A 70,389-nucleotide genomic window follows, 5' to 3' on the forward strand; every position below is an offset into this window, starting at 1 on the left:
GCCATCCCCAGCCCAGGGCTGGCAGCTGAGAGGGAGGGCGAACCTGGCCTGACATTTCGGAGCTGGCCGTGCAAATAGCAGGCCCCGGGGGGGGAGGGGGCGTGTTTGAGGCATGCGTCCCAGGCTATCTTTACAGACAACAAAAGAGCAGCTGTTCTTTCTAAGTCTGGCCCTGGCCCTTTGGGAAGGTCAGCAGGGATGGGCGAAGGGCCCTTTGCTGGAGCCGGCCCCACATCTCAGGCCCCTCGGTCCACGTCAGGCCAGGACTAGCCGAGCCGCCGCAGGGGGAGTTGAATTTCACTGGGCATTTGGGGGCCTGAGTCTTGCAGGAGTCTCCGAAAGCTGCCGCCCCGGCGGTGATGCCTTTGGTGTCTGGTGCTTTGGTGGCCACGCCTGGCCCTGCAGCCCCAGCACACGCCAGGGCCTGGCTGGCCTCCCGAAGTGCTCGGGGGGAGCTGGGGCCCTGTTGCACCCGGGGCTGTTCCGAGCGGGGGCTGACCATGCCGGGGCCCATCTAGGCTAGCACGGCCATGGCTGGCAGCGTGGCGGGGCTCCAGGCAGGACTGGCGGAGCAACGAGCGGGGGTTTCAGCACAGCCTCCGAGCCGGGCAGGTGGCGGTAGCAGGAGAGAGGAGCTCGCCTCCTCTCCAGCGGCAACACCCGAAAAGGGCTGGATCACTCCCTGCTATTGCTCCCACAGTCTGGGCTATGGGAAGGTGGGTCTGTCACATCTGTCTCCCCAAGAGACAACGGGCTCTGCAATGAAAGGGCCCAGGCTGGAAACAGATCTCCCTGTTCAACCCACCTGGAGCAGGGCTGCTTGGGAGGGGGGTGAGGACAGCAATGGGGAGGTGCAGAGGGGAGATGGGGTGTTTCTGGCTGGGTGAGGGGACGGGGGCTCTGCCCTGATGGAGCCTAACGCCTGGTGTACGTGGGTCAGGATGAGCATCCTGGGTCGCGACAGGCGCCGAGGGCTGGGGCTGGCTTTTAGTGACCAATGCAGGGCTCAGATCACACTGTGATCAGAGACCCCGTACTGCACGGAGTAGGGGGAGTCTAGATTCCCTGTCAAGCATGCAAAGGTGGGAACTGATGTTCTGGACGGACACGGAGAAAGGGGAAGGGCAGTTGCAGACGTAGAGGTGAGGTCCCGCCTCCTAGCCTGGACACCTGGCTCAGAAAGGGACACGCATCCATGCTTTTACTCCAGCCCAGTTCCCTGGACGCTGGGCATTGCGTGGCCAGTCAGGAGATGAGGATGCCGCTCAGCTGATGAGCAGAACACCCTCAGGTTTTGGGTCTACTGGTGGTGCCCATCCACACATGCCTCAGTGCACATCCAATCATTCCGCACCTGGATGGAAAGGATCAGCAGGAATGTTACCTGCCACGAACTGCTCAGGGTCCACAGAATTCCATCAGCAACGCGCCTGGGTGCAACCGGGCAGAGCCCTTCCTGTGTCTCCGTGGGCCCGTGTGTAACATGGTCTACAACGGTGCTCCCGCACCTGTGTCACTGTAACTCTGTCTCTTTCCCTGCGCCCCTTCCCTCCCGGCCTGGATCCAGCAACAGAGGAAACCTGAGACTGGAACAAATGATGCCTCTAAGGAGAGCCGGTCCTTTTGTCCAGCTCCTGATTCGCCTGCTGCTGGCCATGGCACTCAACGCGGTGGGGGGGGGGGGGGGGGGGGGAATTGCAGCTCTCCTTTGTCACTGTTTAATTTTGGCTCTTTGTTGCTCTGAAAGCAATCGGGGTGGGAGTGAAGAGACCAACAGCTGGTGCCGGGACCTTTATAAAAGGAGGGCAAGGCCGTAGGGTCTCAGGAACATTTTTAAGGGGGGGGGGGCTGAAATCCAGCCCTCTTATCCCTGTCCACCTCCCCTCCCCCAAGCCAGGAACAAAGCCCTGGCACATAGGGCTGACAGCAGGGCTTGTGATACTCGAGTTCAGCCTGGACCATGGCGCATGGGGCCAACAGCAAAGCCCCCCCCCCCCGAGGGGTGCCTCCAGGAGCCTGGGGGTACCACAGCACCTCTGCACTCTGAGTTCCCGCGTCTGTGAAAGGCCAAAGTGGCAAAGAAATGAAAATACCCCCCCCCCCCGAGTACAACCGTACCCTACCTAACCAGAATACGCCAGGTAGCCACACTACACCGTCCGAGGACTCATTGCACGAACACAGGACAAAACAATCAGACAACTTTCGTTCTGAACATCAGGACGCATTTGATTTCTGCACTTCCCGTACAGTCCAGGGCTGGCACGTACGGTTTTACCGAGTGTGCTCCTCTCTTACTATGACCCTGCGACGTTCGGCCGGTAACTTGCCGTTCTGTGCCACCCCGGCCAAACTGTCCTCGTTTTGATCATCTGAAGAAATGGGCTGTGCCCACGAAAGCTCATGATCCCATCGACGTGTTTTGTTGGTCTATAAAGTGCGACCAGACCATTTGCTTGCTGGTTTTTTCTGGAACAGACGAACTCGGCTACCCCCTGAAGCGCTCGTTTTGATAGAAAGCTTATTTGAACCCTCCGTTGTAAATCCCCTTGGGAAAAGGCACTAGCAAAACAAACAGCAAGTTTGAAGGGAAGTAAACGGGTCCCATTGGAGAGCAGCCAAGACTATAATTAAGATTCAAAAAAGAGCTGGATAAATGCATGGAGGACGGGTCCATCTGTGGCTACTAGCCAGGCTGGGCAGGGAGGGGGTCCCCGGCCTCTGTTTGCCAGGGGCTGGGAATGGGGGACAGAGGAGCGATCACTTGATGATTCCCTGTTCGGTTCCCTCCTCTGGGGCACCTGGCAGTGGCCGCTGGGGGCAGCACAGACCTTCGGGCTGACCCCGTCTGGCCGTTCTTGTGTTCTTTTGTTGGACCAGTGACTGCTGGCGCAAGAGCCGGGTTTCCGGGCATCCCTGAGCTCGCCTTCAGGAGGGAGAACTCTGAAAACTCCAGGCTGGTCTCACTCACCCAGAGAAGCGGGTCCAGTACAAGCTACCACCTCCCCCACCTGGGCTCTCGCATGCCCTGGGGCCGACACTGCACACTGCAAGGCAGGATCCACACGACCAGCCCACACTGACCATCACACCCGGGCGCTATTTTCAGAGTTCACATTCCTCACATAACGTCACCCTGCCACCGGGAAACTCGCACATACCAGCACCATGAGATCACTATCCTGGGGGGGGAGGGACTGCTAGAAATTCCCAGCACATTAGGAGGGGTGTGGGAAGGTGGGTTCACACAGCGGGGGTGCACGCAGACCCCGAGTGTCAGGATGCTGCTAGCCACCAGGGCACCTGCAAACAGCTATACTAACAGCAGCAGCCACACTAGTGGTCCAGTGCGAGTCGCACGTCGGCAGGGCACTCATTCACAATCCCAGTGCAAAAGGGCCCAGGGATCAGGCCTTTAGTACCAGAATTTGTACTCCTGGAACAGTGGGAGAGAATTACAGAAGTCACAGTGGAAACGCCTCATCCAGATCCTGCCTCTACATTGATGGATGGAACCTCCATGAATTTATCTGGTGGGTTTTTTTTGGAACCCTGTTCAAGTCCTGGTCTTCACAACATCACTTGGACCAAGCCTGGTGCTGGCTCCTGTAAGGTCTGTGGTGGAAGTCTGATCACTGCCAGGCCTGCTGGGACGTGGGGGGCAAAAGGGAAAAATCCAAAGTGAAAACTTTGTCATAAAAATTCCCTTTTGTTAAAAAGCCAGGTTGTGGGGAAAATGTGTCAACGACAAAACGATCGACATCCCTACTGTCTATGCTCAGGACCAGGGCTGTGAAAGATTAATGGGGGAGGCTTACCAGTCCTGGTTAACCAGTGGGGGCTGCCTGCCTGCCGTGAATGGAGAAATTCACGAATACTTGGGACTGTGCAACCAGGCCCCCTCCTCTGCAAAAAGGGATTCCATGAACTATGAGGGGCTCTTGCATGCGTCACTGCCCCCTGCTGGGGATAATACATATCACAGCTGAGATCTCAGGGGAGACTTTATGGTGATCATTAGCCCTCAAGGTGGCGAGAAGCAGTCAGAACCAAGCAGCTTGGGAAGAGCCACTCGCCCGCTGCGATGGGGATGTTATGGGGTATCCCCTGCCCCCCAGGCCAAGCCCTGGGTAACGGCAGAGGGCCGGGGGGCCGCCTGCACTCTGGAGCAATGCCCACGCACATCCCAGCACCATCCCAGCTGGGGGCTGGCTCATGCCAGCTTGCCCCCACATCAGCTGCTGCCAGCGTTCAGCCTCGGCTTCTTCCTTCCCAAATCTAGCTGGTCCTGGGCCTCAAATTCCCCTCTTGGCTTGCAGCGCTCCCCCCCCCTCCCATTACCCAACAGAGCAGGGCCCGTCAGGCAGTGACTTTACGGTGCCACCCAGTGTCACAAACCTAGAACTGTCTCATTGTCACCTTCGCTTCTCCCCCCCCCCCCCCCGCTCCCTTCCCCAGCTCTGGAAGATTTCTGAGCCAGAAAATCCAGGCCACCGGCTCTGTGACCTGGGATTGGGGCGTGGCCGCCCTTGGCGGTTCCCAAGATGCAGCTGCCTGGCGCCCAGCATCCTGCCGGGAGTCCTGAGGAGACTGAGGCTGTGAGGTCACCACCTGGGAGCACCACGCTGGGATGGCCCAGCGCAGCGAGCGCCTCCCGACCCCAGCCCGGGGTGGTGCAGGCAGCCCCCCACGAGGCCCAGCCAGGATGAAATGCAGCAGGGAAGAGAGAGGAGAAGGAAAGGAGGGGAGCGTGCCGGGAGAGAAAGAGGCGGAGGGAGCTGGCTAAGGAAGCCACAGCAACCCGGGTATAGAGCCCTGGCCCTGGGATGTGAGCGCGAGCTTAGTCCACTGGCTAATTGGGACGCAGCTCTCTGGAAAGGTCAGAGCATCAGCACGGCCAGACGGGGTTGAGCAAAGCTCCAGCCAGCCCCGAGCCCTGTCTGCCGGCAGTGGCCAGCGCCAGGTGCCCCAGAGGGAGCGGGTACCACAGCACCTCATTCCGTGGCCCAGGCCCTGCTGTTCCATGCGAGCCCCTGGCAGTCACCCGGAGCCTGGGGCCCGACGGAGCTGGGGCCACGCCACAGGGGCACAAACAGCGCTGCCTCCTGCCGCTGCCTCGGGGTGGGGGTCCCCAGTCAGGTCAGCATGGATCTGCCAGCCAGGAAGCCACGCGCAGAGCCCCAAGTATAGTCTCTTGGGAGCATTGACCGAGTCCGTCACCGCTGGGCGGGGGGCAGCTCCCCACTGAGGCCCTTCCCCCCGCCGCAGAGTTTGGGGACTTCCCCACTTCGGGTGAGGTTACCCAACCAGGTCGCTCTGCTATAGCCACCCAGGCCGGACTCAGTGTCCGCGGGGGCGGGGGGAGGAATTTGGGCTCTAGGGCGAGATCCAACTCATGGCTCCCATGACCCGCCGGGTACAACCACCTTAGCACAGCATCCGGCCAGGGGCTGCCACAGGCTGCCCCAGTAAGAGTCTAATGCTGCTGCCAGGAGGAAAAAACATGCCATGAGCTGCCTGTCCCGGCTTGACATCCTGCGGCCGACCCAGCGGGGGTGATGCTTGAACTCTCAGCCAGGTCTCCAAAAGCAGGAGCCGGTCCCCTTCCTTCCAGAGCTTCCTACAGGTCAGTCCCGCAGTAGCCAAAGAAGCCGGTCCTCTCTGGTGCGACTCAGCCCGTCCCTTGCTGCGGGGAAAAAGGAGACCGAGCGGAGGCCTCGTTCTAAGAGCTTTATTGAATACACAGTGGCGCTTGGACGCAACCCTTGCACGCGGCACAGACAGTAGAAATATCGCAGCCTACTGGGTCTCCTGCAGCGCGGGAAAGACCTGTGGGACCCTGGACATCTCCGCTTCAGGACGCAGGAGAAATCCAAGCAGGGCTCTTTGGTCAGGTAAAACCCCGAAGGGAGGGAATGACTCCAAGGGAATTAGTGACGTGTTAGGCTCTGTGTGCCCCCACGGTCTGTTCCTGGGTCAGGTTTTGCATCTTTCTCCATTCTGCTCCAGGGATCGGGTGGCATCCAGGAAGGCACAGCCCCACCTAATGCCCCACAGCCCCTGAGACTGTTCGGGGGAAGGGGGGTTTGTTCACACTCTGCTGTCCCTGAGGGCAAAACTGGCCGTGGCTTGAAAACAAAAAAACCAACCAATCAAACTTACACACATTGCCCAGCAGACTTTGCAACCCAAACGCGGTGACATCAGCTGTGAAAGGAGCAGGAAACGGACCTCAGCGTTCCAGCTGACACCCACAAACCAACGGCATAAGCAGTGAAAAGCAGAAGGAGGTTGCTCCCGCGCTCTGGGGTAAAGCGGCTACAGTGCTGTTAGTAACGGAACGAGAAATCGGGGCCAAGTGTTTCCAAGTGGCCGGTGACGCAGGGCATCGGTTCTGAGGAACACCCTGCCGGGCAGCTTGGGCTGAATTCTCAGAGGTGCCAAGCGCCTGTCTGAAGTCGGTGGGAGCTGCAGTGGGTCTGAAAGATCAGGACCCCGCCGGCCCCCCAGAACCGAGGCAATCCGAGTCGGTGGCCACTTGTGGAAACACACCAGTTGACTAGCTGTAAAGCCAGGGTGTCAATTAACATGGCTGCATTGAAATCAATGGAGCGCCGCCAACGCACGCCGCTGGGGAGCTGGCCAGTGACTTACATCGGGCCTGTCCCTCCAATGAGTATTTAAATACACAAGTCTCTTTTCCCTCCTCTGTGGCTCTCACTCCCCCCTGCCGCCGGATCGCTGGCCCCCGGCCGCAGCAACCCGCCCACAAGCTCCAATCGTTTGCCAGCTTTGATCGTTTGCGACGGAGCGAGACTGGTTTCCCTTCTCGCACGTCCCGGCCGATGGCTGCGTTCAGCGCCTCCCAGGCTGCAGAGAAGCGCCCAGCTCTCCCGGGGGAGCCCGCGGCCTATGGAGGGACACTGCCCGCTGCGCGGAAAGTCTTCTGCGCGGGCGTGGAGGCCGTTTTGCCTGTGCTAGGGCCATTCTCTCCTGAGCCAAAGCCCACAGCTGTCGCCGCGGAGATTCCCGATCGGGCGGGTGAGCTTTGGGCCAGGAAGGCGGCAGCAGGCGGGCGGCGGGATAGCTAGAAGGAGCAGGAGTTTAGCAGGTAGTGACAAAGGCACTGGCAGCAGGACCGGGCTGTCTTGATCCACATGTGAAGGTCAGTGTGGCCCGGCCCAGCGTTGGCGAAGCGCTCGGCACCACAGGGGAGAGGCGGAGGCGCCCGTCCCGACGCCTCACTCGGAGTGGACGAGCGCGCCGGCTCCCTGCCCAAAGCCGAAGCCCTTGGGCCCGAAGTTCTTCGCGTAGCACCCTGCGGGAGGGGAGAAGCCAGGAGTAAGGACAATGCCGGGAAGGGAGGGGACACGGGTTTTCCAGTGTGGGATCCATGCTGAACTAGGCTCATTCCCACAGTTCAAATCAGGCAGGCAGACACAGGGTGAAGAGACAAGCACAAGGAGACTAGTTCACACAGGGGGAAACTGAGGCACAGGGCAGTAACCTGCCCAAGATCACACAGAGCTGGGACTAGACCCCAGGCGTCCTGGCTCCTCCCAGCCTGATTCCCTATCCACTGCAGCCCCGCCCCAGCCTGCTATTAGTTGCCGTTGGCAGCTGGGTGAGTGGGTTTAAAGTTCACCCCGGGTTAGAGTCTCACCTCTAGTGCTAGGGGCAGGCAAGAGTTCCCAACCGAACCCAAGAGAGGCTCCCAAAGAGCTCTCCCCTTTCTCCTCGGTCCCCCTCACAGGCTGGCCCTGCCCCAGGGACACCCCCGCAGGTTCCCTGCCCCTGAGCCGTGGGCAAGTTCCCGGGGCCATCGGCTGTCAGGACAGAGAGTTGGTGCAATGAACGGTGGACGGTCGCCCACCCTAGAGACCCAGCGGCGGGGACCCCAGGCCAGGCAGTGGCAGGGCGAGCTCCTCCGTACGGGGCTGGTGCCGCACATGAGCCAACTCTGTGGCCGGACACACGCGGGCAGTCTGGCTGCCGGTTCCTGCACTTTGGGAGCAGCTGCAAAGGACCACGTGCTCCCCGGCACAACCGTGTCTCTCTCTAGGGCCATTCCGACAGCAGCCCCCACCACCTGCATTTCAATGGCAGCTACCCAAAGATCTGAGTAGGACCTACAACTGTTCGCATTGCATGTGCTGGTTTGGGGCCGGTGAGTCATTCCACCTGAAGAGAACCGCTCTCAGAGAAACATTATTAACAGTTCACTATCCTGCTGGAAGGGCAGAACAAGTGGGGTTTTGCAGGGGTCTGTTTTGGGACTGGTTCTGTTCAATATCTTCATCAACCATTTAGATATTGGCACACAGAGGACACTTACTAAGTTTGCGGATGATAAGTTTGGGAGGGGTTGCAAGTGCTTTGGAGGATGGGTCATAATTCAAAATGATCTGGACAAATTGGAGAAATGGCCTGAGGTCAATAGGATGAAGTTGAATAAGGACAAATGCAAAGGGCTCCACTTAGGAAGGAACAATCAGTTTCACGCATACAGAATGGGAAGCGACTGACTAGGAAGGAGTACAGCAGAAAGTCAGAGTGGACCCCAAGCTAAATAGGAGTCAACAGTGTGACGCTGTTGCAAAAAAAGCCAACATGATTCTGGGATGTATTAACAGGTGTGTTGTGAGCAAGACACGAGGAGTCATTCTGCCGTTCTACTCTGCGCTGGTTAGGCCTCAGTTGGAGTGTCTGTATAATTTGTATAATTAATGAGGCTCCATTTTTGTGCAAAACCCCCTCTTGCGTAAGAGCCATTCTTCCACATTTTTTTCGGGAAGATCAGCTCTTGTGCAAGAGGGGAGTTTTGCAGAAAAACCTCTTGTGTAAAAATGGAGTTGCATTAATTAGGCAAATAAGGCATGGCAATATTCCATGCTTCGCCTCATTTGCATATTTTTGGCACAAGCCCGGCACAGCATAGACATAGCCTCAGGGTGGTGAAACACTGGAATAAGTTGCCTAGGGGGTAGTGGAATCTCCATCCCTGGGGATATGTAAGAGCAGGTTGGACAGACCCATCAGGGTTGGTCTAAAAAAAAACCCCAAAGGTCTGGTAGCACGTTATAAACTAACCAGACATGGAGATGGGATCACGAGCTTGAAAGCCTCTGATCTAATCTACATGTCTGGTTAGTTTGTGCTACTAACCTGGCTCCCCCCTGAGGGGATGGTCTAGATGGGTCCTGCCATGAGGGCAGGGGACTGGACTCGATGCCTCTCGAGGGCCCTTCCACATCTGTGATTCTCAGATTCCAAGATGCACACCTGCAGGAGCGTCTCCCCCGCCTTGCTCTGGACTCCCCCCCCCCCCGGTCCCTGGGGTGCAGGCACTCCTGGCAGGGGGGTGCTCACCTTTGCAGTAGATTTCCCCGTCTTTGTCAGCCAGCGTGGTGGATTCCAGGCCTTTGCCGCACTTGGCGCACCGGAAGCAGGACTTGTGCCAGGACTGAGGGGAGAGGAGCGGGGAGTGGTCAGAGGACCCGGGAGGCAGAGCAGGTGCCCAGCATCCACGGGAGCAGCCCCAGAGCCGAGGGAGACGTTGGACAGTGACGAGCCCCCAATCGGAGGCCCCGATCACGAGGCCCGAAGTGGATCAGCCCTGGCCAGACCAGCCAGGCCCATTAAAAGGAAGCTTGGAGGTAAGGCGAGCGGTGACTCTGTAATACCCTGGTCCTCCCAGTGTGGCTGTTTCTAGTGGCGCAGCACCAGGCCGGCATCCCCAGCAGCAACCTGGCCAGCCAACACCAGTTCCCAGCCCCTGCCGAAAGAGGCTTGGAAGACAGAGCCGGGCATGAGCAGCCGCCTCGTCCACCCGTGCAAATCGGAGCTAAGCGGCTCGTCAGAGCCAGGGCGAGGGAGACTCCAGAGGCTGTTCTAACCCAGCGCGTAGCCAGGTCTGCACCGAGCATAGAACATGCTGCTTTGGCCTGGGTTCCAAACCACCCGCCTGCCACAAGTTAGGGCTGGTCCCTGGAAGGAGCCACGGCAAATATTACCCAGCTGCTGTGCAAGCCTGAAGCCAGCCAAACCGTGGTGATTCGCGCCCCCTACGGCTCTGGCGGCCCCTGGAACGATTTGTCTAGCGGGGGGCTTGGCAGCTGTTGCTAAAGGCACCAGGCCGACTCCTAAAAGCAGGCCCCTCCCCGCCGCTGCAGCAATCCCTAGCAGATGAGTCCCTTAGGCTGCAACTAGCAAGTGCTGCTGACACGGGATTCGAAAGGCCCGCGTGGGACCTTTGCAGAGAAACAAGCACAGAGGTAGGAATGGCGGCGAAGGCCGATGCTGCCAGCAGAGCGAACGCTGCACACCGCAGGCTGGGGCGCCCGGGGCTTGCTTGGCTGTTCACAGAGCCACTAGCCACGCTGCTCAGATGCGTACTCTCAGGTCTGTTCACACAGCGGGTTCTTATGGGGGGGTTTCCCCAAACTCCCTCCTGTCCACACGCAAACAGTTCCGTGGGGCTTTCCGCCTGGGCTAGCTGGCCCAACCCACTGCAGTGAGCGCACAGGCAGACTGCCCTCCGCTGCCATCCCCCATTCCTCCTGGCCAGGACGGACAAGTTCTCATCACAGCTGAGCGCTGAGACGTTCAGAACACAGCCCCCGTGGCGCAGGGCAAGGGGGACCCCAGAGACGGCTTGGAGCCTTCCTCGCTCTGCCTCCCGCAGAGCCCAGGAGAGAGGTATCAGAGGGCACGGAGGTATCAGAGGGCTTAGGGGGGCAGCGCCTGGGTGAATCTGGCTGTGGAAGCCAGGTGCAGCCTTCCGGAGCCTAAGGGGAGAACGCCACCCATAGGGCCAGACTCCCAAGAGAGCTCCCTGCACACTGGGCGGTAGCTGAGCTCTGTAAATTCAGCCCCAGGCGTGCGTGCTGGACATCTGGCCCAAGGCAGCATCTGGGCTTGGCCCTGGACCCTGTCCCCTTGCAGAGTCAGGAACCCCCGGCCCCGCTCCCATTTCCCCCCCCACCGCCACGGCACCGCTGCCTTACCTTCCCGGCGCCGATCACCTTCTCGGCAGCATACACTGCCTGCCCGCAGCGGGGACAGCCGTCGGCTCCGCCCACCTTCTGGGCCAGCTTGGAGGCATTGGGGTTGTTGGTGGGCCGGTGGGTCTGGCTCCTGTGGGATTCCAGGTTGGGACAGAGTTAGTTTCCAGATCTGTGTTACCTGCATTCGTTACCAGCAGCGGCAGACAGAGACGGGGGATTTCACACGCAGACAAGAGAGGAGGTCTCTGCTGCAGCCATTCCAGTGCCGCCCAGCTGATTAGCAGAGCCCCCATAGCCAGCAGCATGTTTTCCCATGGGTGGTGCGCATCTGCACAGGACTCAGTGCACAGAACAAAATTTATTCTGCCCATGGATGGAAAAAATGAGAGGGAACGTTTGGTATGGGGACGCATGCAGGAGCCGGCTCCATGAGGGTGAAAGTTCAAGACTCCCCCGCAATATTTTGTCAACATCCTTGCTGCGGTTTCCCTGAAGTTCCCATTTCCCGACCCACTGTGCGAGGAGCACGAGGCGAGCGCTGCACGGTCCCCAACGCGTGCTCGCACGAGGAGGTGCTGGAGTTAGTCAGCCCTGCAGCCTCTCGCCATGGGCACGTCATCAGGGTGGGAGACCAAGGAAGTGCAAAGCGCCTTGCCCGAGGATGCTGCCGGGGAACCACCCGAGACTTCGGACCGGCGGAACGGCTGCCCTGTAACGCATGTGCATGAACGTGGCTGCAGCTCATGCACACGGAGCCGCACCAGCCGTATTTGAGGCTGAGCACAGTAGTGAGGACGGCGTGTGGCAGGCATCACCATGGGACACCCAAGTGAGTCGGGCCCAGGGGAGGGCGTCAGGCAGCTTTGCCCAGGCTGCACTGAAGCCAAGCCCACACGTCTTCATGGCTAGCGCACACATGTCGGCACACGCCGCGAGTCACGCCCAGGCCTACACCAGCAAACTGCCTGAACATCCAGCCACCCTCGGAAGGACCTAGCTAGGGGCCGAGCCAGGCGGCGCTGGCTCTTCAAGGAGGCTGCGTCCCTTTGGGGTGTTTCCTGACAAGGATGAGCTCTGCTGAGGCAATTCCAGCGCCTCTGGGATTTTACAGAGAGGCCCCCTCCCGACAGCAAGGCCACGGTGCACGTGCCCCTTTGCTCGGCATCGCTGGGGGACTTACTGCCCCAGACGGAGGACCAGGGTACAGGTCGGGGCTGGCAAGGCCGGGAAGAGCCCGCTCGCCAAACTGAGGGTGCCGAGAAGTCAGGAGAGTGGAATAGAAAGACGCAGCCGAGCAGTCCAGCGCCCCCTCCTCCCCTCCCCGGGTTGGCCTCTGCCTCTTTCCCATTTACAGCTTCACAATGAAAGCTCCAACTCACTCTTCAGGTTTGATTCCCAGCGACTCCCCCTTGTCGGTGCTCAGGGTCCCGGCTCCCTGCCCATAGCCGTAGCCTTTGGGGCCGTACTTCTTGCCGTAGCAGGACTTGCAGTAGATCTCCTCCCCGTGCACGGCCACAGTGGTGCTATCCAGGTTCTTCTTACAGACCACTGCGGAGAAGCAAGGGGAGCGTCACCCTGGCCCACGGGACAGCAGTTTGTCTCAGCTCTCGCTTCTGAGCGGCCGGAACAGACCAGCGAGCGCAGGAAAACCAGGCCTCCCAGGACATGGATGTCTCAGAAGTCAAAGAGTCAGGAAATCCCCAGACGCCCCCTCCGTGAGAGCGGAGAGTGCACAACCCCCATGCAATACCCATTCTTACAGGGACACTGGAATGAGTTCAAAAGAAGCCAGATAAAAGCCAGGAGGTTTGGAGTGAAATGTACATGAATTACCAGGAGGTAATTACCAGGTGATGCTTAACAGATAACAGGTCACTGGCCCCCGGGAGCAGCCCCACTGGTCCACCCTGCCCCAGGAGGGGCCAGTAAGGTGGCTGGCATTGAACAGGACAGTCCGGTATTTTTGCCTCCTGTCCGGTAAAAAAATTCAGAAAATACCAGATGCCTATAATGTCCAGTATCTTCTGATTTTTTCCCAGCCAGGAGGTGAAAATTCCAGGTGCTTACCAGGTTCCACAGGGGAGCTGTCCGGCCTGGCGCAGGGAGGCAAGATGGCAGGAGGCCGCCAGCAGCTGTTAGGGCCAAAAAGCCATTTCTTAAAGGGGCCACTTTTTTTTTTTTTTGCTCAACAACTTTGGTCTCCTCCCTTTTTTTTTTTTTTAAATCAACAGAATTTTTTCCCGGTGTGTGTGTGTGGGTTTTTTGGGGAGCGGGGGGGGGTGTTTGATATTTTTTCTTAAACCATCTGGCCAGCAGAGGGAGCCTTGTGGGTTGGAGGATGTTCCAGCTGGACCCGGAGTGCTCCCTGACTCAAGATCCTGCTGAATCAGTTAACCCCTTAAACCCAACGTTTAACGGGTTCACTGATTAAAAGGAGTTTTACATCCCTAATTGCCAGAGGAGAAAGGGCAAGTCGGCAGATTGCTTTGCAGACCTGATCTGCACAGGTCTACGGGTTACCCGGGGATGGGGCAGGCAAGGCAGGCTGCTTGGAGGGTCAGCTATCCCACCTGAACCTAGCCTTCAATTCTATGGGAGGGCTGCAGAGAGTGGGCCGGCCAGGAGAGAGTCCAGCCCCCAAGCCAACCCTGACTGGAGCGTGTTCCTGCCAATCAAGAGAGAGGCAACTTAGCGCTAGCCCAGAAGAGGCATCACATGCAGTACTCTGGGATGCTTAAACCAGGGGTGGGGAACCGCAGGCCTGGGGGCTGGATGAGGCCCCCAGCTTGCCTGGGTTGGGCCCCTGAGGCTCGGGGCTCCCCCTGCATTGGGGAGCCCATGCCGGCGTTCCAGCCCCCCTGCCATCATCCTGCCGGGCTGGAGCACACCAATCTACTAGCCTAGGCCCCCCAAGGCACCGGTGTGTGCGGGGAATGGGGGGCGCGCATCCTCCACCTTTTCACTCAGGGCCCACCTCAGTGAAAGGATTTTTTTCGTTTTTGCTTCTCACTTCTGTGTGGCCCCCGACTGATTTTTCTGGGGAGCTGCAGCCCCCTCCCCCACCCAAAAAGGTTCCCCGCCCCTGGCTCAGACAAACTCTTCTCCAGTGACCTGCCAGCCCTGGACCTGGGTCAGATAACCCAGACGGGGTGGGGAGGCTGGGGGGCGCGGGATCAGAGGTGGGGCAGCCTTTTGATGTGTCCCTACCTCTGGCGGGAAAGGAACAGAGAGGCCGACGGAGGGAGACAGCAGCGAGCCCAGCAAAAGCCAGACACAGGCATGTGACTGCCATAGACTCGATCCCCACCCCACCCATCTCCCTTAAATGTCATCAGGAAGCGGCGCCCGGCCGCCTGCTTGGCGCCTCGCCAGACGGAAAACGTCTTGCCCTTACACAAGGATTGGAGAATGCAAACAGCAAGCCGAGCGCTCCCCTCTGGACGCCGCAGCGGTGGCTCCGTGGGCCAGCGCTCTTCCCCTAAATATGGGCTCCTAACTCAGCCCTTCCCGGCCCCATGGCTAAATATGGTGCGTTTCCTCCTGGGCAGCTGCTCTCTGTGCTTGGAGAGCAGGAGAGGGAAAGGACAATTTTTGCCTTGTAGGGAGGGTTATGTCAGGAATTTTTGCTTCTGGTTAATAGCAGCCCCATCTCTCTGCGGCAGAACGGGGCTGGCGTGCAGAGCTGGTCTCCCACAGTTCAGCCAATCCCCACCAGCTGAGCAGTTTAATAAGAGATTGGGGTGTTCATCTACACTAAAATCTTGCACATCGTCATCTGCCAGGTCATGGGGGGAAAAGCATGCACCCAGCTAGCAATCCCCTGCTGGCAGCAGCCCCAGCGTAGACGCAGCTGGGAGACAGAAAAGTGCTTCTTGGCCACAGGCAACGTCCTTCGGAAAGTGGTGTGCAGAAAACACTCGCACGCTGGGCTCTGTAGTTCAGCTGTAGCCTGGCACTTGGGGGCGGCACAGACCAGGCTCACAGGCGTGCCCCAGTTCCTGTTTGGGGAGGCAGACACTGGAGCAAACCTGGGGGGGGGGCGGGGAATCTCGTGCTGTTGTATAATCGCCGGATCTTATAGCAACTCCTCCCATCCCCCACCAGCTAGGATTTCTGGGGAACTACTGTTTCCTGGGACAGGACGTGGCAGCAGCAAAAAGCAGCTGCCTGGCCCCGCCCTGCGTTTCTCTGGGCACAGGTGATGCCTGCTCAGGTGGGAGCCAGCACAGCAGCTGCTCCCTGCCCAGCGCAGGGCAGTAGGTGGAGGCAGCTGTATGGATAGTTCCACACAAACCCTTCCCTCTTCCTCCTTAGGCAGCCCCCAGATGTGCACTCAGCACTGGCACTGGCATTGCAATGGTGCACTGAGGCATCTGCATGATTTGGGGGGTGGGGTAGGGTCTCATTGAGAAGCACAGGGGGCAGGAGCTGGGTGGATGTTTTCCCAAAACACCCTGACTCTCAAACGACAGGGAGCTGCAGTCGGCTCCCATCCTGTCCGTCTGCTCCTGGGCTTGGGGTCGGGGTCGGGGGACTAGAACCCGCCATCCTATGCTCCGCAGGCGAACACCCTATATGCTAAGCCATGCCAGGACAGCCCCCCTATCTTCGGGGTCCTGTTATCTTGCCTTTCCACTGCCGGAGCTGGCTCCAGTTCTGTCCGTCCGCTCCCGGGCTTGGGGGTCGGGGTCAGGCTCCCTGCCTGTCCTGGCACCGTAGACTGTGCTGCGCCCCAGAAGCAGATGGCAACAGGCCTGGCTCTAAGTGGCGGTGGGGAACGCACAGGGCTCTGTGCCCTGCCCCTAGCATTAGCTCCGCACTCCCATTGGCCGGGAAACTGCTGCCGGCTGCTTCTGGGGTACAGCATGGTCTACGGGGCCCCCCTTTGCACCTCTGACCAAGAGCCACTTGAGGTAAGCCAGCCCTGACCCCCCCCAAAGCCAGAGCCCCCTCCTACGCCCCAAAGCTCCTCTCCTCAGCCCCACCCCATCCTCAGCCCCCCACGCTAACCAAATTACATTGGGTCGTGGCATCAACAACTTTCTTCAACTAGGTCACAAGAAAACCAGTTTGACAGCCGCTGCTCAGACAGCCCCTAGCTCGGCCAGGATGCTGCGCACGGCTCCTCCCCCAGCCCGGAGGAGAGAGGGAGCATTCCTCCCCGCCCGCTGCAATTAGCCAAATGCCAGGCTGTGTGTGTAGGGGGGGGGAAGGAATCCGGGGGCCTGTTTCCATCGCGGGCAGGCGCACGCAGGCCCGGGCGTTGTCATGGAAGCGGGAGGGCCAGGCCCCCGCGCGGTACTCACGGCACAGGAAGCAGGACTTGTGGAAGCTGTTGCCTTCGCACTGCACCTCCTCAGCGAAGTACACGGCTTTCTGGCACACGCCGCATCTCTTCCCGCCGCCCCAGTTCGGCATCCTGTGGGGGAAAGCGAGGGGAGACAGCTGCACTCCCTGAGGACTGAGCAGGCGGCTGCTGCACGGCGCTACCGGACCCGTCCCAGGGCCATCTCAACAGGAGCGTGGGGGCCCAAGCAAGAGCACATGAGCGGCACCACCTCATGCAACGCAGACGGGAGCCGCCCGGGGGGCGTGTACCCCGACGTTGCTCTCCCTGACCCGCGAGGTTCCCACTTGCATCCCTGAGCTGTCTGGCCTGGGGCCCTGCGAACCCAGGGCACAGCCGCAAGCCCCACAATAAGGCAGCGGGGGGGATGCAGTTGGCACATGGGTCACGTGCTGGCTGCCCCAGTGGTGTTCCCAGCCGTTCCCCATCTGGGCCTAGAGCCAGCTCCCCCAGTCCCAGAAGGGGCCGGGGAAAGAGCAGGCCAGACTCCGGTGCCTGCCCTCCCTCCTAGCACTTCCACGGGGCGCACGAAGGGTTTTCACCTCGCCCACTTGGCGAAATGAGACACCTCCTCGCTGCTTGCCCAGAGGTGCAGGGATTTTCTCGGAGCCCTGGGCCCAGAAGGATTTTAGGGGAGAAAGAGAGTCTATGCGGGGTGATAAGTGGCAGGGATGCAGTTCATCAGTGTAGTTAGCCCCTGGCAGGCCGCCACTGCTTTGTGTCCCTGTCCACGCCACTTCCCACGGCTCCCATTGGCTGGGAACAGCGATCCGCAGCCAAAGGGAGCTTCAAGCCGCCATGCCAGCAGAGGCGCCGGTACATAAAGCTCACGCTGGCGAACCCCATCCAGTCCATGGGCCATTTAGTACCCACCCCGATGCAGACTCCTGGGCCCCAGGTCTGTGTAAGGTGCCCATCACCATGGCATCACCTCTGGACAGGACTGACCCTTCTCTGAACCAGGCCCCGGGACAGGCAGGAATGACGGGAATCAGCAGAGCAAAGAGACCAGTAACAACCCCTACCAAAGGGTAAAGGAACAACCGTGGGAGGGAAGTCTGCACAGGGTAGCTCTGAGTAGACTGCCAAAGCAACAGGCCTGGGGCAACAATCCTTGGAGTCCGGCTATCTGGGGTGTGGGGACTGTACAACCAACCTGAAAAATGTCACTAGATTCCCTTCCCCTCGGAACAGCCGTCCTACATCTCATAGACTCATAGACTTTAAGGTCAGAAGGGACCATTATGATCATCTAGTCTGACCCCCTGCACAATGCAGGCCACAGAATCTCACCCACCCACTACTCACCTATATCTCAGATTTTGGGGTCCTCAAACGATGGTTTAAAGACCCCAAGATGCAGAGAATCCTCCTGCTAGTGACCCGTGCCCCATGCTACAGAGGAAGGCGAAAAACCTCCAGGGTCTCTGCCAATCTACCCTGGAGGAAAATTCCTTCCCGACCCCAAATATGGCGATCAGCTAAACCCTGAGCATGTGGGACCCCAAATAAAGGCAAGAGACAACCTCGGCGACTGGGCCAGATATATCCCGACTCTGCAGTTCTCCCCACGCCCCAACTGCACCCCCATTCGAGTACGCCACCCCCTCGGATTATCTGCCCACATGGCCCCCCTGGTCCTGGCACATTAAGAGTTCTAGCCTAGATCCAACCCCAGAGAGACTCAAGGAAGCCCAAGACACCTGGAGACACGCCTACCCAGCTGACAAATGTCACAAATGATTTAATTGCCCTGCCTAGGCCAGCTCTGAAATCCTCAGTTGGCTGTAGAGGGTGGCAAGTGGGACTTCCTATGGGATCTCCAATCTCCTCTACCCTGGAAACTCAGTGCCAAGAAGCTGTCGGAATGGGACCAGGGATTTGTGGTCCTTCACTTGCAATCCCAAATTGTAAGAGGTGCTGAGTCATCAGTCAGAACCAGGCCCAAGGACAGTATGAGACTTAATCCATCATCGACACTGGTGCTTCCGTGCATTGCAGGCACCAACAGCCCTCGCTAAGCCCATCTCATCCTCCGTCCCGCCAGCCCTGTGGCATGGGGCGGCAGAGCGCCGGGGGGCAGCGTGTGCTTGGTGCCGTACAGTCAGGGAGAGAGAGTACTCCAATGACCACGCACCCCTGCGGGAACACAGCCGCGTGCTCTTTGGCTCAACCTCCGTGAACGCAGCAGGGCAAGTTCCCGAGGGACCCAAGCGTTTGCCCAGACTGACGCCACCCAGCAGCTCAGAGGGGCTAACCACCCCGGCCAGTTTTCATACGAGAGCTATGACGGCGAGGAAGCTTGGTCCGGGGGTTTGCGGGAAGTTAGAGGAGGGGGATGGGGATTATTCCTCACACTCTCTGCCTTTCTTCCACTATTTGATCTGAGGAAGTGGGTCTGGCCCACGAAAGCTCATCATCTAATAAACCATCTTGTTAGTCTTTAAAGTGCTACATTGTCCTGCATTTTGCTTCAACTAACTTCCTATGTAATCTAAGGCAAGCTGTAGTCTCCCTATGCCTCAGTTTACTCGTCTGTACAACGGGATAATAGCTCTGCCCCTCCCCACAGGTGGCTGTAGTGTCGCCGTAGCCTGTGGGACAGAGTGGAGCCCAGCGCTGCGGGAGCAGGGACCGGCATAGGGCAAGGTTCACGCCCCGGTAGCGCAGTGAAGAGAGTTGGGCACAGAATCAGCCTGCAGCTAGGCCATGCCCCCGCGAGCAGTTCCTCAGCCTCGCTGTTGAACACTCCAAACGCAAAATGGCCTGGAGAGGCCTGCCTGGATTGCAGGGGGAAATCCCCAGGCTGGGGGCCTGCCCCATGGCTCTAAGGGCCTCCAGGCACTTAGAAGATTAACTCCAGTAGCCTGCGGCTCACGGCTCCACCCCAGGGCCCCGCAGGCTGGGTTTTGTGCATTTTCCTTTCGGCTGCCGCCAGCCGCTGCCAAATCCCTCCCTTTCAGCCTGGTCAAGGGCCCTGGATTGCCTTAAAAGGCCTGTTTGTCAGAATCTAATTTCACTGGGCTGCGGGGGAGTGGAGCGACTCCCTGGAGGACAAAGCCAATAGCAGCCTGCCAGCCAGCCCCAGACGCAGCCCCAGGGTGACTCTGAGAACACTGCTTCTGTAGTTAGAACAGAGCTTCGCCAACCCTTGCAGCATGATCCTAAGCATTTGCCCATCCCCCGTTTTCCGATACCAGCCTCCCCGGTTTCAGAGGAAACAGAGCGACTCGTCATCCCCCTACCCCACTGTCCATCCCCTACTACTACTAGGCAAATTCCATCTCTAGTAACCAGCCAGCTGCAGGCCACCCACAGATACACACAGCTGTTGTGCAGTGCTCTGGTGTATGCTGTGTTCAACCCCAGAGGCAGCTGCAACCAAAGCCACTGTCAGGCTGTCTGGCAGGGTTTGCTACAGCAGGCGCGGGACGCAGCGGAACGTTTTTCAGCAGCCTTTGTGAGAGAGGGGCTGGGACGAGCCTTGTTTGACACCAGTTGTCTGACACATTGACCGCGGCCGAAGAGCGGTCGCACGGCTTCTCCCAGCAAGACCACCCCCGAGATTTTCGCAGCGAAGACGGTATGAACCGATTCCCCAGTAAGCAGAGCAGCCTGTTCCCCTCCCAGAAACACACAGTTGTGGGGCCACTCACATAGGCGCAGGAACTAGGGGAGCGGGCGGGGCTGCAGCACCCTTGGGCTCTTGGCCGACTGCCCACGCTCCAGATGCCCCCTATGCACCAGGGGCTCTGCTCCCGCCCTCAGCTGGGTCAGAAAGCAGCAAGAGGGATCAGGGCTGGTAGGAGGAAAGGAGCGTGAATGGGTGTAGTCACTGGACACGGGAACGACCACATCCGATCGGGGGGCTGGCCAGCCCGGCTCAGTGTCCCATGTGACGGGGCCCCGTGCCAGCTGCTCCCGAGGAACATGCAGCCCCCTCGCATGCAGCTGACAGATGAGCGATCATCTATTGCTCTAAGGCATACCCTAACTTCTACCCACCCGCCACTGAATTAAGAGCAGGACGGGTTTGTAGCTCTTCCAAGCGTGTTCTCAAAGTTCGGAGAGGGAAGGGAGAGTCACGGGATTATCGGGTGCCCGTCGCAGGAACCCGCAGAGCAAAGGCTCCTCCGGCCATGCTGCGTGGGGGAGGGGTGGGACCGCCCCACGCTCAAAGAGGCGCGACGTGGCAGGGGGAGCAAAGCGAGTTGGGGCCTTTGTGCTGCCTGGGAATGTGCTGCAAGAGCAGCTCCCTGCCCAGCCCCGCCAGTCTCCCAGGCCACATTGCATGGAAGGGGGGAGGAGAAGAGGGGAGCGGGTGGAGAAGGATGGGGAGGGGCGGAGCAAAGGCAAAGGGGGCGGAGCTCGAGCAGGTAGGTCATGTGGCCAATGCCCCTTTCCCCAGTCACATGTAGCCACATCTTAAATCTGTCTGGAGGAGTGGAGCCCTCCTGTTCGCTCTCCCGTGGCTTTGTGCAAATAGGCCTGGTGAGGTAGCATTTCAGCCTGGTGCTCTCACCTGCTACTGGAATACGCAAGGAGATGCCCAGGGCCAGCCTTTCAGCAGGGACAAAGGAGCACCCAGCAGTGGCCAGCCAGGCATGAATGGCCCATCAAGACCTGCCCTGCTATCCCAGAGAAACAAGCCTCTTTCTAGCCACTGGGAGCAGGTACAAGAAGAGACCATGACTGTCCTACATTGGCCTCGCTCCTCCCCCAACTCAGTACCTGGGAGAACAGCTGGACCCCAAAGACTTTGAACTGGAGGAGTTTGGTCTCAGCTGGAAGGGGCCCAGTCCCTGCACATGCACAGAGGCACTGTAAGCCGTGTGTATCAGCTGTTAGGGTGCGAGATTATTTGATTCAAATTTGGCTGACTGGGAGTTAGATTTTAGACTGCAAATAGAGTCGTGTTTCCCAGGTAACCAGCGTGGCTCTCTATGCCTGCTACCTGCAAGTCACCTAGAATGGCTCTTCGAGGAGTTAATAAATCGGTTTGACACTTTGCCTATGTAACAGCCACCAGGTGGATTTGAACCTGTGACCTCTGAAGTGACCTCTACCCTCTGAGCTAAAGGCCAGCTGGCTCCCAGCCTGTGCTGTGGAGGTCTCTTGATCTTAACTGTTGCTGTGGTCTAGGTGCCACTGCATGGTAATCACACGAGGGGTACATCTAGACTACATGCCTCTGCTGACAGAGGCATGTAAACTAGGCTACCCGACATAGTCAATGAAGTGGGGATTTAAATATCCCTGGCTTCATTAAAATAAAAATGACCGCCGCGCAGTGCTGGCTCAGCTGTTCATCGGCACAGCACGGCCGTCAAGATGCAGATCGGTCGACAGGAGAAGCCTTTGTCCATCGCTCCCTTATGCCCCGTGGAATGAGGTTTACAGGAGCGGTCGACAAAGACTTCCCTTCTCAACCGATCTGCGTCTTGATCAGCTGAGCCGGCACAGCGCGACGTCCATTTTTATTTTAATGCACAAGGCACCGAGGTCTGCTCAAAGCACTGTGGGAATTTTACACCAGGGACTCTCCAGAGAGGCACTAACCTCACAAACCCACCATCAGAGGTTTTAGCTTTGAGGAATTGGCAGATTTCAGGCCTATGACACGGTCATAGGTTCGTGGACAAAGTCTGGCTTCCAAGGAACAAACGGCTGTAACCACACCAGGCCAACACGGACAAACAAGACAAAGAAGAGATGGAAACTTTCCAGGATTTAGCTCGAGGCAAAGGTCTTGTTTTCCTGGGCAGAGCACGAAGCAGGACCCCACATGCACGTTAGCCTAACGAATGTGTTCGCACTTTGGGCTAGAGTCTGGAACTGAGGGAGAGGGCTCTAGAGAGGGACCACAGGGGTACGATTTAAAGTCTGCCTAATTATTGGAAGAGGAAGTAGAACAGCACACGAATGAATTTTGCAGGGGATAAGTAATTGGCAGGAGCTGCAAGAACTAACGGGCTGGAGAGGTTAGACAGCTGGGCAGGAAAGGCAAGGGGAATCACTTTGCAAAGAGGCATCCAATCCCTGGAGGAAAGCCACAGGGACAGATTTTGGAGGGCTCACCGATGGCACTAGATTTTCAGGGGTGCTTTGCGCCTAGAGTTCTGCTGGCATTTAGCCGGGCGGGCCAAAGTCTCCGTACTTCCAGATTGCCTGTGAAGTGGTGATGGGAGAGGGGTCACACTGTCACTCTGAGTTGACAGCACTTCATGCCAGCTGTGCCCAGGTGTCAGTGCCTGCATGAGGACCGGTCCGGGGGGAACTTGCCAATGGAAGGAAGACCTTTGCGAAAGCAGAGGGTCCAAAGGAGACCGCGGGGCCAGGCCTCACGTGTACGCGTGCAAATCAGCGGGACTCGGTTGAGTCTGTGAAGATACAGGCGTGTCAGGCTGGGGTGGGAGAAACGAGAATCAGGCCTCCAGGCAGGCAGCACAACGGATGCAATCTGAGGCCAAAGTGGCATAGCTGCAGAGAGCAGCGCACGCGAGAGGCCTGGCAGTGAGCGTGGGAGTCAGAGCGGGCAGGATGAGCAGGGTCCATAGAGACCAGCAGCAGCCCCCGGCTAGTGCAGGATCCACGCATGGAGCTTGCCAGAGCACTTCGAGGCACTTGGCCTTCCAAGCAGAGCATCCCAAACCCACAGCGTCGAGCCGTATTCACCACCGGCTTTGTGACAGGCAGAGATTCACACCAGAGACCGGCCCAAGTCTGCTGCTTCCAGAGGGGGATGAGCCCACGTCTCTGAGCCAAGCACAAACACCAGCCCACAGTGCAGTAGCCCGGTTACCATACATGGCCATTCCTTAGAGCTAAAGGGCAGTGAAATTCCTGAGGAATGAGCTATTACAGCCGGGAGACAGCACCAACCCCCAGGCACTCCACAACGGGGCTGGCTTCAGGGGCTCCACCCAGACCCGGTTTGGATGGAAACATTGGACTTTTCCACTAAGTGAACAGTTGGTAGGAAATGTACGACCCCCAGGGAACGTCCAGGCGCTGGAGAGGCGGGAAGCAGCAAGAAAAGAGAAGCTATTCGGTTTGTCAGCAAAAAGTCAGGCAGGGAATTTCCCCCCATCCTTCCTTTTCTGACCCGCCCTATGTACGCAGGCCATTCGAGCACATCCCAGGCACCTTTTCCCAACAGAGCCAGCTCCAAGGCGCCGCTGTGCCCCCCCAAGAGAGGGAATCATGAAGCAGACCTGCCACTTCTGAGACTGTATTTGGTCCAGATGCTAGGACACCCTGGGGAGCTGGCAAGGAGAGGTACAAGCCTCCAGAGAACAGCTCCCCTTTGCAAGTAGGGAGACAAGCCACTCACCCAGCCCGTACCACATCTCTGTAACAGCATGCCCAGAGGGCAGAGGGAGGAGTATTTTGGCACCTTTTCAGGACTACCCTCCCAAGCTCAGAGCAGCTGCAGGCGCCAGGCTGTTCCTGGGAAGATGGAGCCCACAAACCGAGACACCCTCTCCCCAAACTCTGCCTGGGGAAAAAGACGTTGAAATGCCAGCCATCTAGTAACCAAAGATAGATGGGGCCTGGGACCGTATCTACAATCACCTTTGCCCTCCTGCATATCCCAGGGCTGGGTTTCTCATCAAGGAGTTGGCTCACTGGCCCTTGACCCTCAAGTTTTGAGCTGACTTCCAGCAAATACGTTTACACCTACTAGTCACTGTCCGTTGTGCCTTGCCCAGCTCTGGCGAATGCCCCGCCCGCAAGCTCTACTCTTAATCTGTGCAGCCATCTCTCTGGATTTCTTGCTTTAACAGAAAGTTGAAGCTCATTGCTTTGGGCCAAAACCTGAGCGGGTGCAACTGTAGTTATTCCCAGGACACAACCGAGTGCTGCTTGACACCGACGGACGATGTAACCCTCCAAGTCTATAGGGGCGTAACCTTTACCCAGACCAAAGAGACAAGTCATCTCTGCTCAGGGCTTCCCTTCCCCACAACCTTCTGCCAAATGGAAAGAGACGTTCTTACCTCCCTCCCGGGGGTTGTAACTCCTGATCGGGAAAGGCTCCGAGCGCCCCACACTAGGGAAGTTCTGCTGCAGTTTTCTCCTTCCTGCAAACTCACAATGTTGAACTCCACAGGCAATAGGTTGGGTTTCCCCATTAGGTATAAACACCCTGCCCCCCCTTCCGGGGTTCAGAGCGCAGGCGCATTTCTACTTCCCTCCTGGCAGGAAATTCGCTTAGGAGGAGGAGGAGGTCGGCCTGCTTTTCCTGTTTAAATGGCCGTGGATTCTTAGTCCTAGGCAAGAAGGGACAACTGGGACCATCTCATCTGACCTCCCTTACCACACGAGCCACAGAACGACCCCACCATAGCGGATCTCTTCGCAAATCATGCAGCCTTCATTAAAAAACAGCCAGTGACCGAGAGCCCACCCTGACCCTTACTAACACCTTCCAACAGGTAATGGCTCTCACCATTCAAAACTCACCCCTTGTATCCAGGCCTATTTCACCCAGGCCTCACACATCTCCCCCCAAAATATTTCGGAAAACAAGATTGTAGGATGCCTCAGTCACAGAGACCAGAGCTCGGGCCTGGGCCTTTATCCCAGAGGGTGCAGTGCACACTGGCAGAAGCAAAGCGTCTAAGAGCATTGGCAAGAAGTGTGACAATCCAGCACATTTCCAGATTTTGGCCACAGGTGAAACGAGCGTGGGAGATCTCAGTAAACGTGCACTGGGAGCTGTGCAGCAAAACCCCCTCCTAGGAGCTAGGCCAGGTCTGAGAAGGAAAGGTGATCTGGGGATGGGAGTGGGGATCAGCACTGCGAGGCATGGACAGGACTGTGGGAAGGGATGGTCCTGCCAGGTCAGGCTTGAGGGGCACTGGCAGAGCTAGGGTGCAGGAGGTGCGTTCACAGAGCTACGTGCGTACATAGGAAACTTGCACCAGACCAGACCGCACCATGCGCAGCTCCAGCCAGCAGCGTCGACCCTTCATTTCCGGGGGTGCTACGTTCACCATCAATACAGCAGTGCGCGTCTGTCATCCTGCCTACTTGGGGGCTAAGGCTTGAGCTCAGGGTTCGGGGCTGCGGTGGCTACACTGGCAGCCTGGCCCTTGGGTGGCAGACGGACCAGCTAGATAGACGTGTGAGGGGTCGAGCAGCCCAGTGCATGGCACGGCTCAGCCCCTGGCATTATGGAAATCCACGCACAGGACTTACATGTTGCCCCAGCACACGTGTGTGTGTGTGGCGGGGTCTTTGTACCTGCCAGCCAGTGAGGCTAATGGATTCTATTGAGGCCCACAGCTGTATCCTACCTTCCATGGCTGAACCACTCAAGAACCTGCCAGCACCAGAGCTTGGGGATTGGACAAGCGACTAGCAGGCTCCCCAGGCTGCTGTCTGCAGCCAGGGCAGGGCTGTTTAGATGGCACAGGCTATCCTCAAAAACCTGGGCTGGAAACAAAGTCCTGGACCAGCCTGAGGCCAGAGGAGACGCTCAGTTCTGAACCACTCCAGCTTTGGGGGTGGGGTAGGTCTGGCATCCCAGCCTACCCTGCTCCTAGACGTGTCCCGTCCCCCCGTCTTTGGGACATGGAGGGCAGAAGGCCACCAGCCTGAAAGTCAGCTCTGAAGTCAGCACCTGCAAGCCCCCATGACGTGCAGTGGCTCCAAATTCAGGGCACATGGGAGGGAGCAGGGATGCAGCTGGCTCTGGAGCAGCTCAAAGTTGCCCCGCCCTGGAGAACAGCCTCATTTGAGGACTTGGGACCAAATGGTCTCAGTAACTCCCTTGCTCAGCCAGACCCGTGCCCCTTGGTGCCAGCCTCCCCGTGCAGCGCAGCCCCACGTAGCAACACAGCCAGCCCCCCATGTCCCCAATCTGCACCCCCGCAGTAACACAGCCGGCCCCCCACCTCCCCAATCTGCACCCCCGCAGTAACACAGCCGGCCCCCCACCCCCCCAATCTGCACCCCCGCAGTAACACAGCCAGCCCCCCACCTCCCCAATCTGCACCCCCGCAGTAACACAGCCAGCTCCCCACCCCCACAATCTGCACCCCCGCAGTAACACAGCCAGCTCCCCATGTCCCCAATCTGCACCCCCGCAGTAACACAGCCGGCCCCCCACCTCCCCAATCTGCACCCCCGCAGTAACACAGCCGGCCCCCCACCCCCCCAATCTGCACCCCCGCAGTAACACAGCCGGCCCCCCACCTCCCCAATCTGCACCCCCGCAGTAACACAGCCAGCCCCCCACCTCCCCAATCTGCACCCCCGCAGTAACACAGCCAGCTCCCCACCCCCACAATCTGCACCCCCGCAGTAACACAGCCGGCCCCCCACCTCCCCAATCTGCACCCCCGCAGTAACACAGCCGGCCCCCCACCTCCCCAATCTGCATCCCCGCAGTAACACAGCCGGCCCCCCACCTCCCCAATCTGCACCCCCGCAGTAACACAGCCAGCTCCCCATGTCCCCAATCTGCACCCCCGCAGTAACACAGCCGGCCCCCCACCTCCCCAATCTGCATCCCCGCAGTAACACAGCCGGCCCCCCACCTCCCCAATCTGCACCCCCGCAGTAACACAGCCGGCCCCCCACCTCCCCAATCTGCATCCCCGCAGTAACACAGCCGGCCCCCCACCTCCCCAATCTGCATCCCCGCAGTAACACAGCCAGCTCCCCACCCCCACAATCTGCACCCCCGCAGTAACACAGCCGGCCCCCCACCTCCCCAATCTGCATCCCCGCAGTAACACAGCCGGCCCCCCACCTCCCCAATCTGCATCCCCGCAGTAACACAGCCAGCTCCCCACCCCCACAATCTGCACCCCCGCAGTAACACAGCCGGCCCCCCACCTCCCCAATCTGCACCCCCGCAGTAACACAGCCGGCCCCCCACCTCCCCAATCTGCATCCCCGCAGTAACACAGCCAGCTCCCCACCCCCACAATCTGCACCCCCGCAGTAACACAGCCGGCCCCCCACCTCCCCAATCTGCACCCCCGCAGTAACACAGCCGGCCCCCCACCTCCCCAATCTGCATCCCCGCAGTAACACAGCCGGCCCCCCACCTCCCCAATCTGCACCCCCGCAGTAACACAGCCGGCCCCCCACCTCCCCAATCTGCATCCCCGCAGTAACACAGCCAGCTCCCCACCCCCACAATCTGCACCCCCGCAGTAACACAGCCAGCCCCCCATGTCCCCAATCTGCACCCCCGCAGTAACACAGCCAGCTCCCCATGTCCCCAATCTGCACCCCCGCAGTAACACAGCCAGCTCCCCATGTCCCCAATCTGCACCCCCGCAGTAACACAGCCGGCCCCCCACCTCCCCAATCTGCACCCCCGCAGTAACACAGCCAGCTCCCCACCCCCACAATCTGCACCCCCGCAGTAACACAGCCAGCTCCCCACCCCCACAATCTGCACCCCCGCAGTAACACAGCCAGCCCCCCATGTCCCCAATCTGCACCCCTGCAGTAACACAGCCAGCTCCCCATGTCCCCAATCTGCACCCCCGCAGTAACACAGCCGGCCCCCCACCTCCCCAATCTGCACCCCCGCAGTAACACAGCCAGCTCCCCACCCCCACAATCTGCACCCCCGCAGTAACACAGCCAGCCCCCCATGTCCCCAATCTGCACCCCCGCAGTAACACAGCCAGCCCCCTACGTCCCCAATCTGCACCCCCGCAGTAACACAGCCGGCCCCCGGCACCCCACGTCCCCAATCTGCCCCCCTAGCAACACAGCCAGCCCCCCACCCCACAAGCTGCCCCCCAGTAACACAGCCGGCCCTCCACGTCCCCAATCTGCCCCCCAGTAACACAGCCGGCCCCCCACCCATAATCTGCCCCCCAGTAACACAGCCAGCCCCCCACCCCACAATCTGCCCCCCAGTAACACAGCCAGCCCCGCACCCCACAATCTGCCCCCCAGTAACACAGCCAGCCCCCCACCCCACAATCTGCCCCCCAGTAACACAGCCGGCCCCCCACCCCACAATCTGCCCCCCAGTAACACAGCCAGCCCCCCATGTCCCCAATCTGCCCCCCAGTAACACAGCCAGCCCCCCACCCCACAATCTGCCCCCCAGTAACACAGCCAGCCCCCCACCCCACAATCTGCCCCCCAGTAACACAGCCAGCCCCCCACGTCCCCAATCTGCCCCCCAGTAACACAGCCGGCCCCCCACGTCCCCAATCTGCCCCCCAGTAACACAGCCGGCCCCCCCGGCCAGAGCACGAGGAAACCGGCCAGCTCCTCTCCGACTCAGCATTGACTAAGATGGTCTCGAGTCCGGAGCCGGCCGGGGTCTGCCCGCGCAGGGGCGGGGGGGCCCACGCGTGACCCGGGGCAGAGACCCGCGCGGGGCACGTACCTGATGCTGGGCCGGGCTCCGGGCGCTGCGTGGCCGCTCCGCTGGGGCCGCTTTTGTCTCGCGCCGCGCACCCCGCCCCGAGGGGCTGATGTCACGCCGGGGAGGGAGGCAGCGCTGCCCGGCCCAGCCCAGCCCAGCCCCGGAGCCGCAGGGCAGCACCCGGCCAGGGCACGCTGCTCCCAGTGCCCCCCGAGCGCCCGGCCTCCCAGTCCTGCCCCAGCCCCTCGCTATCCCACGTGGGGCTCCCCTGGGACCCCCCAGTCCTGCACCAGCCCCCCCATCCCACGTGGGGCTCCCGAGATCCCCCAATCCTGCCCCAGCCCACGTGGGGATCCCCTGGAACTCCTCAATCCTGCTACAGTCCACCCCCCCATCCCACGTGGGGCTCCCCTGAGACCCCCCAGTCCCCCATCCCACGTGGGGCTCCCCTGAGACCCCCCAGTCCTGCCCCAGTCCCCCCATCCCACGTGGGGCTCCCCTGAGACGCCCCAGTCCTGCCCCAGTTCCCCCATCCCACGTGGGGCTCCCCTGACACCCCCCAGTCCTGCCCCAGTCCCCCCATCCCACGTGGGGCTCCCCTGAGACGCCCCAGTCCTGCCCCAGTTCCCCCATCCCACGTGGGGCTCCCCTGACACCCCCCAGTCCTGCCCCAGTCCCCCCATCCCACCTGGGGCTCCCCTGAGACGCCCCAGTCCTGCCCCAGTTCCCCCATCCCACGTGGGGCTCCCCTGAGACCCCCCAGTCCTGCCCCAGTCCCCCCATCCCACGTGGGGCTCCCCTGAGACGCCCCAGTCCTGCCCCAGTTCCTCCATCCCACGTGGGGCTCCCCTGACACCCCCCAGTCCTGCCCCAGTCCCCCCATCCCACGTGGGGCTCCCCTGAGACCCCCCACTCCTGCCCCAGTCCCCCCCATCCCACGTGGGGCTCCCCTGAGACGCCCCAGTCCTGCCCCAGTTCCTCCATCCCACGTGGGGCTCCCCTGACACCCCCCAGTCCTGCCCCAGTCCCCCCATCCCACGTGGGGCTCCCCTGAGACCCCCCACTCCTGCCCCAGTCCCCCCCATCCCACGTGGGGCTCCCGACACCCATCAATTTCAACCTGCAGCCCCCCTTGCTATTCCAGCTGTGCAAATGTGCCTCCTCTTCGACCCACAGCGCCCCCTGCTGTTAATCGGGGGCCTCTGCTGAACGAAGGCGGCACATCCCTGCATTCACAAGCTCCAGGGGGTAGCCCCGTTAAGTCTGTTACAGAGGAAAACAACAAATGGTAAAGTGCTACCAGACCATTTGTTTTCCCTGCCTTCACAGGCAATCACAGGAGCTAACCAGCACCTCCTTTAGTCCTGGCTGACAACGCATTGGGGTTTACCATGTCGGTACGCACAGCAAGGGTGGGGAAGCTAGTCCGGCTAAGTGATGAACCCCGCTAGTTATCCATCTCAGAGTGAACCATAGTATAGGCTGATAAATAACATGTTCCCTTAACAGCCTTTTCAAATTAGCCCAGGCCCCCAGCAGCCCCCGTGCCTTACCTGCAGCGACAAGTTGCATGACAGGCCACTAGCTTATCAGCCATCAGGAAATATTGAACAGCTACATCCAGGGCTACACTGGATGGGGGGAAAGGCAGGAATATTCAGAGCCACCAGACCAGGCTGCTCTTTAGTCTCATTGAGTAGAGAGGAAGCAAAAGTAGAGGAATGGGGGGATTTGTTCAAAGTCACACAGCAAATCAGGGACCGAGCCAAGATTAGGACGTAAGCACGGCCAGGCTGGGTCAGACCAAAGGTCCATCCAGCCCACTGTCCTGTCTGCCCACTGTGGGCAGTGCCAGGTGTCCCAGAGGGAGTGACCAGAAGAGGGAATCATCACGTGACCCCTCCCTTGTCCCCCATTCCCAGCCTCTGACCCACAGAGGCTAGGGACCCCATCTCTGTCCATCCTGGCTAATAGCCATTGATGGACGGAACCTCCATGAATTTATCTAGTGGGTTTTTTGGAACCCTGTTCAAGTCCTGATCTTCATAATGTCACTTGGACCAAGCCTGGTGCGGGCTCCTGTAAGGTCTGTGGTGGAAGTTTGATCACTGCCAGGCCTGCTGGGAAGTGGGGGACAAAAGGGAAAAATCCAAAGTGAAAACTTTGTCATAAAAATTCCCTTTTGTTAAAAAGCCACGTTGTGGGGAAAATGTGTCAACGACAAAATGTTCAACATCCCAACTGTCTATGCTCAGGACCAGGGCTGTGAAAGATTAATGGGGGAGGCTTACCAGTTCTGGTTAACCAGTAGGGGCTGGAGCAACTCCCTGCCTGCCATGGGCAGGGGGCCGTTCCTGCCCCACAGATGCGGCCTGTTGGAGCAGCCCCTGTCCATGGGGGCTATCTGTCTCTCTCCCTCCTACCCTGCAGCAGGTTACACAGGCTGGCAGCCCCCCTCCTGAGGCTTCATTGCAGGTGCTGTCATATAAAGCTTATTTAAGCTTTATACTGCAGAGTCCACAGCCATGTAACCACTAGGATTCTCAGCACTTACAGAGTTACCTTTTTAAATGCATTTCTACCTCCCTGCTCAGGACACGATGGGACACAGCTGGGATCAGGTGAGCACAGAAAGGGTGGCTTGGATCGCAGGAAGGATGTGTACAGGTAAGTGCAAAATTAAACATTCCCACTGTTGTTCTTTATATCACCTGCTCTTTGCTTTGGAGTTTAACAGTAGCTGTCAGTTTCGGGGTGCAATCCATTTTAGGATTAAATACATGTCTAGTCTAGTCCAATTTGCTGTATGCTCTTAGACTACATTAGACCCTATGGGTGTAATTAATACTATGGTGATCAACGTGTTCTGTGTTTTCTGTAGCCCTATTTATTTTATTTAAAGTGAATGTTGCAATGAGGGATTAGCCCGCATAGGTTTCAAGCTCAACATGGTGAAAGTCACCTCTATTACCTGGTTCATATTTAGTCTAGAGCAGTGGCCTCCAACCTTTTTAACCACAGATCACTTTTTCTATTTAAGTGCAATGTAAGATCTACCTCAAACCCAACTACCCTTGCCCCACTTCCTTCCCGCCCCTTCTCTGAGGCCCTGCCCCTGCTCCATCCCCCTCTGAGGCCTCACCCTGCTCATTCCGTCCCCCTTCCTTCCCCATCCTCGCTCACTTTCACCAGGCTGGGTTACGGGGGGTGGGGTGCAGGCTCTGATCTTGGGCTAAGAGGTTTGGCGTGTGGGGGGTTCCAGGCTTAGCCCAGGGTGGGGATTGGGGAGTAGGAGGGGTTTCAGGGTGCAAGCTCTGGGAAGGAGTTTGGGTGCAGGGGGACTCGCGTCTGGGGCAGGAGGCTGGATGCAGGAGGAGGTTCAGGGCTGGGATGGGTTCAGGAAGTGGGCTCTGGCTGGGCACCGTTTAACTGAGATGGCTTCTAGGTGATGGAGCAGTGGAGTTAAGGCAGCTTACCCCTGCCCTGGCCCTGCACTACTCCTGAAAGCAACTGGCATGTACAACAGTGGCTCCATGGGCTGCCCCTCATCTACGGCCACTGAGCCCACAGCTTCTACTGGCCATGCTTCCCCCTGCTCTGCCTTTCTCCAGGGCTGCAGGGATATGCCAGCCACTTCCAGGAGCAGCAATTACTACAGGAGGAGAGACTCCAGCCGTGCCAGGTCAAGCATTTTAGAACTCACAACTCAACGAATTAAATTTAAGCGTAAGAGAGAAATTAAAATGATGAAATGCACAGACCAGTCAAAAACCACAAATGCCACACTTTGCAAGCAGTAAAAGACATAACAACGGCCCCGCCCCCTCCACGTATGTGTTGGGCTGGGAGATGAGAGTGAAGGACAGTATGTGTGTGAGAGAATGACAGGCACACAGTGTGAGTGTGAGACAGAGATTTGTGTTGCCAAGCTCCCTCCATCCCCAGGAGAGACACCCTGACTAAGCACCACTCAGACATTTACAAGTACAAGGTCTGGTTTGTTTTACAAGTTTTATTGAAGTTAGGATTACCCAAGTATGTAGAAATTCTTTACAGACCTATGCACAAGTTACACACATAGTCATACATCCATAACGCTATTCTTAAGGCCTGATAGCTGCATTGCCAACTGATCATCAGTAGAAAGATGGCTCCTGTAGGAACTTCTCACAGGGAGCTGTTCTTCTAATCTGGGCCGTCTCTTTGCAAAGTGTGATTTTGATTATAGGCCATTTATGCATATAGTGCGCCCTAGGCTAAGGCATATGTTCAAAAACCATGACAACCAGGTACTTTGTAAGCAAAACACTACTCTTACTGTTTCACAGTATCACCCATTGGTACATCTTTTCCTGAAATCCCGTGGCACCGTGTCATTCTTTGGTCACTTACTTATATCAAGTATTTCTGAAGCCTATGGCCTAGTATGGCTAAGCTAAAATTTTACAGGCCTTAGCCTGTAGGCTTTGCATTTCAGCCCTACTTAGCTAACACATAATTATCCCTTCTAATTAATGGTCAATCTTATACTTCTACGATCCTACAACTTAACTCTATTTAACATACAATGATTATATAGGACATCAGTTAATCATAACATCATATAATAAATGAACCATCAAGTAAAATTACTGGCTACAAGACTTAGCTGGCTGGTAGGCTGTGACAAGTGATATTAACATGCAAGTATTAGGGATGTAAAATCCCTTTTAAATAGTTGATCAGTTAAACGTGAAATTTAACTGGTTAACCAATTAAGGGGGTTGGAGGATGCCTCCCCCCTACAGCCAGGCCAGACCAGTTCTTCAGGCAGGAGCTGCTCCAAACACTTGAAACATCCCGTGTCCATGGAAAGCCCTGTAGGACTGGAGCAGTCCTCTGCCCATAGCAGGTGGGGAGCTGCTCCAGCCCCCATCAGTTAACCAGAACTGGTTAGCTTCACCTTGTTAAAGGTTAGACTTACTGGTTAACCTTTCTATCCTTAATAAATATCACTTTTCGCGGCAGCAGACTTATTAGCTAGCACAGTAACATGTAGCCCATGGGGATTCTAAGTGTGATCCATGAGACACTTTGTTTCCCCTTGCCCATGTGCAGGGTTGCCAGATTCTTATGGTTTTAGTCTGCATAGTTTTTCCCCTACTACTATTACTAAAGTGACACACACTTAAAGAAAGGGCATGTGAAGTGAGGTGCATGCTCACAACGACTGTGAGAGCCACACACACTCTGAACTTTAGTAGTGCTTTGTTTCAATGCAATTGATACACCCCACAAATTCTAGGTATGCAAGTGCAGTTAGCAAAACTAACTTGTCCTGGGAGTCCATCTTGCAATGAAGGAGGCCACTCATGCGGCCTGCTCACTAGCCTAGGTTGCCCCTCACTGAGCTAGCAAGTCTTAAAAAGCAACAATGAAAGCAAATGTGCAAAGCATCTTATTTGTGTTTCTCTTCTGTTTAGGTCCAGTAAAGAACAGAGACTTACTAGCCACTGTTTTTTTTTTACTGAGTCTGCAAAAAATCCTCTATACAAAGAAATTACAATGATTTGGATTTGTATATGTGCATATTTATTTGTTTTTCCTAAAGCTAGTTAAGTATTTTAGGAAAAAGGGTCAGAGCAGCCACCAGCAAGCGATGGTGACTGCACTCTGAGGCCACCAAAAAAATCTGTTGTGAGAACCTCTCACTAGATGACCACAAAGACCCGTTTTTGGGACTGAAATCTAGGACTTTCTGGGCTGGGCTGCTAGACTGTGAATTCCCAAGCAAAATCAAACCACCAACGCAGGTCCGCTTTATTCTTTTGCTCAGAGCACAGCATCAAAGTGGGTCCAGAGATGAGACAATGCATTCACCTCTTCCCAAATATTTCCTAGGAATGCCATTTACATTTATTTGGCTAGCACCTTGCCTCAAAGACTCTTTTCAAGCTCATACCACTTCCGAGGGTAACCTTTTGGCCATATTTCCTCCCTGGAGACATTCTCTACAATCTCACAATTATACATACACATTTGCATTTTTAATGCAATGAACTCCTAAGATACTGTATGTTAATTCAATAAGGTTTAAATTGATTCAATAAGGTTGACCCAAGGCATTTAAGAAAATTGCTGTTTCTATCACACTGACACCCAAGGTCTTTTTTGACAAGGCAATTAATACAGAATTAGAGATTTTTCCAAACAGATATTAGACATTAAACTAAGGTGCTGACAGATGTGGGAACCACTGACAATAAGAGATACAATTTTAATAAAACATGATTTACAACCACAGTCTCCTCCATCAAAGTTAGCCTGCTTAAGGCCTACATCCACAAACACTTAACACCAAGCCTAATGTTTACTACCATGAATAGTTACCCTCATCATTCAGCAAGAGTTCAGTTCTGCAAAACAGACGGTAATAGGTCTATCCCTAAAGATGTATTTAAGTGTTTTGCTGGATCAGGCCAGAATGCTAACCACAGGCTCTGCAAAGTGACTGTTGGTCAAATAAACATGGAACAGGGAAGTTAAGTGCCAATTCTGGCCACCAGAGGAAGCTCATAATGTAAATACAGTACAAACAACAAGTATTAAAAATAAATACGTAACAGGGAAATTAAGTGCCAATTTTGGCCACCAGAGGGAGCTCATAATGTAAATATAAACAACAAGTATTAAACTTATGCTACAGTAAAATTGTTAGTTTTTAAGATGCGACCGGACTCCTGTTGTTTTTGCTCAGACAGACTAACACAGTTACCTTTGAAACAATGTACAATACAGCAGAGACTAGGACCACCTTGGGGAAGTTTTTCCTAACTCTGAAATGTTTGTAACTCTGAACAAAACGTTATGGTTCTTTCAAAAGTTTACAACTGAACACTGACTTCATGCAGCTTCAAAACTTTACTTTGCAGAAGAAAAATGCTTTTAACCATTTACATGAAACAAACGCAGAAACCGTTTCCTTACCTTGTCAATTTGTTTAAACTTTCACTTTTTTAGTAGTTTACATTTAAGACAGTACTATAGTTCCATTTTAAGTAATTTATCTTGCTTCTTTTTTAGTGTTAGGTATCCACACACAAAAAAGCCAACATAAAAGCCCACCAATTTAAAAGTCTGTACCAACACTAGTCTTTATAATGACAATTAAAAAAATAGTATCCAAACTTAACTTTCCTGCTTAAGTACTACAGGATAAACTATGTACACTTGAAAAAATCTTTAACGGTATTCTGCTTGAGGTTGCTAATAAGCTTTTTTGCTGCCAAGGTGCGTAGCTTGTGAAGCATCATTAGGTTCATTGGTGTGGCTTCAGGCTGTTGTTCCAGCCATTGAAGACAGGCAGTGAAACACTCTTCTGCTTGCATGTGTGGGACTCTCTTGGCGGTCTCTCCCTCCTTGTCACTGTCACTGTCTGGTTGTGCTGTTTCTCTTACCAATTCAATTATCTCATGGTCGCTAAGAATAGGGTGTCCGTTCTCATATTTATCTGCATTTAGCCAGTCCTCCAGTTCCTCCATGGTGATATCCAAAAGTTGTCGCTCTTCAGAAAAATCCAGTTGATTTATTTCCTTCTGGTCATTGTTTTCCAATTTATCTGGTTCAGTGTTATCAATACATTGCCAAAGTGTATTCCACGAGGATCTCAAAGACTGAGAGCCAATCTCACTCCAGGCCTCAGCACACATGTAGACAGCATCTTTGATTGTCAGCTGTTTACAAAAATCTGTGTAAGATTCAAATTGCATCGATCCCAGTAATACTCGCCGTAAGAGGTTTCGCTTGTATCGATGTTTCATGTTTTCCAGAATGCTTCCATCCATTGGCTGAGTGAGGCTGGTGACATTCCGTGGCAAAAACAAACACCGAATACTTCCATCTTCCGTCAATAGATTTTCAATGGCAGGGTGAGATGGAGCATTATCCATCAATAGCACAGCTCGGATAGGTAACGATTTTGACGTAAGGTAGTTTTTCACAAGCGGAACAAAGTTTTTAAAAAACCAGTCGGAGAAAATGCCTTTATCCATCCAAGCATTGCGCTGGCTGTAGTAATGGACAGGTAGAGCTGACATAATGACATTTGCAAAGCAGCGAGGTTTTGCACTTTTGTGAATGAACACCAATGGGAGACGGAAATCCCCACTTGCATTAGCAGTAACCATCAGGGTGACCCGATCTTTATAAGATTTGAAATTCTTCGCGTGTTCTTCTGAACTGTCTGCCAGAGTTTTGTTTGGAAGCTGGCGCCAGTACAGGCCTGTCTCGTTGCAGTTAAAAACTTGGTCCCGGGTAAGCTCATGTTGTTCAATAAACGATTTGAAAATGTTTTTAAATACACCAGCAGCATTCCAGTCAGTTGTCAAAAACTCTTCTTGCATCCTTAACTGCCGTATCCCATGACGATTTTTGAACCGACAGAGCCACCCTGTACTTGCTTTAAAATGGTTCTCGTCTTTGTCTGGGTACATTTCTCGGTAGAGTAACTTTGCCTTTTCTGTAACCATCACACCACTTATAGGAGTGCCTTTTGATCTCTCTTGTGCGAACCACAGATGCATGGCTTTGTCAAAAGCATCATCGGCAGCTTTGCGTACAATACACCTGCTTTTTACTGTTCCATTGTCTTTGGCTTCTTTTGCAAATTGCTTTATTTTTTCCTGGCTTTTCCGAATATCGGTGATGGTTGATTTCCCAATACCATATTCTACTGCAATGTTGCTAAGACTAATACCACTGTCGAGTTTTTTTAATATTTCTAGTTTTGTGTCAATTGAAAGTGTGACACGTTTGCGCTTCTTACCGCTTGCCATTTTGCGTAGTCATACAGTATTTGCTTTTTCTTTTCTTCCTGTTTTGCTGCCTGATTGTGTACTTCTGGGTCCAAATGAGGTGTGCAGGCCAATAACCAGTCTGTTTGCCACTCTGGTGTTAGTACGCCTGAAGTTCTATTGTACTGCAAGAGAAACATACCGAAACTATCAAATAAAATGTAGTTACTGTCTCATAATAGAACACTGAAAAATAATCTGAAACAATTCATCTCTGGGTTAATACATTTGGGGATCATTTTTCCCTCTCTACTTGTTATTGTTCATGAAAATAGTAGCTATTTTACTTAAAAATTAATCTGCTGCTTTTTCTTGCTCAAGTTGTAACCTTAAAAGCATTTCCATACGCATGAGGAGGCAGGGTAAAGTTTGTATGTGTAGATCTCTCCAAATTTGCAGATATCCGCTTTACATTTGCAGGTATCTACAGATATAGATGTGGGTATCTACAGATGTGGATGCGGGTATCTGTGGCTACAGATGCGGACACAAATTTTTCTATCTAGAACCTTGAAAATCTGTGGCTATCTGCGGGTTATGGATGTGGCTACTTGTGGCTCATTTCTGCAGATGCGGAGGGCAATTCTTTATCTGTGCAGGCAGGTGAGCCGACCAATTCGCGCAGGCACTGGATGAGATATGTGTGTGTGTGTGTGTGTGTGTGTGGAGGGGGGTGGGAGTAGCCCTGGGTAAGATGTGTGTGTGGGGGGAGTGGCACTGGGGGAGAAGGGTGTGTGTGGGGGGAGTGGCACTGGGGGAGAAGGGTGTGTGTGGGGGGGTGGGGTGGCACTGGGGAGGTGTGGGGGGGGACGGGGATGGGGGTGGCACTGGGGAGGTGTGGGGGGGACGGGGATGGGGGTGGCACTGGGGAGGTGTGGGGGGGGACGGGGATGGGGGTGGCACTGGGGAGGTGTGGGGGGGACGGGGATGGGGGTGGCACTGGGGAGGTGTGGGGGGGGGGGACGGGGATGGGGGTGGCACAGGGGAGGTGGGGGGGGGACGGGGATGGGGGTGGCACTGGGGAGGTGTGGGGGGGGACGGGGATGGGGGTGGCACTGGGGAGGTGTGGGGGGGGACGGGGATGGGGGTGGCACTGGGGAGGTGTGGGGGGGGACGGGGATGGGGGTGGCACAGGGGAGGTGTGGGGGGGGACGGGGATGGGGGTGGCACTGGGGAGGTGTGGGGGGGGGCCGCACGCCCGAGAGGGGCGTGGCCTTGGGCAGAAAGGGCGGGGCCGCGTAGCCCGCCCCCACTCGGCCCGGGGCTCCAGGGGCGCTGTCCCGGGCCGGGGCCGCCACCAGGCCCGGGCCCCCCCGAGCGGCCGGCCGGGGCAGGGGCCCCGCTGCTGGGCCGGGCCGGAACCCGGCGCCCCGCCCCGCCCCCACTCACCTGCGGGGCCGGGGGCGACTTCGGACGCGCGCGAGCCCCGTGCGCCGGCTCAGCCCCTCCAGCCTCGCAGGCTGCCCCAGCGGCTCCCGGGCCGCCGCTTGGAATGCTGGGAGCGGTAGTCCGAAGGGGCGGGGCGCCCGGCGCGGAGGATGCCGGGAGTGGTAGTCCGCCGCGCAGGGGGCGCCCCGGGGAACTACGTGCCCCATGGTGCCGGAGGGCGGGCGGCGCCTGCGCGCCGCGGCCTCGGGGCGGTAAAGATGGCGGCGGGGGCGCTGCGCCGCGCTCCGGGGTGACGCTGGCGGCGGCGCCTGCTCCTCAGTGCGGCGGCGGCGATGTCGGAGCCGGGGCACCTGGGCGTGAAGCGGGCCGAGTCGGCGCGGCTGCGGCGGGCCGAGCAGCTGCGGCGCTGGAAGGGCTCCCTGACCGAGCTGGAGCCGGTGGTGCCGGTGGGCGCGCGGAGCCGGCACCGCGGCGGGGGAGGGGCCCGCGTCCGCTTCGAGGAGGGCGCCGTGTTCCTGGCCGCCTGCTCCAGCGGCGACGCCGACGAGGTGAAGCGCCTGCTGGCCCGCGGCGCCCGCGTCAACACGGCCAACGTGGACGGGCTGACAGCGCTGCACCAGGTACCGGCCCGTTCCCCCTTCCCCCCCCCCCGCATTCCGGCCCCCCCCTGCGGCCCGGCCCGGCCCCTTCCCCCCTGCGGCCCGGCCCCCCCTGCGGCCCGGCCCGGCCCCCTTCCCCCCCCTGCGGCCCGGCCCCCCTGCGGCCTGGCCCGGCCCCGTTCCCCCTTCCCCCCCCCCCGCATTCCGGCCCCCCCCTGCGGCCCGGCCCGGCCCCCTTCCCCCCTGCGGCCCGGCCCCCCCTGCGGCCCGGCCCGGCCCGTTCCCCCTTCCCCCCCCGCATTCCGGCCCCCCCCTGCGGCCCGGCCCGGCCCCCTTCCCCCCCCCCGCATTCCGGCCCCCCCCTGCGGCCCGGCCCCCCCTGCGGCCTGGCCCGGCCCGTCCCCCCTTCCCCCCCTCTGCGGCCCGGCCCCCCTGCTCCCCGGCCCGGCCCCGCCCCCCTCCCCCCCCGCGACCCGGCCCGGCTCCCCTTCCCCGCCCTGCCCCCCCCGCATTCCCGCCCCCCTCCCTCCTGCGGCCCGGCCCGGCCCCCCCCCCGCATTCCCGCCCCTCCCTCCTGCGGCCCGGCCTCCCTTCCCCCCCTCTGCGGCCCGGCCCGGCCACCCGCCCAGCCCGGCCCCCCCCGCGGCCCAGCTCTGCCTGGGGCCAGACCCCCGTTTTCCTGGGTGACTTTCCCTTTATGGCGCTGACCCCAGTTAACCCTTTTTTCCCACCCGTCTGGGTCTGCTCCTCGGGGGGCTGGGTCCCCCTCCTATCCCTGCCTGGGCTGGCACACGCCTCCAGTCTTTCCCTGGGACCTTCTTTCCCAGACTGTGCTGGGCTTACCCGACCCGGCCACCCTCCCCCCTGCTGACTTCTCCAGGGCTGTCACCAACTACTGGGAAAGGAAGTCTGTCCCCTTCCCTTCCCCAGGGGCCAGGACCTCTCGGGCTTGGTGCCTACTTTCATGTGGTAGACCTGTGGGGGACGTGCTTCACCCGTTGCTGCTGGTTTTTCCCTGGGCATTGCCAGGTGAGGGTGTCTGAGAGGTTTTCTCCCACAAGGGTAGGAGTAGCTGCCCCATGGCAGTGTCAGCTGTTAGTACCTTCCCCTTCTCCCTTTTTGAGAGTAATTACTATCTCCCATCCCGAGGGAGAGAGACTTGTCTCTTGACAGCCCTGTGTCCAGTAGTAGCCGTGGAGGTGGGAGCTAGCAAGAGTTAAGGCGCGCTGTTCCGACCTCTTTCTGCCTGGGGTCGGGGACACCTGCCCCAGATAATAGACCTGGTAGCTCTTCTTCAGATAATTGTATTGCACAATCCCTATCCCCTGAAACAAAATATGTCCCATCAACTTCTTGTGTCAAGTAATCTTTCACAGCCATGCACAGTGTGATAACTTTTCTTCAGGCTATTGACCAGGTCAAGGTGGTAATCTCCCTCTTCCCTGTCCCTTACAGCCCCACGCTGGAATAACTACTGCTCACTGCCCAGCACTATGTAAAAATAATCCTCCTCACTCATCAAATTTCATTCTTCCCCAATTTCATGTTAGTTTTGCAGTTGGCTACACCCCTGCCATGCTAATATTCATTCTCCATGCCTTACATCACATGGCTTTTTCTTTTATCAGTAAAAAATTATGCTTTCCTCTGTGCTAAGGATCTAGTAAGAGAAGAAAAAGTCTCTAAATACTTGGCTTAGTCCACTATCTTTGCATTTTTGAGCACGTAGGGGGAATAACTGAGGAAAAAGAAAATAAAGCTTTCAAATATTTTGTCCGATTCTTGCAGGGTAGGGCCATTATTACCTGCAGCACCTATATCCAGGTGTTAAGATGGCTACGAAGTGAAATAAACAAGGCTATGGTTTGAGGGGTGCATTTCTTTTTCTGTCACTACCTACAGAAGGGACCTATTTGGATAGCATCTACTGCAATGACACACTATCTGCTCTGTCTCTTTTAAAAGTCAGGCACTTGGATTATTTGAAACTATCACAAGGAAACAGAGCAGCTGAATGAGCAAAATAGAGTGCTGGACTGTTGAATCTTGCAGCAGAGAAACTGACAACTCTGTTTTCTTGGAACTTTATATGTAGAAAGCTGCTTTAGCGCTAAGACTATTTGTGTTTTTCTTGTCTAGAACTAACTGCTGTACTGGAAAAACGTGGATTGCCATTTTTGCAAGGTCAAAATGGGCTCTTGTCTGCCTCCTCGTATCTACCATGTGGGAGTTGCCCTGATGCATTGGACTTCCAAACATTTTTTTTCTTGGCAACCTTTGCAGAGACCACAAGGTGCCAGAGTCTAAGATAAGCAATAGGGATTCTATTAATATAATTCCAAATCTACTGCAAACTCACAAAAGTAACCTTAGAGACTAGCCTCTAAAATATCAAAATATTGCAAATTCAGAATCTGGTCCATCGTTCAGCCCTTTAGAACAGCATGAACTATGTGTTACGTGGTAGAGTGTATGTCTGTCAGATCTGTGGTACCCCGGCACAAGAGTGAGGCAGCTATATGTTTAAAATGACTAGCAAGGAGCTTAGTAGAGCTTCTGAAATTACAGATGGTTGCTCTTGTCAGTGAGTCAAGTTTATTTTAAATAGTATTGAAAAGTTCTTGTTTTTGACACTGGTTGAGACCTTGTAGACTAAATATTACTGCATTAGATTGCTGTGATCAAATGAGAATACCCTGAAATTACAGTTTTATAAAGAACAGGCTGACTTGGATATAAAAAAGCTATGGTATTTGAATCCTGTAGTAGCCGCTGTATAGGTTTGATTAGTATTGTGAACTGAAGTACATGACACACCTAGCAACGTGTTCAAGGAATGTGACCTTTTCTGAGATGGGTGTAGGCTGTGGTCTGCATAGGGATGTTAAATATAGGTTAATTAACTAATCAACTAGTCGATGGATTTTCCATCAATTACTCGATAAGTGGGAGAGCTGCAACAGGGTTAGCTCCCAGGGCTGGGAGCTAACCCTGCTGTGGCTCTGCCTTTTAAAGGTATTAAGAGCCTGTCAGCTCTTAATATGTTTAAGTCTGGTGTGCGGTGGAGGGGACCCGGCCAGGTTACCTGATTTCTGGCTCGCACCTGTGTCCCCTGCTGTGCTTTTGCCTTTTAAATGTATTAAGAGCCCCTGATAGCAGCAGCAAGGTGGGGAAGTGACTAGTTGAGGGACTAGTTGGCTATCTGATAAGCTTTTCCTTATCGGATAGTTGACTAGTCACATACCTAGGTCCGTGTTCGTATTTCGTCACAGCCATAGGTGGCGAATGTGCTTTGGCATATCCTTGTTCTCTCATCTGGTCTGGATTGATTGCTTGAGCATACAGGTATTAAAGGAGTTTGTCAGTTGGTGTTTTCCACTTTATGATAGCCACCAATGTACTGAAAATTCATAACTTACATTTTTATGATGGTGGTAAATACATGGTTTATGAAATACAACCTAACATTGGTACTCCTACTTCAATAAGCAGGGTAATAATCATGGATAATCCCATGGACACTAGCAACAACCAGAATATAAGTAGTTATTGAAGAGTTTAGGGTGTAAAAAGTGTTTGATAGTGGAAAATGGAATGACTGGTGGATGTAGTATAGTAGAGTTGGAAGGAGAAGTTCTCTTGGAATTCAAGATGGAGTTGTTGCTATAATTAGAGGAAATTACTAGATTACCTTACTGATGGTTGTAATACAGACCTTCAAAACCAGCTTGTAATTAAGCATATTTTTTCTTGTTAGGCATTTCAGATATTGATAAATTCTTTGTACCATGAAATCAAGATTTTTTGAATCAGAGACTGGCGATCAGCAGACAGCACTCAAACTTAGAACTGTATATGGAAAGGCTTCTACCATAGTGACTAACAAAGTGTCGGGTAACATAGTGAGAAATAACATGTAGAGCTTGATATTGTAAACTGTTAACTCATCATAAGAGTAGTTCTTAGATGTGTGAGTAGTCAAACTGGAGCAAATGAGGCTATACAAGTGTGAGGCTTAATTGTATAAGTAGAGATTTACAGGAAGGGAGGTGAAGTTAGCCCTTATTTTGGAGGCACTAGTTTTCTTCCTTCCCATTAGAGTGTTGCTATTTTTCACAGTGCTGCCAGACTAGATGATATTAAATGTTTATCATACATAAACAGTGTTCTGTACAAAGTTGATGCTAACAACTGAAGTATATCATGTTGCATCTGACAAATATTTATATAAAATGATAATACATGTAACCTTAAATATATCTGAAAATCTAGGGAGTGATGTTTCGGTATTGAGCTTACTGTTTGAAGGATGTTTGCTTTTCTGTTTGGAAGATGACACTTTGATGGTGTAAAGCCATCCTCAAAGTCAAAGTAAGTTGAAAGTCCTGGCGAACAGCTTGTGTGTTGAGAAGCTGCAACAAATAGAGTATAATAATCTGACTATTTCTGTAATATGCTTATTTGTATTGTCATTAAACCTCGCTCCAAAATACTTTGTTAGGGTGGATGATAGTGTGCGCTTGATATGGGTGCTAGGGATGTTAAATTTAAATTAACTAATCGACTGTTTGATGGGATTTCCATTGACCTATTTGATTAGTCTATAAGGGCGCCTCTGCCTTTGAACTATAGCAAGAGCCCAGCAGGGCTTTTGCTACAGTTCAGAAGTGGAAACCCGGCTGGGAGTGCAGGGCTTCCTTTTGAAATGTACAGAAGCTCCACTGGGGCTCTTGTACATTTCAAAGGCTGAAGTGCTGCAAGGAGCCACAAGGTGCTGCATTTCAAAGGCTGAGACTCTGCAGGGAGCTCAGGGCCAGTCCCCCATTGGGGCTCTTGTATATTTCAAAAGGAGGGCCCGCGGGGGACTGGGCTCCATGTGGCGCCTCAGCCTTAGCAACAAGTGTGCTTTGTTGCTGCGATGCTGGGTAGAAAATGTTTTCTTTCCAAAAGTAGGTATATTAAGAGTATGTATTTCAACTTCCTGCCATTTCATGCCTGCCTGATTTTATATCTGTATGTATACAATGCCACCAGCTGCACAAAATGGTCTTGAGCTACGCACACTTCCTTGCTTTCAAACAGGGTTTTCGAAGCATCTTGCACTCTATTTGGGTAGTCATTATTGGTCTCCTCTTCACTACATGTTCCACCCTGTTGTGCTAAGAACAACTAGGTATTTACTTAGAGCAGAGCGTAGGTCTCCCCAACTGCAAAACTGTATTTTGAAAATGACCTTTGAATTACAACTGGCATTACAGGGTCTCCAGCTGGCAGTGGCCATCTTTCGGAGAGGTGTCATGTGTGGTATGCAAGCCCGGTCTGAGGGCCCAACTCTGGTCTCAGATCTGTATGCTCTAATAATGCAAAGCAGACTGCAATTGAAGTTGTGCACTTAGCCCAGTGACTATAAAACCATTTCTGGGTTAGAATCAGCCAAACTTATCACGTAGATCTTCAGGAGCTTTACATGAGTTCAACATAAAAATTCTTGCTATGATGGTTTTTAGTATTTTAAGCAGGATGCAAAGTGGTTTAGTATCGCTGATGTAATGTGTGCAAACAGCTGGTGTCATTATCCAACAAAGCCTCCATTTCAGAAATAGTGATTTCAGTAAGATTTTATTTTCAAATGTTTATGCATGGTGTGAAGCATAACTCAGAACTACTTGTTATGAGTGGGAGGTGGGATTCTGCAAAACTTAAACTTTCTTTACAAGGAGAGCTAGAAACATTGGGTTTTAAAAATAATTTTCTGATGGTAGAAAACAGCATTCTATGGTTCTGGGCCTTGTAGGCATCTCCAGAGCCTCTGATGATCTTCATAACTTTGCCAAGCAGCAGCAGAGTGAAATTAAGACTTGTGGCACTTGCATTACGGACGTTCTGAGCCCCAAAGGCATTAGTGGAACTTAAGAATTGGGCTGGCTTAATGCTGTGGCTGTATAGGAAAACTCTGGGCAGCAGCAGGCACTGGAGCTATTCCTGAAGGGAGTGCAGTAGAGAGAGGAAACCAATTATTCAAGACTCGGGGAAAGGTGGTGTAGTGAAGAGACCTCCCCACTTTCACAGCAGCTAGGAAGTTCTCCAAGGGAGGTATGTGCAAAGTAGAGAATTTGGTTAAGTAATTAGACATCATATTTGCATGTTCTGTTTTGGCTTTTGTACCTTCAAATTTAGTTTTGCCTATGCAAGTCAGAGGCCTGGTTTGCTATTCAGAGTGACACATACCTGTGCCGTTACACCTCCACAAAGCCACTTCTCCAGGCTATGCTTCCAGCCATTTAAATAAAATCACGCTAAACTGATTGTACTCTAATTATAACATTGTTCATCAAATGTCCATTTGATAAATTGTTAAATAGAATTTACTGCTGGAGTTGGCAGGAAACAAATGTCTGATTCTGTATCTTTTATAGACGTTTGTCAAACAATAGAGTCTCCAAATAGCTCCACAGCTGCTCAAACCCTATCTGAATAATACCCCAGAGAGGTATTTGTCTGATGAATGAATTGGACGAGGACTAATGAAATGTGACAAATAATCACTGAATATTATGTGACGAGCCAACTGACTACATTTCTCCTGCTTTTGGAACTTTTCCCTTTATTCATTCACTTCCCATCTTCTTTTCTTTGTTACGTTAATCATGATAGGTCTGTGTCTTTTTTTTAAGAGCTGTCTTCTGTTCCTTACACCTGTCCATGTGTCCCCAAGCAGGGTTTGGAAATTGTGCCAGGCACTTAATAACGAGAGGACCAAAACTAATCGTGTACAGGAACTACAATGGGAGTAGTGATAAGGTAGTGCCCCAATGAGAAGCCAACACCCTTTCTCCTCCATCTACTAGGATGCTTTTCTTGGCTCTTTGTCAGGATTAGCATATCTTATCTTTCTCCAGCTAGCGGATGTTACGTTTCGAAGCCAGCTCTCATAACCTTCCAGTTGCTGGAGGGTACAGAAGAGGAGATCTCCATTGTACTCCCACTTCCCCTGTTCTGTTGCTCCCTCATTTTACTTGTGGGTAGGAAGAAAGGCCAGGAGTTCTCTCTTCCTTCTCCAGTGTACAGTCCATCTCTGCAACTTTCTTTTCCAGCCTCCATTCAGTCCTCAATAGTAAATAGATCCACTGTCTGTTTCTGCTGCTCTTCAGAGCTTTCCCAATCAGGAACAAAGTGAAATTGACGAGATTTTTGTCAGCTTCACTGTGGTCCCCAGTTTTCTCAGTAAGCAGCTGTGAAAACTCACAAGTAGAGCCCTGCACAGATACCGGTTACGTATCTGTGTGGGATATGCATGTGGATATCTAGGTGCAGATTTGTGTCCAATCCACAGATATGTGCAGATTTGCAGGGCTCTGACAAGATTTTGGTCATTTAAGTCTCTTGCTGCTTCAGAAAGCTCTGAGCAGTAGCAGTAATGCAGTCTGCAGGTTTCAGAAGAGGAGTATTGTGTTCGTTTACATGCAGATGATGCTTGGACAATTACCTTCACCCCTATTAGTTATTTTTAAATGAAAGCTTGGATTCTGCAGGAAGCATTATTTTTGCCAGTGGCACACAAACCTTTTAAGCTAATAAGGCACTGAATGCCGCATAACTGACCTGCATAAATACTGTTGCAGTTTTAAAAGCGCCTTATGCCAGCAAAGAATACCTGAATCTTGCATAAAAACGTGTTGGTGTGGTGCTTCTCACACTGAATGCATGGAATGCTCTTACAGCTGTGTCCTAATACTGAAGCCTGAGTTGTGGGAGCCAGTTGAAATGTTAGGGCTGATGTGTGAAAACAGAGAGCTGTTGCTATCAAAGTCTGAATGAAATTACTGTCCATTCTAGAACATCAAATGGGCAGAAGGCTTGCAAGTTGATCAGAGACTAGTGTTCAGTTTCTATTTGTGAAGGGTAGCGCAGAGGGCTACTGACTCTTGAAAGTAGAGATGTAAAATCCTGTTGGAATTAACCAGTGAAATGTATGGTTTATCCAGTTAACCGGGATCCCACGGGTGGGAGCTGCCAGTTAACCAGTTACTGGTAAAGTCAGTTTTTAAATCATGGATTGTTTAACTGTACAACCAAACAATTGCAATTGCTAACCTGTTACCATTCACATCCCTGTTTGAAAGTGCCCGTTACGTGGAGTGTGGCTTCTATGGCACACACCCGGCTTCTCACAGAGGCCCTAACACATCGAGATCATCACTAACCACTAAAAAATGTAGCACTTCAGCTTGATAAAAATAGTCCCATGATCTGGCTCTCCATTGAGGATTAGCATTATGCAGCTGGTCTGAAAAGCTGGCACCGTAGAAGTGTGCATATTAGAACAATCTTCAATAAGTGAAACCATCATGCAGAGGAGTTTAACTGCAAACTTTCCAAGACAAATCTTTTCTGAGTTAGGGATGAGAGGACTTATGTGCATGCTAGAACGTATGTGGAAAAGAACCTTTTTCAGGAGACTGGGGCAGGGTGTAATTCAAAACAGAACCAGAGGGCCCTTTCAGACATATTTTTTTTCTTAAGAACAAAATCCTTCATGAAGTGAATGAGACTGCTTGGTGTAGAAGCAATACAGCTCTGACATGCTGAAGGAATCAATTCTGATTCCTGGGATTGGGTTTGGAGTTAATTTCAAATGTTCCCAAAGGTAGATGTAGCCAGGGATATGCTAGAAGGTGCACTCTTGCAGTCTCTTTCTGTGGATTGCAAGTTCCCAGGAATGACTGGGTGTACAAATACACAGAGCTACTACTCGACAGGTTAGACCCAGATCCATATGGGAGCATTTGTAAGCTCTGAACTGACAATGAAAAACTCTTGAGAATGGAGAGGAAGGGAGATTGCCCTGTCCCAAAATCATTGCTGATCCTCCAACCATCAGTATCTTTCTGAGCTTGGAGGTTTCTAGGACACTTATGTCTGCCCCTCAGTTTCCTTCTTTCCTCCCTCTTTCCATATCACTTTGAGTAGCAGCACTGTGTGAGTGGTTGCAGGGCTCTCCATTGCATGCCAATAGGCATGTTGCTGTGAAACGCTCTGGGTTTTGCTGTGTTTCTATGTTCGCTGGAGCAGGACCAGTGACTGGGCTGAGTATAGAGCTCCTCTGGCTAGGCACCTTGTTGTCGTCTTTCAAGAGCTGAAGTATTTTATATACAGGCCTAAAAAGTCAAGAGTTATTTCAACTCCTTGGTCACAGAGTGGACTTATTTGGAACCATGTGGAAAACTAAAGTCTTTCCCCTACAAGCAAAAAGTGTAACTTTGGCCTTGGTAAATCTTGGTGTTTTCATTCCTAACAAAGGGATTTAAATCCTGTTGTAACTGGAAAAATTGAACCTCACCCTTAACTTTGAGTTTCACTCCCAACATTTCCACAATACAATAAGCTGACCTTGCAGAAGGGACACGAGCCGCTTCGGCTTTGCTTTTCCAGTATTCAGTCTTGGTCGTAAATCTTTGTGTACTGTACAGAATGTGGAATGACCACCTGCCATTAGCCTTTTGCGTGTCATTGCCTTTTCAGGCTAAAACTAACCCTGGCCCCACTCTGATACTTGGGGCTGCAAAGTTGATCTGATGCTACAATCGCTCACCATCCATTTCCGGACTCTGTCTGAAGCCTCCTATTTATAATTTGTCATTCACTGCTGCCTTCCAGCTGTTAATGTGGTTTCGCTACAAAGTTCAGTTTGGTTTGGAAAGGGGTGATAAGACTGACTTCAAAAATCTAAGGCCTGGGATAAATACTGTTGTGCAGTTGATTTTTAAAACTGACTTGGTTAAACTGTGTGTGGGCCCTCTGGTGGTTTATGTCTGTGTAATTGGTGTTGTACACATGCAAGCTAAACTGATATAAATCAAGTTTTAAATACTCAGTTGCACCAGTGTAATTAAAATGATTTAAATTTAAATTGATGCAACCCTCTGAGTAAACCAGTTTTAAGAATCCCAGGCAGGATGTATGCAAGGGTCAGTCAGTCTGTGCCAAACAAAGGTGGTGGGGATTCATCATATGTCCAATAATAGGTGCACTCTGCTGCAGGACAAATTAGTGTTGGTGTAGGAGCTGGTATGTTGACAAGGAGTGTGGATTTCCCCTTTGGAGGAATATTGTGAAACTGATTGAACGTTGGCCCTTCCAGTCTATTTTGTCTCTTAAGGCTTTCTTGGGGCTTTTCTAAGGCCATATCTTCACTACAGCAGGATCCATGCTGTTGCAATTGACCAGGGACTTGATTTAGTGGGTCTAGTGAAGACCTACTAAATCAACAGCAGAGAGCTCGCTGATATATTTGGTACGCCACCGGGAACGAGAGGCGTAAGGCAGGTTGGTGAGAGTGCATCTCCTGTCAACCAGTGCAGTGTAGGCACCACACTAAGTTGTCCTAAGCTACATAGACTCTAGTACACTACCCCAGCTATGTGAAACTTAGGTTGACTTACTGGGGCAGTATACACATAACATAAGCAGGGTGCTTTACTTAAGCTGTACCAGTATAATTAAAGCTCCACTGTGGATGCAAGTTGTATTGTTAAAATACTGCTTATCCTTGTATAGCTAACTTCGCTTCAGGAAAGGAAATCCTAGCATCTGTATACCAGCATAACTGCATCCATTTTAGGGATTGTGCTGGTATCACTGTTTTTTCCTGGAACAAACACCCCTCTTCAGTGTACTTGATGTGGAAGAACTGTCAAAATGCACTGTTGTGCTGCTTCTGAAGCGATTTCTGGGCTTTCTACAGATGTCACCAATTAGAGATGTTGCCTGTGGTTGCCATTTCTAGCTGAAAGAATAAGGAGCCCATGGGGGGGGGGGAGTCCTTGTATCCAAGGACTTTAGCATTTTGGCAGAGTCTCTCCCTGCACGTTAGCTCTTTCCAGCTCCTGTATGGCATAGGAGCACTCCCCATACTACATCTGTGTGCAGAAGCGGGAGCTGCACTGGGGCTCTCAGCCTCCCACGTTGAGGCTCTGCTGCTGTTCTTTACCACTCAGCTAGCTTTTGAGAGGTTTCTGAATCACACATAGCATATTAGCTCTCTAGGCTCATCTTCATTCCAGACATTATACTGCTGGGCTAACTTGTTTAAAGCAGTAATACTTAGCACTTGACATCTTCAAAGTCCCTCCTAGCCAATTACGTGGACTAGTTACATAACCAAGCATCTAGTGCCTGCGACGCGTGTCCAGGATTGGAAATTTCAGTCAATATCACTATTTTTTTTTAAACTTTGTTCAGTGCTTAGGAATAATTGAGTTTGTTCATGATGGGACAAACTGTCTGTCCCTGGTGCTAGGTGCCACCGTGAAGCTTCTGTCAGATACAAAGTAAAACCAAAGCCCTGAATATTTCCAATCTTGACAGTCAATGTAAGTCTTCATAACAGGAGCTGTGGTGTCCACATCTCCATTTAGGTGGCTGCACTCTACTTCTCCCTCTTCGCTTGCAGCTCCACAGTTGCTTGGGCTATTAGATAATTGTCCTGTTTCCCTGCAGAGGTGACTGTGATGAGTGAAGTGATCCTCTTGCCTGGCTGAGCATCACAGAATCTGTTCTAGCAGAGCGCTTTGGGGGCTTAGCTAGAAGGCGCTCTACAAGCAGGTAGCAGTTACTATATGCTCTGCATTTCCTTCCTTGCCCTTGTTTCCTGAGCTTGCTCTTTCTCTAGCATTGCCAGAATGGTCAAGTAATGCTAATGCTCTCCTGGCAGCATGCTACAATGATTCTGCCAGCTGGCTGCTTGAGCATTCCCTTGCCATCTCTGGGAAGGCAGCAGCCATGCCTCTGAGGCGTGGCCGGCACTCTCTCCATGTGTGCTTAGTGGACTCCCTGGGGGTGGGATAGCGAAACCTGCTCTCCGTTGCCTCTCTCCCGTGTCTGAGGTGGGTAGGGGTCTGAACTGTGCAGCATCTGCAGGCTGAGCTTTGCTTACCCTGTGGTGACCTCACAAATGGCCACACCTGTCCTTGGGATCACCAGGCAGGGGAGTGTCAATCCTCTTCAGTTGGGCTTCTCTAGCAGTCAGTGATCGCATTGCACCTGCAGGGGTTCTTTGACTAAGCTGGCGCTGTTGGTCCTAATGCCCTTATCTGTTTGTGCAGTTGTTTGAAATGTGCTCCCTGAGTGTTTCTCGTAGGTGTTTCTGCTCGAACACCACCTCCTGTGAAAGCGCCCCATCGTAACTGGTGGGCAGTCTTGCCTTTGCCCTGGTTGACCCTAAGTATGGAATTCCCTTCCCACTTTCTCTGTCTGTAAACTATGTAATCCGCATGCACTCAGACCTGTTTTCCACAAAGTTGAGAGTAACCCCTGGTAGTTCCATACTTGGGTTTTTATGATCACTTGACAACAGGGATGTTAAAATTCAATTAGCTGATTAATCAAGTAGTCAATGGAATTTTCATCAACTACTTGATTAGTCGATAAGGGGCAGGGTGCTCGCTGTCCTGGTGGCCTCTCTGCCTTTTAAATCTAGTAAGAGCTGCTCACAGTTCCCCACTTGCCCGGTGTTTCCTGCTGTGCTGCCTCTGAAATGTACAAAGGCAGAGGCACAGCAGTTGGACTGGTGTGAGTGGGGACTGCTTCAGTCCCTGCTCGTGCTGTTTCCTTTGCCACTCCCTTTCCCCTCAAACAGAGATGGTGCTGGAGGGAACCAGCTCCCGCTCCCCGCCCGCCCTGTGCTGCCTCTGAGCCAGAGGCGGAATGGGGAAGTGACTGATCGATTTGTCGACTACCCGATGAGCATTGGCCTGTCAGGTATTTGACTAGATGCTTACACCCCTTCTTGAAGAAGATAGTCTCTGATCTTTATTCAGCATACCTTGCTGTTGATCTCTCTGGACTGGAAGGGGGGGGGCTTCGTACATGAAACTGTATTAAAAGACTTAATTGTGCTGCTGGGTAGACCAGTGCATTTTAATGGAGATGTTGGTACTTTGCTGCGCTACAGCTATTGACTTACGGCTCAAGACTGTGGGTTGGTTTATACAGGTGAATCTGAGTTTTGATACCTAATATTTCCACATCAAAAGAATGATAAATTCTTTACAGGAGCCGTTTAATCTTTTGCAGAGTGTTCCTGCGGTAGTATGCTCTCTGTTCTGCAAGTGTGGATAATTGGGGGAGGGGGTGTGTGTGTGTGTGTGTCTCTCAGTGAGTTTTGACATATGTACTGAAGAGCTGACCTCTTGAGAGAATGCTAAAAAAACCCCCCACAAATGTGGTCAGATGGCACAATTTCAAATACTTAATGATTTGTTGCAATTGTGTTGTGGTGGTTGGTGCTGGATTGCAGTTCGTTCTCACTTGCATGTGTTGTCTCTTTCTCATCCAAAGCACTCAGGGGCTGCATCTAGATTGGCATGATTTTCCAGAAATGCTTTTAACGGAAAAGTTTTCCGTTAAAAGCATTTTCGGAACAGAGCGTCTAGATTGGCACGGACGCTTTTCCGCAAAAAAGCCCCGATTGCCATTTTCGCAATCGGGGCTTTTTTGTGGAAAACAAATCTGGGTTGTCTACACTGGCCCTTTTGCGCAAAAGGGACTTTTGCCTGAATGGGAGCAGAATAGTATTTCCGCAAGAAGCACTGACTTCCTACTGTAAGAAGAAGCACTGACTTCTTACAGTAGGAAGTCAGTGCTTTTGTGGAAATTCAAGCGGCCAGTGTAGACAGCTGGCAAGTTTTTCTGGAAAAGTGGCTGATTTTTCTGGAAAAACTGGCCAGTCTAGATAATCAGGAAGTTCTGCTGCTCACTAGAAAAATTCTGCTCTCAAATATTTTTCCTATAAAATGTTAAGATGGAACTGAAAAAGAAAATGTAGAAAAACCAGCATGATCTACTATCAAATGAGTAGAGCCAGAGAGGAAAAGAAAGTTAGAACCAAAAGTTCAAGATAAAGCAAGTTACCTTTCAAGACTGACTGTTAAAATTAAACATAGGATGTTATAACTTTATATTGTTTGCACATAACATACATTTTTTCAAATATATATCAGATCATATCTGTGAAGGTTCTGCCCACCTGTTACTTACTTCCATAGATTACTAGTTTTATTACACCTTTGTCTGTTTTGAGTAGCTTGATTTTAAATCACTGATTTGAATCAGCAAGCAGGAAACCTTGACTTTTAAAAATTGATTTTAATCTAGCTTTACATTTGTATTTTAGTTTTTACCTCGAGAGGTTGATTCTTTTTGGGTGGTGACCATTAAAACATGCTGATTCACAACCAAATATAGCCTTTACATTAAATTTGGTGGCACTTAATAATCAGACGGATAACTGATTGTGCATATAGCGTATGATATGATTACCATACAGTTTTTCAGAGTTTTAATTCTTGCATTTTATTTTATTTGAAAATGCTGAATGATGCATTTCTTATTTACTTAGATGATTCATTTGTCATGCTATTTGTATAGAAATTGCAATTCAGTTAAAATGCACAAAACCAGCATATTTTTATTAGGTAAATAAAACTACCCTAAATGTGCTGGATTCTTAAAGTTTTATCAAAATATGTCTAGTGTTTAAAACGGATTTATGAAACAAAGAAATGGTGAATGTAAGTAGTATATTCTTCTCACTGTGCCCTTCAAGGTTTTCAACTGGTAGATCTTATTCCTTCATACCTAGCTTTTATTGATAGTTCGTAAGCAGAAAGTGAACTTTACAATTTTTCAACTCTCATTTCATTCAAAGTTGATACTAAGCATTGAACTAAACTAATTGAATAAACTAAAATTAAGCAAGTATTCTCCCTGTGCCAGGAAGCAGCTGCTGTCAAAAGCCACTATGCACTTGGAATCCTAGTTCAACAAACTCTGATTCCACATGGATACCCAGTGACTTCCACCATTTCATTGGTTTGGCTTTCTTTAAAAGTTTGCGGCAAACATCTGTTGCTTGAATATTTTGTTGTAATTAATCTTGTTAGCAAATTCTGCCATTAATATCAATTTCAAATTTAATTTTGATTAGGTGTGTGTTAAGGATGTTAAATGTTGACTAATCAAATAGTCGATGCATTTTTGCATCGATTGTTCTATTAGTCAGTAGGGTGCTTCCACCTTTTGAAGTGTAGCAATAGCCTTCGGCCAAAGCACTGTGTGGAGCCTGGGGTTAATTGGAGACTCCCCGCTGACCCCGGGCTCCATGTGGTGCTGCCGCTTTCAGGTACCCCCTTCTTTTCCCCTCGCCCTTGCTGTCTCTTTCTGATAGAGGCAGCAAGGGAGGAAGCGACTAGTCGACTGTCCTGTCAGCTATCCAATAAGCATTTGCTTGTCGGATAGTCGAGTAGTCCTTCACATCTCTAGTGTGTGTTAATGTTTTAAATCCAGTTTAAATAGAACAGTTTTTTGACTTAAAAATAATCTTTGGTTCTTTTTAGCCCAAGCTACTTCTGGACTTCCCTATAGTAGTAATGGCCAATAGTATCTCTTATCTGCACTGAGCTAGAAGGTTGGTTGCTTGCCTATGGGGGACCCCACCACACTGGCCTGCTCTTTCCATCTCCAGATTGGAATACAAATGTACCCTAATTAGGGCTACTTGTGAAACTTCAGTTCAGAAAGCATGTTTGCCTATTTGGTATTTCTCACAGGGAACAGGCTGCATCCTTGCCTCTGTAATCTAGGTATTCACTTCTATTTTATTTCTGAATGACTGGTTTGCCCTCCATGTCTGCAAATTGCATCGACTATTTGATTAGTCAGTTAATCAAAATTTTACATCCCTAGCTTCAATTGGTGTACCTTCTTTTTCCCTCCTCCAATATAGTCAGAATGTCGCAGGTCAAGTCATTTTTCCTATTGGGCAAACCCTCACTCTCTCTTGAATCCTTATCCTTGTTTTCTTCATACTGTACAATTCTGGACCATATATCTCATTCTTAGGCCAGTTCTATACTTTAAGTTGAAAAATGTACCGTGGACTTCTTTCAACTCGCCTATAACTTCTTGGGGAGATAAATTAACTAAAGCAATGGGAAGGCCTTTGTTACTATAGTGAATGTCTACACTGAAGTGTTAGTGGTTCAAATGTAGATATAATCTTTCTACTTTTTTCTTGCTTCCTTCACTTGCCTTGCCCATTCCTGCTCTCCTAATGTGTTCACTTCCATCTCCCCTGATCTTATGCTTTTATTTTTGCTACTTCCAGGCTTGTCTTGCAAATTTCTCCTTAGCTTGTTCTTCTGTTACCTCCCCACTCTTTTCTGACCTCTTGTCCCTCCAGTGCATTGTCTGTTTCTTGTCTAGTGTCTGAGAGTGTAATAGCGCAGTCTCTTTTTGTAAAGAACAGTAAATATTTGTGGTGCCACATAAATCATGGATGATACTGTTATGGCTTGTGGGGGGGGGGGGAAAGCTTCTTGAATAGAATCCTTTTAATTCTTGCCTTTGCAGATAATGTTCAGACTGTCTTGCTGCTCTGTGGTGCGTGGTCAGCCCTGTTGCAATGTTTGCTGTCAGTCAGGAAAAAATTATAGGTGGCAGAGTAAACTTGCTACAGCACCATAGTGGGAAGATGAAAGGCTACAGAACTAGTAAATAGAAATGGTTTGACAGGCCAGCCTGAGGAAGTGGTATACAATCCATTCCAACTCCAGGGATAAAGGTCTATCAGACCTTGGGTTGGGATAGGTATTCTGTTGTGTTTCTCGTCTTCCTAGAGTTATGAAGTTCTGCATTTTTACTGGGGATAAAATTGAAATTCATAACTGCAAATCTGATTCTGCATTACTTAGCCCACAGAAGGCCATTTCCCCCTGACTATTGGCCTTCAAAGGCACACTTCATTAAGACTGAGGAAAGTTTACACCTTCGTTCTGCCCATCTTTCAAGCTGAGATTCAGCAATAGGACCTTGCTTTGGCTTATGAGTCAAGGATATTCAGTATGTTGGAATTGGAAAGGCTAGAAACTGCTTAAAGCTCAGCCCACACCCCCTTTGGGCAGGGGAGTGTGTATGTGGGGGGGCAGGTGGTGGGTAGGAAGGGAGGGCAGCCAGGGCTGCTGCTTGTTCCCCCTTCCTGCCCATGTCAGGGAGCGAGAACAAAGTGCACAGCTCATCTGCCCCTTCTGCTCCACAGCCACAGGAATGCAGCAAGCTGTCAGAATGAGGGGAAACAGCCAGCAATGTTCCTGTATGAATTGGGGGGGGTGCTCCAGACCCCCTCCCTCCCTAACGGGCACCTGGGGGTGTGGGAGGCTCAAACTTGGGGCGGTTTTGGACGGGGTTGTGTGTGGGGGTGGGGGTGTGCACTCCTAACCAGCCTCTTTCATCTGCCTGGTAATTCTGTCTCGTGTGGTTTTAGGAGAAGCAATCCTATTCCAGGCACATCCCATTGTCCTGGCACAACCAACCTTTTGTGTTGCTTCATCTTCTGACAAGAGGATGCTGTATACTAAATTGGCTGGTCCTAGCTCTTACCGTTTAGGAGGAGTTCATGAACAAACTAAGTAGATTTTACTTTGAAGACTTATTTTTAAAATACAGTTACACGACTGCCTTTCCTTAAGTTTAGCCGTTGCATAATTTGATTTTTATTGTTCTGGAACTTTGGAGCATATCTTTTTTTTTTTTTAGGCACTTTTTAATTTTCATCCATTTGTATTTTCAGAGCTGTGGGAAATTATGGGAGGATCACAGTGAGCTTGAACAGTAACTATTTAATGACAACAGATATTGAGAATTTGTTTTTAACATTATAAAGCTTTAACTTAACATCACCTGTCAAAATATACAAAGTAAATATCGTGAAATTAAATGCTAAGGTCTCGAAGCATTTTTGCTATTTTTGTTATGTAAATTTAACTTATCAATGTTGGCTGTGCATGTGGTGCACAAATCTAATTCTTCTGGCCTCTTTCTGTTCAAGAGTAGTGTTAAGCAGACCTAATAGAGTAGAGAACATCCTGTTATAAATAAGGACAGCACCATCCAAGCCCTGACCAGAAGCACGATTGGCCCCTCTCAAACCGCATCAAATGCCTGAGCGAATTCTATAATGTTCTTTAAAAATATCTCGCTAAATGCAGTAAGTGGAAATGCCATTTATCAGGGACTGACAGCAGACTCCTACGCTTGCTCTTTTCCTCCTTCATTAGTCTGTTGAATGTAGTGTTGCCCACATTCTGGACTTAAAAGCTGTTTGTAAATTTCTTGCTCATCTCCCGAAAACCTACAGCTTCTCTTCGCTCAGGGAAGAAATCCCGTCAAGTTTTTTTTTTTTTAAAGTGTCAAAGGGAACATTTTTCTCTGGGGTTGGTTGTGTCAGTATGAAGGCAACTTGCCTTCCAAGTTGTAAACAAAGGGTGGCTTGCCTGGATCCAGCTCCTGAGGCTCAGGGCTTCACCCCAGCATTGGAGAGCCCATGTGGGCACTAAGGATGTTAAGTTACGGTTAATTCACTAGTCAAGTAGTCGATGGAATTTCCATCAACTACTCGACTAGTTGATAGGCACTTCTGCATTCCTCCTTTGAAATGTACAAGAGTGTCCCTCCCCCCTCCCCCCGGAGGGAAGTCCCGCTGACTTCGGGCTGCATGCTGCGGGTCAGCTTTGAAATGTACAAAAGTCCCCCGCTGACCCTGGACACCATGCTATGCTGCTGATTTGAAATGCCGCGCTGGCTGACCCCGGGCTCAGTGCATGGCAGAGCTGCACCTGGGCTCTTGTGCATTTCAAAGCGGAAGCACCCACATGTAGCCAAGGTCAGCTGGGGACTCCCCAACTGACCCCAGGTTCCATGAAAATGCTGCACTGGGCCTGGGATCAGTGGGATTTCCCACTGGCGACTCTTGTAAATTTCAAAGCTGGCATGCCATGTGGAGCCTGGAGTCAGCAGGACTTCCTGCTGGCCTGGACTGCACAGGGAGTTCCAACTTTGAAATGCACAAGATTCCCCACTGAGGCTCTTCCACATTCCTCCTTTGAAATGTACAAGTGCTTATCGACTAGTTGATGGAAATGCCATCGACTACTCGACTAGTACATTAATCTATATTTAACATCTTTAGTTACAACGCTGTAAAGTGCCAGTGTGCACAGGCTCCCAGCGTTGGGCTAGAGGTGGCTTACCTACAGTGCCCAGAGAGCTCTGTCCCAGCACTCGTGCACTGACCCCAGTGCCATGTTAAAACACTGTAAAGTTTTGAAGTGCTGCTGTGACAAGCATAGAACAAAGCCCTAAGCTCCTTCAGGAACTACTGTCAGTAGTCATGGCCCTCTGCAGCTGATGAGGTTCACTTCTAGAGCTAAGAAATCAAGGGGAGAGAACCTGTTTGCCAGTTACAAAACCTTAAATCTTCTATCCCAGATGCTGTACAAGAGGCAGAACTTCTTACAGTTAGGAAATCTGAAGTTCCCTAGTCCGGGGGGCTGAAAATTACAGAAGTTCAGGGTTTTCTGCATTCAGTCCTAGCTGAGTGGCAAAAAGAGCTGGTAGGCTAAGTGGCACGTTTGTGGTGTCTAACCTACTGAACCGCTCGTTGGGGCTAAAAGTTGAAATTCTACAAGTGGAAAGCTGGAGTTGTCAGCTTTCCCATGACAGACAGGCTTTATTTTTAGTTCTTGCAGCTGGAGAGAGCTTGAACTCATGCCAAGATGCTTTCAGATGGCATAAAGCAATGGCTTTCGCAATTATTTCAATAATGGGTACTAAAATCATGTTGGAATGTGGGGTAGTGGGGGACGGGCAGGAGGATGGGAGCAAAGCTTGACAGACACTCCACAAGGTGTTTATTCTGGTGTGTGAAAGTTGTCAAAACACAAATTTTGCTCCGTGATTGGGAATGAATGAAGGCTGATTGGAGACTTGCAGAGATCATTGTATGCATGTAAATCTGTTGGTTCCTGGAGTGAAGGACGAGTAGTGCTCTGTGTATGGAAGATGCACCACTGTGAGATCAGGCCACAATAGGGACTTTGGCTATCAGTGTTTCCATAGAAGTATTTTGCATAATTGGCAAAGATCATTGGTGTTCAAAATGCTAATAGTCTTGCAAATCTAATGAGGGGGTAGCTGTCTGCAGTGGTAATTGCTGTGTACCAGGCAGACATTCATATGTATCCACAGAAGATGGAAGCTATTCCCTTGCTTCCTAGGCCTAGCTTAGCAAACTTTGGGCTTGACTAGAAATAGGGCCGTGTGTCAGTCTGACCATGCTTTCTTTATACCGATAGCACCTGTTACTTATTCAGGGAGATGGTGTTAACAAGTCAAGGGATAAGCAAGTAATACAGAAACTAATGATGAAAGGAAGCATGCCGACAGAGCTGTACTCTTAAACATTCGTAGCACCTATCTCCTGTGGATTTTAAGGCATTCTGCAAACATTTAATTACTTTGCAGAATTGAATATGGCTTATTTATCTTCATTTTAACAGGAAATAAATGTAAGCAACAAGGGTTGAAGTGATTTGCCCAAGAACACATGTGAAGACAACAGCATAGCCACAGGGAGGACCCAACCTAGTCTTGTACTTGCATCAATAAAAATGCTCTTGCAGTTACTTGCTATACTGTGCCACTGTATTCTCTTAAGATGTTATATTGCTTGCTTGTTTGCTTGTATTATAGTGTCTAGAAGTCTCAGTCACAGGCCAGGATCCGCCTGTGCAAGGAAGGCGCCGTACAAACATAAAACAAAGAGATCCCCTGCTCCCAAGAGATAGTTAATGAAGTCTTTCACTATCTGTTACCTTCATGCCCTTTCTTTCAGCCCCACTGAATTTATTAACTGTCTCCTGATTTATAACAGCTACTGTGTTTTCAGGGGAATTGTTTTATGTTTCTGTTACCAAGCCTTGATACTGCTGTGGGCTTCCAGAGTTGTAATGTTTTTGGCCAGGAAAAGGTGACAGCAGTCTGTAAATCTTCAACCACGCGTAGGAAGGCCGGTTTCTCTTGATGAAAATGGTGCAACTAATATTAAAGCTGCAGTCAACACCAGCCAGCGATGCCTTCATGTTTTTAGTATGCTATATGTGAATTTCTCTTGATATAGTTATTGTTCAAGAGTTTTTTGCGTGTGGCATGTGGGATTTCAAAGGGTAACAAATGGATTTTAAATGTGGATTCCTGGCAGTGGTTCCCAACACGGTGCCCGCGGGTGTCATGGCACCCGCCTGGGCATTTATGTGCGCCCACCTACCGACCAGGGCCCGCCCGAGCCATTCTTGTGCTCTGGGCGTGTGGTGCATGTGCGGCCCCGCCCCCGGGTGCCTGGCATCCCCAAAAGGTTGGGGACCGCTGGCCTACTGTGATGTTCCTGTTGGCTGTACTGATATTTCACTGGAAGTGTGTGGGGAAAGCCCTGCCATTCGTTCTCTACCACTGCTGTCTGCGGTTAGCTACAGAACCACTGGCAAATGTAACCCTGTAAAGGAGATACAAGACACTTGAAATTGGGATTTTTGGTGGTGTCATTTCTGACAAACGATCCTCTAAGTGGAGAGCTGTGATCATGGAACATGATGGCAAGGTCATACCTTCCCATGCTGACAACTGCTAGTGGTGACAGTTGCAAAGCTATTTTGGGAGCTCCTTTCTGTTTTCTCTGAACTTCTGTCTCTGTGTTCCTGGATTTAACTCTGATGCTGTTCAGCTGTCCTTAGGCTTGCCTTTATTTGTTGAGTGCTGGTTCTTTCCCAGTGTATGTTGACACAATAGATTTACCCTTTCTCTGCATTTAGCAGAAGAAAGCTAGCCTGAAATCATTGAATCAAAGGCTTTGTTCTGCAGGTGTTATGCTCCTATAAGGAGAATGTAATATTAATAAATCTTGCTGTGACAAAACTAAACTTATGCGCAGTAGTGACTGGTTTCACTGGCCCTTTCTCACAGACTAGGGTGTTAGTAGCTTAAAATCTTCAGACGCAGCTGACTCTCCCTCCCCCCTGCAGTTGTAGATCTTTAAAAGTGGCTAAATTTAGGTTACAAGCTTGTTAGCTCCAGTTAAATCATACAGCTTGTTCCTTGATTATTGAGGGTGCAGTGCGTTGTTTTGGCTTTAAATAGCTTTGAGGTGCACTCTATAATACATCAAAGACATCTTGTGGCTAAGGTGTAGGAATAAACTCTTGGTTGTGCTGTAGACTTCCTGTGTGACTTTTGGTAAATCACTAAATCTCTTTGCTTCAGGTTTCCCTATCTGTAAAATTGGGGGTGATATGTATCTACTTCAAAGATTAGGTGGGGTGGTTGGTCTCAACTCATTAAAAGCTTTGAAGCATTCTGAGGTCATTGGATGGCAGTGCTGTTGTATAACTGCAAATTGCCAGCGTATCACTGTGTTAACTTCCCAATCAGTCATGCCAAATAAATTACTTAGCCAGTTATGCATATTCTAGTACTAAGTTGAAGTGGGAGACCTTTCCCTCACAATTGAAGCAAAGGGGTTGAGGTTTTTTTTTGGTTTGGGTTTTTTTTTTAAAGACAGTCTTCAAGAATTTTGCTCAGGTTTCATTTTTAAAATGAGCTTTGGGTATGAGTACCCCTGTTGGTTCTTGTGACTTTTTTGTCATATTTTTCAGTTTTCATCAATTCATATTCTTGCTGTGACACCCACCCGGACAGAGGAAACTGACTTTATAAAACGCAGGCAAATGCATAAAAGTAAGCTGAGAACCTGTATTTTTTCCCCCCGTAATCATTTGGGTTACACTGTTGTAGCACTGGTAGAGAACAAATTGTGTAATGCAGCATGGCATTACCCTGAACAAAATTGCCAGACTCAGGGTCTTCCAAGAATACAAGGATTGTTTTTGTTTCTAGACTTACTTGCATAACTCAGCTTAAGGATCAATTGCTCTTGTCTAAAACATAAATATTTAGGTTGACCTTATTGCTTGCAAAGACTAAACATGAACACAACTTTCATGATGTCTCCAGTGTTAAAACAAAATTTGACATGTAGGTCAGAACTTCTGGCATAGTTCTGATTGAGAGGAAACCTTTCAAGGCTTCGTGTCCATAGCAAAAGAGTAATTTCAGTTGCCGTTGAGTAGTTTGGCATATGCTTAACACTAAACTCATTTTGTTCCTTGCTTGGAGGGTGAAAGATCCAGAAATGTGCGTCCTGAGCCCGGTAAGACTCTTGTATTCCCTTTCAGCATAGGGTAGGCTCTCATCACCAGTCTCTAGCTGCTATGACTCTTTGCTCTGAGCAAGAGGAAGAGTTAAACTGTTAAACTAAGTTCTTAGCACAATTCGAACCTGTCTAAACTTGCTGCAAGTGGTTGAGTTGCACCTGTTGGATTGCCATTATAGATGCCTCCTGTCAGCTCCAGGTACACTTGCTGGGGTGGAAAGGCTAAATCAGCCGTTTCTACTGATGGCTGACAGCTAATGCAGAATCTCCTGCAACTGAATGGGTGGGGCTTTGTGTACAAGTGCCTGGTCCACTTTCAGCTGGGGTAGATTTCTTCTGAGGAGAGGAGCGCTCTGGGAACACACTATTGCTGTCTTCTGGTGTTGCAGTGCCAGCTGGTAGCTCTTTCCAACACTTACATGCAGTCCCTGCGGTGAGGCACCCAATCCAAAGGCAGAGGTTACTGAAAGGGAGTAAAAATAGGCAAGTTGTACTCAAATCGCTTCACTATGGGCAGGCTGCCAGGGAGGCTTTCCGAGGGACTTGGGATCTGTGCAGTTGAATGAAGGGAGCTCTTGCCATGGATAGTGGGCTGCGTGAAACAGGCAGGGGGGGTGACCATATTAACATCAGCTTGACAAGGAGGGGCGGAGTTATGTAACACTCGGAAGGCAATCACAAAATTGAATTGAGGCTATATTGGCTGGGAAGCCAATGCAAGGATTTTTTTTTTAAGCGGGAGTTTCTTGTCTAAGTTTAATGGATGCTTATTGGCAGCATTTTGTATGGACTGAAGGGGGCAACATATCTTTGGGAGGCTAGAGGGGAGAACATTGCAATAATCAGGATAAAATGAGGGCCCGAATCTCTTATTTTTCTAAATGCTCCTTTGCAACTTCTCTGCTATACCAGCTGTAATTCTCAGTCAGAAGCTGGTACGCGTCTGACATTAGTTTACACTCTACACATGTAAAACAGAGCCCCAACACACAGTATTGTTTTCTGTTGCTAGAAATGGGTGAAGCTTTCTGCCCTTGGATCTTACTTCGCAACTTTATTGCCTTTACTTTTGAGAGCTGTACGAATCGTGGCAGGGTGCTGATGCAGGACAGGGGTCTGCCACAGGCCAGTTTATTTATAGTAAAGGTCAGCGTGCTGTGAAAGCCAACCCGATTACCCTGTTCACCCTTCCCCATCCTGCACACCCAAACAAAGCTGCTCATTCTGGGAGGTGTTTTACTCTTAAACAAGCGCTGCTAAGCTGGCCCATGAAGCCAGAAGTGGTCTGTGATTTTATAGCCCAGTGACTGGGCAACTGCTCCTTGGCAGCTTTGCTCCCAAATCCTTGCAGGTGGACATTGGAGCTGTTCTGTGATCACAAGACACTGGGTAATGTGACATCTATACTGTCCTTAGTCCAATTGAACAAATACACAAATGGAAAATGCCATGGGCCAAGATCACCCTGGGTGTAACTGAATTGACTCAAGTACAGGTGCACTATGGTGTTAACTTGGTGAAACTAACTTGTATCACACAAGCAAACTATGCAGGCAGTTAAGGATGTCAGTTAAATGCTAGGCTTAACCAGTTAACCTTGGGGCAACGCCCTCCCCCCCCACCTGTGGTGTGGCCGGCTCTGGCCAGGGTTAGAGGGTGATTCTGGCCCCAGCTCCGCTGCAGCTGTGTGTGGGAGAGCAGGGGCTGCTTCTGGCTAATTGATCAACTGGGATTTTACATCCCTAGTACGGGGTAAGGGGAAGCTGAGTAGTGTCTAGGAAGCCTAGTCATGGGCAGAGTCTCATTGTGGTAGGTGCTTTACGAACACATACAGGCTCTGCCTCAATGAGTTTAGTCTAATAGTCTTTGTGAGGACCTTCTCTGCCATCACTAGCATCAATGAGCAGTGCAGCTGGGCACTTAATGAGAATTTCATCAGATTTTCTTGTAACCGCTTCCCTAAACTAAATCCTCAATCGGTCCTGTTGAGCAGATTATTGCGGCCCAAGTGCGTGTGGTCCTCTTTCTGCCTCGGCCTCCCTTGCTTTCTCCTCCTAGAAGTGGAATCCAAGGAGAGCCTGGCTTTGTACGTTACTCTGAACTGTTGAGACAGACCCCCGTGTGCGCTGCCTGCTCCTGAAGAGGGACCGACAGCTTGCAGTGTGTTCCTAGGGATAGTATTTCAAATAGAGGTGAGATTTTCCCTGGTTGCTGATCTAGCAGGCCTTGTTTGTGTGCCCCCATGTTCTTGTCTTTCCATTCGCTCAAAGCAGACTTGTGCTTTCTAAGTGATTCCCTTAGCATCAGCGATTGCCAAATAACACAATCAAATAATGTCCCTTGCAGTAGGCTCTGTACCTGTTACTGGGGGTGGGAAGAGCTAACGTTTGATTTTTATAGACTTAGCAATTTTTTGTTGGGAAGAACTGGGAGGGCTGTCTGGTCCCCTGCCAGGACCAGAGAGAATCCCAGGGAGCTGCTGATACAAGTTGACTCTCAGCCCTAGTAGTTGCGATGAGTCCTGTGGCACCTTATAGACTAACGGAAGTGTAGGAGCATAAGCTTTCGTGGGCAAAGACCCACTTCGTCAGATGCATGTTCTGCTCTTGTGTAACTTTTTTCTTCTGCCCAGTGCACAAAAATTACTGAGTTGGAGACCTGCAGAATATTACTTGTACTTGAAAAGTGTACTGTAAGAGGGTTGTCTGGAGTATGTCCTTTTGGGGAAGAGATCTGAAAACAAATCTCCTTTGGGTGACTGCTTGTGACCTAACATAACCCAGGAGTAACTTGTGGTTTAAAAAAGAGAATATACGTGAGTTAAAATTGAATACTCTGGTATTTCAGTGTCTGTCAGGAGTAGGAAAGGCCGGGATATACTTTGATACGATAGAGAGATGCATTTAGGAACATATCTCCTGTTTCTTGGTGTTTCTGGGTTAAATGCAGGGGCAGAATTTTAAAGCTGTGTAGGGGCTGCACTTGTTCTCTTGCTACCTTGTGCTCTAAGTTTAAACAATGCTAGTGGGTTTGCTAAGAATTATCTAGGAGGCTTTTTCCGCTCATAACTAGTAGATGTCAAATCTTGTAATAGGACCAAATGCAGTGACCTTTGGGCATAGGCAGTTCTTGCCTCTGAGCGTTTCCATATATAGATTAGGCTGTTGCTACTTGCCCCTTCTGCTTCCCAGTCTCATTTTGATGCTCTTGGTGGGAGTGAATGGGCTGGCCGTGGAGAATGCCAAGGAGCCAGCTGAGAGTGTGTCTGCATACAGTGCTGCTGTTGCAGCCGTGCTGCTGAAGCACATCTAGGAGAGACGCCCTTTGCTGGCAGCGGAGAGCTCTACCGTCAGTATAATAAAACCAGCTCCGTGAGTGGCACAAGCTACTTGGTTTGGAGAATCTCTCCCCTGACAGCGTTGTGCACGTTGGTGCTTATGTCAGTGTAACTTAGGTTGCTTGGGGCGGGGGGGAATGAACTCGCTCCTGAGTGACACAAATTATGCTGACAGAGCTGAAGTGTAGACATAGCCTTGTATAGCTCCATCTCGTGCTTCTGGCTCTAACAGGTGGAGAGCGGATTGTAATAAAAAATGCTACAAAGCAAAAATTCGACCCAGCAGTCCAGAATCAAGTCTCCATTCAGGTGCAAACCATCAGATGGCAGGATTTTTTTTTAAAGAAAAAGCTTCCCTGCTGGCTAGAGACAGTAATGATATGTAAGCCATGAGATGGGAACATTTAATAATTTTGTCACTTTTTTGAAGACCTGCCTTCCTAACAAGTTAGCTCGGCATCAGTTGAATGTGCCCGTAACAAGTACAGATTGTTTGAAGTTTCAAAATTGGTCCTTTGCTGAAAGAGCAAATATACTGGTAAAAGTCCATAAATATCCCTGGATGTACATGAGGGGTAAGAGGTCCTGTTTAATAACTGAACCCCCCTCCCCCCAGTCTGCTGTAAATCAGTTACCGAATGCAGGCTTTCTGTTTTAGATGTCTGTGGAATAAATATGCTTATGAAGCAAACCCTGTAGTATTCCGAAAAACGTGTCCTTTGTTTCCCGACTGGTTATTTTGGTGATGAAGTGGCTTTTTTCAGGTTGTAGCACAACAAACATGCCATGGTGGCCTCATAGGGACCTAGGAAACAAAAATGTTCTGTTTTTGTGTCACTTCTCAGGAAAATTCCATTTTCGCTAAGGTGTCATCTGTACAAAGGGGCAAATATTCAGTGTGCAGAAGTTTTGATTTTTCCTGTATGTTTGACTATTAATTTCCCTGAATTCCTATTTTGGCTGCACATCTAGTGCTATAGTTATTTCTTGGAGTATACTGACATTTATGCTATTCAAACTTTTCTGGAACAGCGTGATCAAAATACATATACAACTTGCCTTGCTTAAGGGAATCTAATACCGTACCTTGGATGAATACAAACATATCACTTTACAGCCATCTTCCTTTCCCCGGAGGCAGGGTGTGTATGGGGGAAGGAGGGAGGGAACTAGGCAAACAGCCTAGAGAGATCAGAGGCGCAACTGTCAGACATCAGTGAGCAGGCATAATGTGGGTGGGAAGCCCAGATATCACTTACAGCTAATAAACCGAAAAAGGAAGTTGTTTACTAAATTTAACACTACTTGCTTCCTCCCCTGTAGGCCTGTATAGACGAGAACCTGGACATGGTGAAGTTCCTGGTAGAAAATGGAGCCAATGTAAACCAGCAAGATAACGAGGGCTGGACCCCCCTGCATGCTGTGGCATCCTGTGGCTATCTGAACATAGCAGAGTGAGTGAGTTTCAAGCTGTCACGGGCATTTACAAAACCAAATTCCACACCCTCCTACTCAGATCTGGTACCTGCAAGGCTGATGGCATGTGACTCAGATCAGTGGACCTTGGAACCACATCGTGAAAAGGAGTGAAGAGAAGTTGCACTTAGTCCTTGCTTTTGATTGTAGAGGTTTGGGTGGAAGATGACCCGAGTCCGACTTTTGATAGTTGCATCAGAAGTGCTTAAAGCAGGGGTTTGTGATACCGTGACCCCCCCAAGTTGTTTGTGACACGCTCCCCCCCGGGGGGTTGGGACCCACAGTTTGTGAAACGCAGGCTTAATGCAGTGCCTGATCACTAATGCAGTGTGCGGAGCAAAACAGAATAGTATGCACATACCTGTCAGTCAGAGCAGAGAGGTGGAGGAGGGGATATCTTTTATTGGATCAACTTCTATGGGTGAGAGAAGCTTTCAAATTTACACAGAGCTCTTCTTCAGGTCATGCTAATAAAGCACAAATCGGCTCAACTGCTTGCTGAGCAACTGTGCCTCTCCACTTCCAAAGAGAAGGCATGCATAGTTTTAAACTTTCCAGAGAGGCTTTGAGGTTAACAGGGTTTTTTCCTGCTACCAGTAGTGTGCATTTCAGAAACATACATCTGGTATGGTTATTTTCATACTGTTACTCCAGTATAAATCCCTACTGTCATAAACAGTGCACAAGTGTAAAGGGATTAAACAATTGGGTTAAACAGCACCAGTGTAAAGCCTTGCTTTTTTATACCCATGCAGTACTTCCAGCTAGGGCTTTGCAGGATAACCACATTTGTCCTCTTGAAAATGTCACTGCTCAAAAGTCATGTCAGCCCTTAGGGCAGTGGTGGGCAACCTGCAACCCATTGGGCTTCTGTGTGTGACCCATGAGACGTTTTGGTTACTGTCACCCACTCACAAAGTTGCCAGATTCTGCTGGTTTCTGTCTTAAGGTTTTTTCCCCATTACCAATATTGACAGACACACAGACAGAAACACGTGAAGTGAGCTGGGCTCCCTTTGGATCCGATCAGAGTGCTGCTACAGTTCAATCCATACCCAAGCACAGCTAGCGAAACGACCCTATCCTGGGAGACTGTCTTGGCTATGACACTCTTGCAGCCCACTGAGCAGAGGGCTACACCTGTGGTCTGCTCACTAGACTAGTTTGACCATCACTGCCTTAGGGGAAGAGGAAATGTTTGGGTTGCAGAGTCACCAGTTTGCAAGCACTGTTCTCTTCAAATCCAGGTTGTCGCCTCCCCCCCCCCCCATTGGCTTGTTGTCCAAGGTGGAGGATGAAAACTAAGTTCCTGAACTCGGTTAAAATAAGCGTGGTGTCGGTTTTTGTGTAACGTTTAAAATGCAACACAAGTGTTGGGGCTCAACACGGGTACGGGGTAAAATATTGTCTTGTTACACATACAGGGTCCAACTGGATGGTCTAATGGTCCCTTCTAGCCAGAATTTATTACACTTTGATTGCAAGGGCTGTAAATTGCAAGGGCTGTAAATAACAAGTGTGAATGCGAAAAAGAGAATGTTAAATCTTACGGACTTTTAAAAAAAATTTTAAGACTGAAGGCTTGGCTATCTGGAGATACTCAGGAAAGTTAATACAAATGAACTAGGGGTGTGAATTTAAAAGTGGATTTGTTTAAATTTCATCCCTTTGTGGATGCCGATTCAGAATGAAAGTGAACTTAATTTGGTGTAGGTAAGATCAGTCGAGTGACTTGGCCTGCAGGATTTCTTAGAATCAGTAAGTAATCTCTGCAGTTGGCCATGGTATTCATTCTATCCCATGGGCCCAATAACTCTCTAGTTGCACTGTGGGGAGAGGTTATGATATCAGACTTGTTGTTTTAACCCAGGGAGTTATTGTGAGGATCTGTTTAGGAAAGTAATGCTAGGAGAAGTGGAATAATTGGAACCAAAATATTGCAAAACTAAGCAGTAGTTCTCTTTTCATTGTGCTGTGCTTCTGAAAAGCAGACTGGCTCAAACCCAAGGCAAATAGACACGAGCAAGTTTTTCTTCAGGCTCTGCTCCATGCTCTATCCTAACCAAAGCTCTATCCTAACTATAGCGAAGTCACTCCTAGCTTTCGTACTTTGACGGGTGGCCTTTTGCCTGGAATGGCCCATGCAGACTCTCTGCACCATTGTACTTGATGGTCACCAGCAGGGAGTGCTGATTTTCAATGATAAAGGATTAAGGAAGCTGATTTTTGTGGGCGTAACTTAGGTGAGGAATAACATTTTTTGATTGAGGGCAAGTATAAAATTGACATCAAACATCAGTGCAATTTCTGCAAATCCTGAAAACCCATCAAAGAGATCGTAAGCTCAGTGAACGTGCAGAGTTGCAGCCTGGCTACTGCTTTTCCACGTCTAAATCCAGAGCATAGAAAAGTTTCCCTATATTGCATAAAACTTGTCTTCATGTTGGGTTCTCTTGGCTTCCTCTTTTGGAGAAGCTTTCAGTGCTAGATTGCAAGTGAACTTTTCTGAAAGAGGATGAAAATAAGAAAAAAAAATTTGCTGTCTTTCCCACCCTAGCCAGTAAGATATTTAACTGAGAACTTTGCTAGTCTGTCACATTCTTCAGTGACATGCAGGCTGAATTGCCTGCCCATGTATGAACTTTTGGTTCACTTATAAAAAGGGAAGTGGAAGAACTTAAGATCAGCAGGGATGTAAAATCCTGTTTAACCAGTTAATGGGTTAATCACTTGTCTCGGATTCTGCAGATAGGCGGCCATTCTAGCCCTCGCCAATTCTAGTCGACCCGACCAAACTGGAGCACTACTAGCCCGCAGCCCTTCCGCCCGGCCTGGCAGTTAACTGGTTACTGGTAAACCTCACCAGTTAGCTGGTTACATCCCTAAAGATCAGTCTTATTTGTTTACTTTAAAATTCTTTTAGAAGTGCAAGTATGACCACGTTGGTCCATTTT

General features: G+C 51.6%; 2 protein-coding genes across 8 annotated transcripts in view; one reads left to right on the forward strand and one right to left on the reverse strand.

Annotated features, from left to right (window-relative positions):
• Nucleotides 1-5,716: 5,716 nt before the first annotated feature.
• CSRP1 (cysteine and glycine rich protein 1) lies at nt 5,717-28,880 on the reverse strand. 2 transcript variants are annotated; one of them, XM_075910231.2, is made up of 6 exons: nt 28,727-28,880; nt 16,313-16,425; nt 12,386-12,554; nt 11,007-11,136; nt 9,370-9,463; nt 5,717-7,318 (listed from the first exon to the last, which is right to left on the reverse strand). In XM_075910231.2, the coding sequence occupies exons 2-6, from the start codon at nt 16,422-16,424 to the stop codon at nt 7,242-7,244; spliced, it is 582 nt and encodes a 193-aa protein (XP_075766346.1). In that variant the 5' UTR covers nt 16,425; nt 28,727-28,880; the 3' UTR covers nt 5,717-7,241. The 2 variants fall into 2 exon arrangements, with proteins under 2 accessions (XP_075766346.1, XP_075766347.1); XM_075910232.2 differs by lacking the exon at nt 28,727-28,880 and adding an exon at nt 24,354-24,512.
• Nucleotides 28,881-39,155: 10,275 nt separating this feature from the next.
• PPP1R12B (protein phosphatase 1 regulatory subunit 12B) overlaps nt 39,156-70,389 on the forward strand; it is a 151,681-nt gene continuing 120,447 nt past the window's right edge. For 2 of the 6 annotated variants that reach the window (XM_075910196.2, XM_075910200.2), the window contains exons 1-2: nt 39,156-39,545; nt 67,283-67,413. In XM_075910196.2, coding sequence (XP_075766311.2) covers nt 39,258-39,545; nt 67,283-67,413 — 419 coding nt within the window. In that variant the 5' untranslated portion in view covers nt 39,156-39,257. The remainder of the gene's footprint in view (nt 39,546-67,282; nt 67,414-70,389) is intronic. The other 4 variants (XM_075910194.2, XM_075910197.2, XM_075910199.2 and 1 more) reach the window with 3 other exon arrangements.

This window comes from Pelodiscus sinensis, chromosome 27 (genome assembly GCF_052426305.1).
Source record: "Pelodiscus sinensis isolate ZL-2025 chromosome 27, ASM5242630v1, whole genome shotgun sequence".
NCBI lineage: Eukaryota > Metazoa > Chordata > Testudines > Trionychidae > Pelodiscus > Pelodiscus sinensis.

What these genes read in the sequence shown, in the direction of transcription:
- CSRP1 (XM_075910231.2), bottom strand. Translation starts at nt 16,424, where the DNA reads ATGCCGAACTGGGGCGGCGGGAAGAGATGCGGCGTGTGCCAGAAAGCC. An exon ending in CAAGTCCTGCTTCCTGTGCC is followed by an intron (nt 12,555 to 16,312) that starts GTGAGTACCGCG and finishes GCTTCTCCGCAG; the next exon opens with TGGTCTGTAAGAAGAACCTG. An exon ending in AGGTGATCGGCGCCGGGAAG is followed by an intron (nt 9,464 to 11,006) that starts GTAAGGCAGCGG and finishes CTCTCCCCTCAG; the next exon opens with TCCTGGCACAAGTCCTGCTT.